Here is a 72,089-nt window from a genome sequence, read left to right as displayed (position 1 = left end):
CTTGGTTTGGAGACAGGTTTTGTTTTGTTTTCCCATTGCACAACTTTTGCTCATCCAGCACTATAACTTTAGAAAAATAGTAAGAAGACCTATATTGGGCATAAGTCAAATAATAAACAAAAAGTAACTAAATGGCAATAGCATGCAGAAGAGATGAGTTATCTTGAAGCACATCAAGATTTCAATATATCCCATCTGTCAATAATGTAACATTAAAGCATGCTGCATGGTACTAACGCCTGAGAAAGCAGTTTTAATTACTGATTTTCAAGTCTAAATGAGATAAATTCTGTCCTTTGAAAAGATTTATTAATTTTTTTGGCAGCGGGAAGCATACAAGTAATATTTGCCCAACATGTAAAGCAAACACCTCAACCTGAAGGAATAATTCTCCCTAATAGCCAGGTAGTGTCACCAACTTGTGACAAGTCCAATTGCAGTGAAATTCTACTACGCTTCTCAATATCATAACCAAAAGAAGGGACCAAAGTTTCAGAAGTTGCAGCTGGAATCACAAGAGTTTTAGAAAGGTGACAAGTTTCTACAGGGTTGGAAAAGAAAAAGTGCTTAAATGCTTCGGCTCCTTGTCCACACATCCTTGGGACAAGAGAGAAAATTGAGGTATGGCCCTGTCTCTGGATCTATCCTGTTCCCTGCATTCCATCCATCCCTGCATTCCAGCAGCAACTCAACACTTAACTTTTCTCTGATTTTGTAACCTGATTCTGTGACCGCTCTGGCCTTGTAACCAAACGAGAGGGTAATAGTCAGGAAGGCTAGGGATCCCCAAGGGAAGGAAATAGACTCCAAGTGTCAGGCTTTTTCTTTTTTCCCCTTCTCTATACAAAATTAAAAGGAGGCTTCTTTTAAAATTCTGTGTCACCACAATGACACCTGGTTCCACCTGAACTTAACTTTTCTCAAACCTTGAACTAACCAATGCGTTTTTCTTATGGAAATATTCTCTTAAGCTATGTTAATGAAACAATGTATTTGCTTGGCAACCTGACTTTCTTCAAGATTCATGTCAATTGTTTTATGGCCTGGGATGACTCACCTGTGCCAATGCTATCTCAAAATGCATGTTGTGGGTGAGAGGCCTGGTGCCACTCTCTCAGTTTTGAGATATTTCCTTTCTCTAATTAGCAGCTTGCTAATAGGTATATAACTCCTTGCTAAAACTAGCAATGGGGCACTCTTTCTGCCCCCTTCTGATGTCTATGTAAGAAGCTTTCTCTATACCTTTTATACTTTAATAAAACTTTATACACAAGAGCTCTGAGCCATCAGGCCTCGTCACTGGCCCCAAGATCGAATTCCTCTCCTCTGGAGGCCAAGAATCCCAGCATCATCATGGCTTATAGCCACCCTTCACAAACACACTTTTTGATCTCAGTTCTGCAAACTGGATACTTGTCTGTGCCACTCCCTTCCCCACCCTGCCCATCTTTCCTCCAGGAATTGTGTCAGATTATAACCCCTACACTTCCACTAACTGGCCATGTGATCTGGGGTGAATCATTTAGCCAGCTTGAACCTCAATTTTCTTATTTGCAAAATGAGGGGTTTGGATGAGATGGTTTCAGAGATGCTTTTGAATTCTAAAATACCACTGCCTTTCTGTCAGGCTCTTGAAGACTGTGGCCTGTCCCTGATCAGTCCTTTGTCTGTTAAAAGGGTGAGTAGCAATTAAAGGCACTGAAAAAACATGCTAGAACACAACATCCTTTGTAAAATACATGCTTTCCTGTCAGTTGGACCCTAAAAGCAACTGTAATTTTTTCTTAAATTAATCCTTCCTGGTCCAGAATTGGACCAGGTACAGAATAAAACCTTGTATTGTACTCTCACATAAAGTATATACAGCCAGTGTTACTGCAAATAATAAAACCAACACAGGCTAATCTATACAGAAAAGAAACTTACCTGAAAGATACCTGATACCTCAAAGAACTCAGGGAAACTGAGGAATCAGCCTTGAAAATAGGAACTCGGGGCTGTGTTGCACAATCAGACTCCACCAGAGGGTCAGTAAGTGTAGGGTGCTGGACCCCAGCATCTCTTTCCTGAACACTTGTCACCATCCACCTGTCAGGGGAGTGTAATCTCCTTGGTTCTGTCTCGTCACAACCAAGACTTGAAGCGATGGACGTTAGAGCCCTCAGCGAGTCACAACTCTCAGACAGTCTGTGTTTATAGTTCTTGGACAGATCAGTTTTATTTAGAAAGTAAAAGGAAAATACATCCTCACTCAAGGCATGAGGGCATGCTGACCCAAAAGATGCGAAGAGAAGAAAGAGAGAGAACAAGCGTGTGCGGGAGAGAGAGAGACTCCCTTTTTATATGTTTTTTCCTCTCCCTGGGCCTGCCCTATGTAAATAGAGCTAGCCAGGAATGCTGTTTGTTCTACCTGAGGTCTTCACTCCTGTCCTCGGACCTTCCTTTGTTCTCTTTTCGTGGGCTTTTCCCTTCCTTGTCTTTTAGCCACTGCCATTTTGGACTCCTGTTTCCTATTCTAATTACCTAACACACCCAAGACTCAAGTCGATCCAGCCACTATGAATGATCTATGGCTGTCTCTAGCCTTATTATCACTCCCTGAAGACCCAAAGTCTCACCAAAGAGATTCTGATTGGCTGGGCCTTGGCCAAATGTCCACACACAGGTCAAAGCGGTCCAAAGGGGAATTACCTGCTTTGCTTCAGGTTCCAGAGTGGGAAGCCAGATCCTGGCCTCCACTCATCTTGGATCTGCCTAAATAGAAAAGGTGTTTGGATGCTAAACAACGCAAAATGACACGTAGCTTTCTCACTTATGATTATAAACGTAACACATCTTGAAGGGATATGTAAAAGGTTAATCATGTTTTGGAGAGGTTTATATCTGATCAATTATACCAGCATTACTTCGTCTCTTCATTGATTTATGTGAATCAGTAGTTGGTCCTGTCAATGAAAGCATATTCATCAGTATGCTGACTAATTTATTGGGCTGGCTATTCATATTTACATGGGTCCTCTACATGACAAAATGAGTATTTGGAATAAAGAATGAGTCACCAGAAGAAAAAAATAAAAACACATCTTCATTCTGAATAGAGGCTGTCCATTGAGTTTTCAAGTAAAAATAATACTGTCTGGTATTTAGTTCTCCCCCAAAGTTCTTCACAGAGCTGATGTTAGTTTCCCTAAGATGTTGCACTGTCCAGGTTTTATAGATCAGTTGGAATGTCTGAGGTACCTGGAATCTGTAATAGATGACATGTATTGGAAGTGACACTAGAGCTAGTCTCTTTCCAGAACAAATCCACTCAGACTCCAAATCAGTTCTTCTACCCTGAGAACAAGAAGGCAGGAAGGCTCGTACTGGACTGCTATCATTAACTGGCACCCCTCCCAAGGCCAACATAATAGAGGAGAGATTTGTCCACAAGCTCAAGGACTGAGAATATGTGCTAAGCTCAGAGAACATGTCTGAGCACCTGCAGGGGATCCGCCTGTATGAGGCCTTTGGTTTTTGTTATGTTTTTAAGACATTCAGAGGCCAAGCAGAGAAAACCTCCTTAAAGAGAAACAAGCAGTCAGCAATCCAGAGTCCTTTATCTTGGAACACAAAGTACCTCCCTACACCAGTCCATCCTTTGTTCTTGTACAAAGAATGTAGTCATTATGAAATAGGTATGGATGCATGTAACAGACATCCTCAAATGACCAAGGCTGAAATAGACGAGAAGTACATTTCTCTCCGTGAAAAAGTCCCTCTGTTCTTCACTGATATGCTATCTACTTGTCCTTCAGGTATCAATGGAAATGTCGCCCGCTCTGAGAAACCTTCCCTGATGCCACCTATTATAGAATTCTGCTGTTTCCTGAGCACCTTCGAACTCTATTAAAACAATGTGTTATAAGGGAATTTCCTGGCGGTCCAGTGGTTGGGACTCCATGCTGTTACTGTCAAGGGCCTGGTTCAATCCCTGGTCAAGGAACTAAGATCCTACAGGCAGCATGGCCAAAACAAACAAAAAACCCCAAAAATGTGTTACAGATTTGTTTCAGTTTTTTCCCACATAAAAATTAGCAACACAAAGGTAGAGGCTGTGTTTATCTTCCTCATCATCTTATCTCCAAAGAGCCACCTCCTACCTGCATATCACAGACTTATTTGATGTACCAAATATAACTTTCTTGAAAGTTCTTGAGGTTAGCAGGAATTGAATACTTCTCGTTTATCATACATACGACTATTGCTCAGAAGATTTCAAAAATAGTAAATAGTATTTTTTAAAAAAAACAACAATAGGGAAATAGGAACCATTTATGTCCCTAGCACAACAGCAGATTTGGAAAGTGCAAAAATGTGTATTTCCAGTTGAAAAACCTCAGCTTATACAGTAGGGGCTAACAAACTTTATCGATAAAGTGATAGTAAATATTTTTGGCTTTGCTGGCCATATGATCACTGCTGCAACTACCCAGCTCTGCCCTGGGAGGAGGAAAGCAGCCACAACCCAAGTGTAAACTTGGCTGTGATTCCTGGGTTCCAACAGGACTTTGTTTATGAATACTGAAATGTGAATTTCATGTCATCTCATATGTCATGAAATAATCATCTTTTGATTGTCTCCAACTATCAAAAATGAGAAAGCAGAGGACTCGGCTTGCCAACTTGGCTTGTCTGGTTTGCCAACCTCAGAGAGTACACTCAGGGTTAGGGTTCGGCTTGCCAAACTCGGTTTGTCTGGTTTGCCAACCTCAGAGAGTACACTTCTGTTCATTTCTTTAGCTGCACTCTTACCTGTTCAGTGCAATTCACACTGATAAGCACCTACATGTGCCCAGCTCTGGGCCAGGGTCTCAAGAGAGGCAGAGGTGGTTAAGACCTGCTTTCTGCATCCAAGGGCATGCAACACAGACCCAATAACTATGACATAAGACTGGGGGTGTTGGTCCCCTGGAGAAGCAGCTGTGGCCTCCGATTGGAGGGAAGTATTTCATGACCAGGTAGCATCTGAGAGGTGAGTCATGGGCCAGGCACCCAGGAACCAGCAGCTCTGTCTGGCTGTGGCTTCAGATGAATCCCTCAGAGGATCTTGGGCAGTCAGCCTGGGAGGAGCTGTGTCAGGCTGGATGAGGAATCCTCAGGGTCCAGCATAAAGATTAGTCTAGTGGGCAACTGGGAACCAGTGGGGACGATTAAACTGGTAGTAATCAGATTATTCGTTTTTTGATGTTCTAACTCAAATAATGAAAAAGTGATCTCTGAAGCTATTTGATCCCCTTTTCTGTTACTAATTTACCAAATATTTCACCTGACAAACCCTCCTGGGAAAAACACATGGAGTTCAAGGATGCCTAGGAGGCAAAAATGCCATCAGTGTCCACCATGAAAGAGGGTTAGTGTTTTTCCAGGAGCCAGAGTTTATAAAAGGAATCACTGTACAATAAAATACAATATAAAATGAGGATAAAATATAATTTCAAATATCCATTAGATTTCGGGAAAACTCTGAGCCTGATTATACAGGCCCCTCCCTTGCTTCATACTAATGAAGAAACTCCCATTTTGTCCCCAAGAAGAAAATTACTCAATATTATACTGTCTTTTTCCTTTTGGATTTGAAATGGGAGTCTTGTTGGAAACCATGAATAGGAAAATAATAAATCATCTTTTCATACCAATATAAAATATGGAAAGCAGGAAAAATCAACCCAAGTTACAAAGATGGAAACTGAATTCTGCTTCAATTGTATAAAAAGTCACCTTCCTCATGCAGTCAAAAATTCAGAGCAAGTCTCCTGGAGTGCCCTCTATTAAAAGATACCATCTCAGGACATAGGATGCTCAGGAAATGAAAGTGACATTAATCTGCAGTCAGTGACCATCTCCTTCACGCTGACGCACAATCTGATAAGAGATGAGGAGTCCAATTACTGGCGCCCAGATGCACTGTCTTGGCCAGAGACTCAGGCAAAATGCCACAGCTCTGCCTTCCATTCAATAATTCACCCAGGGGACTTCCCTGGTGGCCCAGCGCCTAAGACTCCATGCTCCCAATGCAGGGGCCCAGGTTTGATCCTGGTCAGGAAACTAGATCCCACATTCCACAGCTAAAGATCCTGGATGCCACAACCAAGACTTGGCACAGCCAAGTAAATAAATAACATTTTTTAAAAAAGGCATTCACCTAGCTGCTCCTTTCTGCCAGTTTTAATTCATCACCTTTCTCCTTTCCCTGGGCATAGGGTTAGTGAATAAGGGAGTCATGTGCTGGCTGAGTGCCAATCAGTGAGGAATCGGCACAACGTACAGTGGTGCAATATCAGCATTTCTAATTAATGAATTAATTTTTAATTTTTTCTATAAGTATTACATTTATACGGGTCAAATTTCAACAACTGTAAATAGATAAGGAATCAGATTTGATTTAGGTCATACCTGAATGGTAGTGGTTTTCCCTACTTTCTTCAATTTAAGCCTGAATTTTACAATAAGGAGCTCATAATCTGAGTGCCAAAGAACTGATGTTTTCAAACTGGTGCTGGAGAAGACTCTTGAGAGTCCCTTGGACAGCAAGGAGATCAACAAACCAGTCCATCCTAAAGGAAATCACCCTGAATATTCATTGGAAGGACTGATGCTGAAGCTGAGGCTCCAATACTTTGGCCACCTGATGTGAAGAGCTGACTCACTGGAAAAGACCCTGATACTGGGAGGGATTGAGGGCAGGAGAAGGTGGTGATGAGGATGAGATGGTTGGATGGCATCACTGACTCAATCGATAGGAGTCTGAGCAAACTCCTACAGAGAGTGGAGGACAGGGAAGCCTGACATGCTGTGGTTGACGGAATCGCAAAGAGTTGGACTGAGTGACTGAGCAGCAACATGGAGTCAGAATGAAACTAAACAAGACAGAATTCCCTCCCACTACTAATACCCAACCTCTCAGTTCCCACCTCTACAGGTAGCCTAAATACCCTTCTAGAAATATCTTATGCATATCATTAGCAAATATATTTTCATGGATACTATTTTAAACTATGGAAATAATTTATTAGTTGAGGTAAAACGTTGGAATGAATATGCAATATCCAAAATGCAATAGTTCAAACAAAACAGGAATTTCTTTCTCTCTCATATAACAGTCCAGGGTCAGTGGGAGACTCTAAACCATGAAGTCATTCAGGGATCCAGGCTTCCTAGCAGCCCTGCTGTCTTCACGAAGTAGCTCCAGTCATTGCCCTTCCTGCCATCAGATGGGAGAAAGCACAAAGGCAAGAGGCCAGGGGTTTTCCCTCAAGCACACTTCACTTCTGCTCATTTTCTGCTGGCAAAAGTCACGTGGCCACATTAGCTGCAAGGGAAGCCAGGAAATGGAGCTATAGCTTAGCTTCAGCTCTGTCACAACTCTTGCAGTTATGTCTTATTACTTTAAGGAGTCTAGCCCCTACCCCACTCTCTACAAATCACCTTACAATGCTTTTCCAAGCTGTTGCCAAGCACCTATGGCCAGTGAGGACAGCAACCATTCCTTTAATCCTCCAAAGTACAGATAATATTAGGTTATAATGTTCAATAGACTTGTTATTACAAAAGAGAATCACCATGCAGGAGAGCCATGCTTAATGGTGGGCCCTACTAACTGTCCATCCAGTGAATACTTTTCCCTTTTAATATTTTTAAAAAATACTTCAGGGCTTTCCTGGTGATCCAGTGATTAAGGGTCCACCTTGCAATACAGGGGCACCAGTTTGATCCCTGGTCCAGGAAAATTCCCCGTGCCACGGGTCAACTAAGCCAATGCATCACAACTACTGAGCCTGTGCTCTAAAGCCCTTGAAGCCCAGGCACCCTAGAGTCCACGCTCCACAACACGAGAAACCACTAGTGAGAAGCCCAGGCACTGCAACTAGAGAGTAGCCCCACTCGCTGAACCTAGAGAAAGCCTGTGCACAACAATGGAGACCCAGTGTAGCCAAAAATAACTAAACACACAAAATTATCTTAAAAAGACATGTAAATGGTGCTATGTTCTGTGTGCTTTATAAAAAAATTAAATCATTTAATCTTCATAATAACCCTCTGAAATAGGCACAGTTATGGTCCAGTGCCCGGTTTACAGACAAGGAAACTAGAACACAAAGAGGTTAAGTAATTGTCTAGGTCACAGCTAGAAACCTATGCTAGTTTGCTGAACTTGGTTTGCTTTCCTTATAGTAGAGGTATAAACCAATTCAAGCTAATAAATGTAAGGTGAAATCATTGGGGCAGGCAGCAAGGAAAACTATTGCTGTATTGAGAAAATAAATAAACAAAAGGGAGAGGTACAAGTGGCATACATCTTTGGTTCTTTGACCCTTACCCTTCGTCTGGTCTAGAATTTGGACATGATGCTTGGAAGGTATGTAGCCATTTTGTGGTCATGAGATGAAAGCTGAAGCTGAAATAAGAAGAAAGAAGGAAAGAGGCTTAGACTTCTTTTTTATTGAAAAGAAAAATATATATACACACACAGACACATATATATATAGCCTGATTTGTATGAGATAAGAACTGGGCCCAAAACTATCTTTACTGGTATTTAAATCTAGAGCATTGTTTGATTGCGCCCAAAGTCCTTAGGTCAATTATCCCTTTTTCAAGGGTTTCCCAGTTAGTCTCTCCCTTATCATGCCTGCTCTGGATCCTCTTCTCAGAGTCCAACACTCATTCTCTCTGCGTCAGGCTCCAATACCAACTCTACCTCCAATGCAGTCAACCTTTCCCATCATAATGTACAGCCTCTCCTCATGGTCCTGAACTTGTGACTTGCATAATAGGGTTTTGGATCTACCCACTTAGGTTCTGGGGAAGTAGTCCTGAAACTGGGTGACCCCTTTGCACTGCTGCCCCTGCAGCTGTATTTGCTAAGTCATTTACAAAGTCCAAGAAAAGAATCACAGACATCTTCTAAAACTTGGAAAATTCCAGCCTTTTTATAATGTCATAGAAGCCAATGTGCAGAAGGACCTCTAAACTCCAAAGGGCTCAATCTTCAATCCAGAAGTGCCATATTAAACATTCATCTACTCTTTATGGGGCAGATACAGCAGCCCAGCTCCTACTCCCAGGGAAGAGACAGTCTGGCTTAAGGATCCAGGATTGGACAGAAAGCATATTTAACTGGTAGCTGGTGAAACAGAAGGGAAGGGGGCAGGGCACAACCTTTAAAAAGAATAACCTAGCCCCTGAGGATGCAACATAACTGATTAAAAGATTTGGATTCCAGTGAACCTTGAGCCTCATCATACACTCATTGTAATACACTGCTGCTGCTAAGTCGCTTCAGTGCTAAACGACACACCCATAGGCGCCATGACAGTTCCGGGAAAGAGGCCAAAAAGTGGGCGGTGGCCCCAATCCTGGAAATCCCCATCCGTTCTCCAAAATAGTTGGACTTCTCCTTCCACTCATTAGCCAATGAAATTACCAAGCCCGTAAAAACTAACCACCCCTTATGTCCGGGCCTCTCACCTTCCCAGAGGACCCATCCTCTGTGGAGTGTTTCTCTCTCAATAAATCTACTTCTTAACTATCATTTTTGCCTCTCACCAAATTCTCTCTGTGCTGAGACATAAAGAACCTGAGCTTTAGTAAGTCCTGAGACCAGGTGTGTGATTTCAGTTAACAGACAGTGGGTTCAAGTCCCATCCGAGTTCCGCTATTTCACTGGTAACCTTCAAAGACCACGGTGAAGCTCTCCTTTTGTGACCCTTTTCTTTCCTCCCATCACGTAGGGCACGGGGTGTGGCACCTGTCTGCGGACAGCCAGGGCTTTGGGAGACTAAAAACATCCAGGTCTAAGGCTCATGGATTTCAAGCATGAACTCTGAAATACAGCTGTTAGCCCTAACTTCTTATCTTTTTAGCACATCAGAAGCATTTTTTTTCCCCCCAGAACAGGAAAGCAATTTTCTCCTAAAATGAATCAGAACACTGCTGGCAGCTTGGAAACAGCAGCCTTTCTCCACTTTAAGCTCTTAAGGTTTAGAAAATGTTAGAGAATGCTCAGCCAGGGGCCTCCCTGTGTGCTAGGACAGTGTAGGCAAAGAGGGAAACTCGAAGACAGGAGTGGAAAGGAACCAGTGGGGAGAAAATGATAAACAGAGGAAGCAAAACACGCTCTGATTTGCTCAATCTGACAAGAAGTTTAGCTTAATGTCTTCCTATAGCCTTTCCTGTCCCAAAGAGAACCCTCCTCCAAAGATTATATTCACTGTGTTTGAATCTTAAGTGAAAACAGCCTTGAAAAATGTATTTGCATCTCAAGAGCTGAAACTAAATATTTTTCCTGTATTGCCGAGAAAGTCAGGGGCCACAGGCTGTCAAGGCCAGAGGAGGAGAGCTCCATGCTGCCTGAACTGGATTCAGAACGCCCCCACCACCGTCCTGGTGGGCCCAGCGGTCCCCTGGGCCTAGGAACCCGGGGATGGAGGGAGGGGGAGGAAGGAAGGCTTCTGGAGCCCCCTCCCCGACTCCTCCATCTCCACACCAATCACATAGTGTCACCTGTCATCCCTTGTCTCCCACAACTGCTCTGAGACACACCACTTAAGGCTTTCAAAAATTGTGAATTGTTGTCTTTAAGATGGCTAATTTTACGTTATGTGAATTTTATCTCCAACATTTTTTTCCTTTAAAAAGTTTTTAAGAAAAAAAACAACAAAAACATGTGAACTGATGGGCAGAAAACATAGTCAAGGAAGGTTACCTATTTAAATGCTAGCTCCCTCATCCATCCCCAATACAGGTTACCCCCTCTCCCGCCAATCGTGGTTTGGTCCCATGGTGCTAAAGCCTCATTCTACCACTCCTTCCCCTAACAGGGGAATATCCTATTAGGGGATATAGGGGATATAGGTATATCACTAATATACCTATTAGTGTTACCCTAATAGGTATCACTATTTCAAGTGCCTCCAGTGAGTACCTCTATCATTTCTTGTTCAATCAAACATAGACAGTATTTTCACCAGCCACACCCTGCTTTGTGAAGGGAGGCCCCCCACCCCACTTTCTTTTCACTCACTTTCTCCTAACTCCATGCTCTGTCATCTGTATTTTAATTTTTGTATCATTAAAGTTGACAAAAGTTATTCTCTTCTGAAATTATAATTATTTTTTTCCTTTTTTTTTTTTTTTTTTGCCATGCCATATGGTTTGTGGGATCTTCATTCCTCCACCAGGAATTGAAATGGTACCTGTGACAATGAAAGTGCAGAGTCCCAGTCACTAGACTGCCAGGGAATTCCCTGCCATTATATGAAGTCTTCTGTGCTTTGCCTTCACAGTTGAAAATCAAGTAAGTGTTCATACCACCCTAATTGCCCATATAATGTTTACTGCACAGTTCAATAACTGCTTTCTAAGAAAATTTCCCAGAACTGAACAACATGGGTTTTCCTGTGTGCTAAGTCGCTTCAGTCGTGTCCAACTCTGTGGGACCCTATGGACTGCAGACTGTCAGGCTCCTCTATCCATAGGATTCTCCAGGAAAGAATACTGGAGTGGGTTGCCATGCCCCTCCTCCAACGGAATCTTCCCAACTCAAGGATGGAACCCACTTCTCTTACATCTACCTGCAGAGCATGTGGGTTCTTTACCACTAGCACCACCTAGGAAGCCCAGGTAAAGGGCTCACTAAAAGCCTAAAGTATTACATTAAAATATTAATAGACACAGATTAAGGCAAACAATAGTGAAATTTAAACCACTGTAGGAAAAAAAAAAAAGCGTAAATGCTGCATGTTTGTAAAGACAGAGGGAAGAAAACATCCCAACTGAAAGACTGCAAATCAGAATGACTTCAAATTTTCTCTCAATAACTCTGGGAACTAGAAGACAGAGAATGCTTTCAGACTTTTGAAGAACAATCATTTTCAACTTGGAATTTTTATACCCAGAAAAATTATCAAACAAGTGTTCAGGCAGAATAAAGACATTTTCAGATATGCAAGGACTCAAAAATTTACCTTCCATATATACTTTCTGGGAAGTTACTGGAGATATGTACCAACAAATAGAGGAAGTAAGTTAAGAAAAGGAAAGATAGATATAGGACCATCCAGGAGAATCACAGAATCCTAGGGGGACAGCAAGCAGAAAGCGGTCAATTAAAATTTGAAAAGAGTGAAGTAAAAGGAGATATAAAAGACTTGACACTATCCTTGAGCTCTTGGAACAACTTAGGTAAGCAGCCAAGACAGAAAAGCTTAAGGAGAGAGGGGCGTGGTGGAAAGGAAGACAAGAAGTCCAGGGGAAAAACAGCTGTTCAAGAAAGGAAATAGTTATAAATAACGATGATGAGTACGATGATGATAACCATGGAATTTTTAACTCAAAATGGCAGAAAAACCACACATCTCCTCTCTGTCTTGAGATCTGAATTAAATAGATAGTAAGTGAATTATAAACCACTATTTTGAGGAGAACTGGAGGGGTTCCATCAGTAGACCAAAGTGTTCAGCTTATTTCTGGGAGGCAGAAAATAGTTGGAAGGATTTTGGATCAAGATGCTTATCAAACATAGGCATTTATTTTTACTTGTTCCTAAAACCCCATGAAAACATATTATTAAGGGTATAAAACCATGAAGACAACACGTTTCATACTCCAGATCATCCCCCTTTATCACCCACAAAATACAATGTGTTTAATTTGGATTATACACCTTGGGTCAGTTCTGCCTCTCAGCTCTTAACACCTGGAGATCTCAGTGAATCTCACACAGCAGGGATCTGGAGGAATGCCAAGGACAACAGGAAGAACTGCAAGACTCATACCATTCTTGGTTCCATTCCCGAGCCTCCTTGAGTAAATTAGAGGGCCTCTCAGAGCCCTGCTGGTCTCATCAGTAAAGTGGAGATTATACATCTGTCCTATTTCCTTCAAGTTGTACTTGCTGAACTAAAGTGAGACCAGGAGTAAATAGAAACTATATGTTCTCATCCTCAAGCCTTGACTGTTAAAGTCTTCACCTTTTAATATTCAAGTTACAATGAAGGCAGGGCATGCTTGCCTAGATGAACAGACTCTTCTTCACCCCATCTCATCCTCACCTCACTTCACCTACTATGGGAAGTCAGTCCCTTCAGTTCCACCATCAGCCCCAAAACAGGTCAGTGGAATACTATGCAGCAAAAGGAAGAAACAAGCTAGGGACTTCCCTGGCAGTCCAGTGATTAAGACTCTTCACTTGCACTGCTTGTCAAAAATGAATAAATAAATAAAAGTATGAACAAGCTAAATCTATAGATAGTATGCACCTCCTCAACACATTCTTAAGAGAGAGAAGCCAGAAACAATATATTCTGTATGATTCAATTGCTATAAAGTGTAAATACAAGCCAAAGCAATCTATGCTGGTTGAAGCCACCACCCTGCCCCCTAGAAGAGAGAAAAAAGAGACAGTCTTCTGGAGAACTAGTAATAGTCTGCCTCTGGATGTTAATGATGCGTTAGTTTAAGCAAAATCATTGAAGCTGTGAAAAGCATACATATTAAATATCTACTATCAGTTTAGTTCAGTTCAGGTCAGTCTCTCAGTGGTGTCGGACTCTCCCTGGCCCCATGGAAGCAGCATGCCAGGCTTCCCTTGTCCATCACCAGCCCCCGGAGCTTCCTCAAACTCATGTCCATGGAGTTGGTGATGCCATCCAACCATCTCATCCTCTGTCGTCCCCTTCTGCTCCTGCCTTCAATCTTTCCCAGCATCAGGGTCTTTTCCAAGTATCTACTATACACTAATAAAAACTTTTTTAATGGGGGAAAGGAGACCTGTGCCTTCACGCAAATTTGCCCAATCCCTTCCTGTGACTCTGATTTCCACAGACAAATGGATGCGGGCAACGGACAATCCAAACCTAGGACTCCAGCTCCATAGAGCTCAACCCTAGGTTAAAATAACCTATGAACTTAACATATACTTACTAAAGGGCCAATTTTAGCAGATTATTTTTCTAAATAATCTGCTCAGAGTTAAATCTACTTTCCCCCTTTAAGGAGTCTAAACTACAAATTATTTTTAACTGACGTCATCTGAACAACCATAAAAGACAGTCACTGTCCTTTCTCCACCAAATGATTCCTGATAAATGAATTCAAATCATTGCTTCTTTTAAAATTCGTCTCTTTTTAATTCTATAGAGGAGTTTCACATGTAAAACATACGTCAATTAATATGTATTAATGCTTTGATAATACTAGAATCAAGTTATAAACTCACAAAAACGAAAGAACAGCTGCTCCCACGACTGCCTCAACCTGAAGTGAGATTCTGGCTTTACCAAAACAGGGGACAGGGACGGGAAAGGGGACGGGCGACCCGTGGAGGACAGACGCGTGGACCAGCCGTGTGGATAAGAACTAGAAGGAGGGACGCAGACATAGACAGGGGGAACCAAGAGCAATTATGTAGAGGTGACCGACGCCCTGCAGTGGAAAAAACCCTGCCGTCCCTGCTCTAGGTCAAGTCACCGCAGCCAAAGCGCGGTGGCCGGGTTGGGGTGTGAGGATAGCGAGTGGAGGATACTCGAGGGGACAAAAGGCGGAGCTTCAGAGGCCACACTTCGGCCCCGGGGCCGGAACAGACTTTGGCCCCGCCGCCCCCACCTGCAGCACAGCCCCGAATCCGCGCGTCACTCCCAGCGGAAGCGAGGCGCAGCCCGGGCTTCTGGCGAGGTGCGCGCCTCCCGGCCCCCGCTCCGACGCTTCGCAGCTCCGGGTCCGCTGCCCGCATCTCTCCGCCGAGCGGGGGCGGGGACAGGGCTGCACCTACCGGGATCTGCGACTCGAGCGGCGGTGCAGCCAGCGGAGACAACATCCCAGCCCGGACGGTGCCCTGGGTCCACCGGCACGAAGGGTCGGAGCGGAACCGGGGAGGCGGGAGGCCCCCCGCCGACTCGACAGCGCGTCGCAGGTCAGTGTGCGGCGCCGGCTGTGCAGGCTGCAGTTAGGAAAACTTTGGTTTGCGTGTCGGCTGCCGGGAGGAGGGCGCGGAGCGCGCAGCCCGGGCCCAGGGCCTCCGTGCGCCCCGCCGGGTATACTTGGGCCCTGAGAGCCGGCATTCCCGCGCCCTGACACTGCGGAGCCCTGGCGCCCACCGAGGGCCGCCGGAGTGCAGGGTCCTTTCCAGAGACTCTGCCCTGCGGAGCCGGGCGCGCTCCGCGGAACCCACACTCGCGCCTCCCGCAGTCCCCGCCCGTTCTTGGCGGGGGCTCTGCGGCGGCGCGGGCTCGGACCCCGCGGGCGAGCGAGTTTCGCCTCCTCCTCGGCCTTGCAGCGCTGGGGAAGTGATGAGGGTAGCCGGCGGCCGCAGGATATCTGAGAGGATTCGGGCAGGGGCCTCGCGGGCGCGGGTCGGCGCCGCAGCGGGAACGGCGCGCGCTCGGCTGCCAGAGCGCGCGGGTCGGAGGGGCGGACTTGGGCGCGTCTCCGCAGGTGCCTGCGGCCGCCTGGCTGTGGGAGGTGCGGGCCGGGCGCGGGGCGCGGGCTAGCGGGGGCTGCGGAGCCGTTTGCAGTACGGTCTTCACAAATGCGAGCCACACAGGGGCCGGCAGCCGGGCCCCCGGAGCCTGTTGGGGCCATACAGCTTTGGCACCAGGACCCCAGGCCCCTTGTCAGAGAATCGGGGTCCAGAGGTGCGCCTGCCCCCAGCAGAGGGGCAATGGCTTCTCCTCTCGGGCGTGCCATCTCCCAAAAGGAGGGCCGTGTCCCCCGGGCGGGCGGTGCGGGGACCGCTCCGCAGCGACTCTGCTCAGACCCCTTCTCGTGGAGGGCCATCGCCTCAGCCTGCCAGCTGTACCCTGGCTCCGAGCAGAGGCGCCGAAACGCGCACGCCGCCCCCATCGCTGTCCCGACGCTGTCGCCCCAGTCACCTTCCTCTGCCCTTCTCCGACAGCTCCTCGGGCTCGCTCCCTCCCCGCTCTCGGGAAAAACTGAGGCAACAACTCCGTTCCGGAGGCCGCGAGGACTGTGAGGACGCCGCCGGAATCCTCGGCAGCCTGGAAATCCCATCACGTTGGTTCCCTGAGACTTGGCGGTATAGGTTTGCATGTCTCTATGTTTGTGTGCTGGGAAGGCAGGGTTAGGGGTGGGGGGGGTGCGGGTTCTGCAGAGGGATGTGAGGGTGCAGCTTCCCCGGGGCCCAGCACCAGAGACCTGGGGTCGGCTGCAGTAGGGAGAAGTAACCAGCCCTTTGGGGGTACGTGTGGGAAAGACAGCAAACCGTACCAGCTTGGGTCGTTTCTAAATATTTCCTACAAGCCCGGTGCCAGAGAACACTTTACCTGGCAAGTCATGACGTTCCCTGGGACAATCTCAGTGGCATCTCTTGTTCTGGCTTTGTCCCTTCCCTTGCATGGGGAAGGAGATGCGTATTTTGCTGGTGGTAGGCAGGCTTGCCTCATTCCAGGCGCAGCTGGCCTCCACGTCCTGGCCTGGGCTGCCCACTACAAAGCTTGACTTTCTCAGACCTGTCTGGGAAGGGTAGGGCAGCAGACCTCCAGTACCTCGGCTGCTGTAACTCAAGGCCGCACTCTTCTCTGGACCTGTGGGCTCTCTCTGCCCACTCTGAGGCAGGGCAGTTCTCTCTGCCCTTCGCTCCAGCAGCAGAGCTCAGCCTCAGATGCCCTGGAGGTGAAATGATGGAGACAGCCTGGTGGGGGAGCCTCAGGCAGGGACTGATAGCTAATAGGAAGTGGGACTGGGGGGACGAGTTTGTCGCAGATTTTTTTCCAAGTATGTACAAGAAGCACCCCCTATGGGGAGTGGAGTCTGGGATCAAATTAACAAGCTCTGCATGTGATTGTTAGGCCCATTGGAGGTGGAGGAACGGGAAGCACTTAGCCCCCATTCTCAGACTCCCTAGTCCAGAGCACTCGCATTGAGTGATGTATGTTTAGAAAGTGACATGATTGAATTCCTAAGTGGCAAATATATAAGGATCTTCTGAAATCCTCACAGTCATTGTCAGCAAATATTATCCCCACTTTAGGAATGGGGAAACAGAGGCTCAGAGGAACAGCTTCTCCAGGGCTCGTGACTTGGGAGGAGACAGAGCCCCAGGCTTTGACACACAGCCTGCGGCCCCCTCTGAGCATGCTCTGGTCCCCTGCAGGCAGCACAAAGACAGGGTAACCTGCGGCAGAGGTGAGGGCCTGAGTTTCCAGCTGGAAACCCATTTGTTAATTTCCACACACCCCCTCCCTCTCGCTGCCCTTTCTCACCATGACCAGATAAATATTAATAACTTTCTGGGAGGAAGCATAGATCCTGTTTGGAGGTGGACTAAGAGGCTCAAAGGAAAGTAAAATTTCTTCCCGAATGACAGGAAAACTAGGGGTGGCTTGGGGAGAAAAATGCCACAGGCAAGACCAAGCCGATTATATCCAAGATGACTTTTAAAGCACCTTGGCCCCTGTGGCAATTGTGCTTGCTCAGTCACTTCAGTCGTGTCCGACTCTTTACAACTCTATGGTCCACAACCCGCCAGGCTCCTCTGTCTGTGGGGATTCTCCAGGCAAGAACTTTGGAGTGAGTTGCCATGCCCTCCTCCAGGGGATTTTGCGGACCCAGGGATCGAACCCCCGCCCTGCGTCTCCTGCATTACAGGCGGATTCTGTACCCCTGAGCCACAGGGGAAGTCCTTAGATACCACACAAATCAGGTACTCAAAACAGAACTCTACCCTGTGGGAAGCTGGTGTCTAAGAAGCAAGGAGACATAAGAGAAGGAACATGGGAACATCTATTAACTCCTGGTGAGCAGGCGGGTAAGAGAAGTGACTCTGAGAGTTCTCCGACCTTTCCCTCCTCAGCCACATCAATGGGGCAGACCTCAGCACGGAATGGGGCAGACCAGATGAATGCCACAGCTCAACAGTCCTTGCAGGGCATTCTTCGTCCTGTGTGCGTGAGTGCGTGTCTGTGTGTGGAGACACACAGGATTGCCCTGCGTAGAATCCACTCCTAACACTTCACAGATTTATAAACAGTGAAACATGATTAACTGCATAAACACTGTGGGGATGTCTTCCTTAACAGGGAATTAAAAAACTAGACTCCTAATGGGAGAGATGTGTGGGACAAATTATTGGTATTTATGTAGCTCTGAATAGCTGTGATTTCCTTTAGTAGGAACTGACAGCTGGCTGACAGAAAACTCATCCAAGGAGAGAAAAGACATAAGTGCAGTATGAAATTTTGAATAACATTTTCAGGTAACTTTCTATTTCCATTTAAAGTGGGTGTCTGGAGGGGCGAATGTGGTTATGATTTGAATTGCTTCACTTATCTGTAGAGATTTTTTAATAGGGCTCATAATTCTGAGATCCAGTGCCTTTCACTTCTTTTTCCTACCTCCCAGTCCCCTGGTGACAGGGCAGCGAGCTGGGAATTGCACCATGCAGCCCGTAGACTCAGTTTCCCCCATTTTCAGCACGTGGCTTCTACGGCTGGAGCCTTCCTGATCAATCTGTTTAGAGAACAAATCTTCATTTTCTTGCCCAGGAGAGTTGTTGTCTACTTGGGGTGGGGTAAAGTTCTGGGGGTCCGGCTGTTCTATCCAACCACCTGTCATCTTCAGCCGTGTGCCTCATTGCCTGTTTCTGTGTCATTTGGAACCTCCATGTCCTAAGCTTCGTCCTGCTGGTAAACTGGCTCCCTTCTCGCTGGGGCCATCTCCCTGGGGGGATTTATGTTGTAGCTTCTACTATGTTAAGGCAGTTAACCATGCCACCCCCACCTCTGTCTCCTCAGCATGTTTGAAATTGATCATCTGATGCTACCCTCTTTCAGTTTTTTTTGTTCTTCAGAATAGATATCTTCTTAAAAAAATAAACTGTAATTTTAGAAGGGCCTTGGGAGGTGGAGACCATCCTGGTGACTCAGATGGTAGAGAATATCCCTGCAATGCAGGAGACCTGGGTTCAATCACTGGGTTGGGAAGATCCCCTGGAGAAGACTGAGAGAGGCAGTTAAAGAGTAAATATGCCATGATGAATCATGAGCCTTGTTAAAGACAATTTAATTTTAAAATAAAAGCAATTTATCCGGCTGTTTAATAATTAATATCTTATATTACTCATATCTTTAATGCTGAAATTACTGTGTTTGAAAATTATAAGGAAAATGCCCTTAAAGGGGTAGCTTATTCCATAGTTCACTTATTAGGTTCCATTTATGTTTACAAACATTATTTACAGATTCTAGAAAAAAAACATTTTAAATTTTTTATGTTATTTAAATAGCCTGTGAGTTAGAGACATGGTGGACTTCCCCGGTGGCTTAGCTGGTAAAGAATCTGCCTGCAATACAGGAGACCCGGGTTAGATTCTTGGGTTGGGAAGATCCCCTGGAGAAGGAAATGGCAACCCACTCCAGTATTCGTGCCTGGAGAATCCCTGTGGACAGAGGAGCCTGGCAGGCTACAGTCCATGGGATTGCAAAGAGTCGGACACAACTGAGCGATGAACGTCTTCACTTTTCACTGTAGAGACATGATAAAAATAAAAGATGGCTAAATTCTGAGATAAAAATTTTAAAAAGAACACAGTGAGTAGGAAGGCATACAGGAAAGTCTTTTTCCAGGTGTTGTCTGATTTCATCACCAGCCCCCAGGGGATGAATGTTTTATGATTGTCTTCTACTGATGGGGAACCCAAGACTCTGAGAGGCTGAGATATTTGACCAGGGCACACAGCTAGAAACTAGGAGAGTCAAGGTGGGAATCTGGGTCTACCTGACCTTCAGATTTTCTCCAGTTGAACAGTCTGTTTGGAAGGTGTCACTGACCTGGGGGATCATTTACAAGCTAGATTATAACAGAGCCTGACTGGGTGAGTACCGTACTAGCACAAGGCGCCCTCGGTGGGGATGTTTCCAAGGAAGAGACATAAGGCAGGAACACTTCTGAGCTAGGATCGCTGTAGCCTGGAGAAGTGGTCTTCATCCCAGGTGGGGCTCACCTCTGTGAAGAGTAAATTAGGCAAACTTCAGTATCAGCATTTTTGATGTGCAAATGGATGAGGTGAGAGAGAAGAATAGACTGAAAGAAGGTGAAGGCATGAAGACAAGGGGGTTATTCCAATAAAGTCCTGATTACAAGATGAGACACTAGGAAACAAAAAATATATATACATGGAGAATAAAGTACGTGGTAACCTTTTTTTTCTGAAAAATTTAATGCTTAAACAATTTCAGAATTTCTCTATTAAGTGTAAACAGTTTAAAAAGTGAGCAGTCCGACATTTAAAATGGATAACCTACTGAATAGCACATGGAACTGCTCAGTGTTATGTGGCAGCCTGGATGGGAGGCGTGTTTTGGGGAGAATGGATACATGTATATGTTTGGCTAAGTCCCTTCTCATTGTTCACCTGAAACTATCACAACATTGTTAACTAGCTGTACCCCAATACCAAATTAAAAATTTTTTAAAAAAGTGATCAGTCCAGTAGGCTTAGAAGTCTTTATAATGAGCGAGTTAAGCCTTTGTTGTTTTGACAGCCTGCAGTACTCGGGGGCGGGTCTGCCTACAGCCGCGTGGCTGCACCTTTGCTAGCTGCCACCAGCTAGAGGTGCCACTTCCCAGCTTCTCTGAAGCCCTGGAGCCCATGGCATCTTCTCTTTCCACAGGACCACGGCGGAACCGCTGCCTGGCCTAGACATCCCAGCCAGTTCCCCTTCTTCTCCCAGTGAGAGGGAAACTTTCCCTGTGGGAGGGAAAGTTATGGCAGGAAGTGGCCAGGTTTAGCACTGTGAAGAAAGGTCTCTACATGAGGATAGGTGAAAAAATTTGAATGTTGTTCCAAAAGATTCTTTTAAAACTTAAAAAAAAAAGGAAGAGGATTGCCTCCAATACTAGAAACTATATTTAATACTGAAATCTGGTATCTGGCAACTGGTTCTCATTTGAATCCCTCTCTCAAATGCTACTTTTGGTCAGAGGTGTTTTTACATGATTGATACTATTACCTCTTCTCGAATGGCAGTTACAGAGTAGTTTTTATATTTTATATTATGTTCCAGCTCATTTCTATAAGTCTCTTTGCTTTATTAAACCCATTTGTATATGAAAAATGCTTAAAGAAGGGTTTTTTTGTGATCACTGTCTCATGTGAACTCTTTTCAGATGTTTCACATTCTGAATAGACCTCTGAATTGGGCCCCAATCTGTCAGCCAGTCATAAATTCCTAGGTTGCAGGTGCATCTGGTTCTGGAATAGCTTTTTTAGAAGGTTGCACAGAGGACAAAAATAATGTATTTTATGTATTACTTTCTATACGATAGTAGTATCGTGTAGAGGAGTATGTGAAGTGTATACTATTTGAAAAATAAAAATAAAATGGACACCTATATACACACCATCCAGGTTGAGAGACAGAACATCACGTGAATCTTAAAAACCTCTCTGTGTCCCTCCCAAAGTGCATTATTCTCCTGATCCCCACCGAGAGGTCACTTGGTCTTAACTATTGTGTGGATCATTCCCTTTGCTTCTTTTTTCCCCAGTTTCCCACTTGTATATAATCCTTAAGTAGACTGTTTATTTTTTGGCAAACTGGGTAGCAAGCACAAATTAGTTGAATAAAGGAAGATCAATATTGCCAAAATATGGCAGAAGTTCTCAGGAGAAGATAAGTTGAACAATCTCTGGATCTCGGTTCAGCTCAGCATCCCTGAGTGTTTACAGGAGCCCTTCTGGGCAAGTCAAGAGTGAATCCTGGGAAACATGACAGGGCTTCTGGCAGGCTACAGTGTAGACCAGATACTGGATATTCAAAGGCATTTGGTCCTCAGTTAACAAGATGGTAAAATGGCAGTATAATCTCAAAGAGGATGCCTGTGCACATTCATCATCCTGGCATCTCACCATCTTCCTGGGGATTTTTGTTGCTTCTCCTCTGATGATCTCCAGATCTCCTTTCTTCTTTCTTGTTCCATCTTGATAGATCATATTCTTCAGTAGATTCTTGAAAGTGAATTGGGATTCAATTGAAAGTGATTCCCAATTATTGACTAATGGTTTGGCTAGCAGAGAATTCCAACCTGGGAATCATTTATCCTTCAGATTAAAAAAAAAAGATATCCCTCTGTTGTCTCTCATTATTCTTGTTGATAGATCTGAATCCTTTGTAATTTTTTATCCTCTACTAGGTGACTTATCTATTCCACTCCCCTTACCTGCCTCCAAACTTGTGGAATCTTCTCTGTTCTCAGTGTTCTGGAAATTTACAACCATGTGCCATGGTCAGGGTCTGTCTTCATCCATTGTGCTGTGTTCTAATTGGGCCCTTTCAATTCAAGAACTTGTGTCCCTCACGTCTAGAAAATTTTCTTGATCTTATTCATCATTTCCTCTCCTGCTCACCCATTCCTCCACCCCCACTATTCTCTCTAGCAGGAACTTCTGTTAGTTGAATCTTGGATTTCCTGATCTAGTCCTCTAATTTTCTCACTTTTTTTTCTTTCTGTTCTTTTTGCTTGATTGTGTTAGAAATTTTATCAACGTTATTATTCAACCCTTCTATTGAGTTTAGCAGTTTGTATCATGTTTTTATCTTTTGAGAGCTTTTTACAGTCTCTGAATATTCTTTTTAATAGACTTGTATCCTTGTTTCATGGTTACAATATCTTCTTATCCTTTTGAGGATAATGAGTTTTGGAAGCTTTCATTTTCCAGACTTCTCCAGGTTACATTTTCCTATTTGTTCTGGTCTCTACCTTTAATATAAGAGGCTTTTTTGTTTGCATGCTCATGATTAAAGGGCTTGGGTTAAAAAGCTAATGTCAAGCTTTGAGCACATGAGTGATGTTTTATACCACCCTATGGGATGATTTGGGTGGCATGTTGAAGAATCCCTGCGATCAGTACTTTAGGTATTTTCTCCTTGGTAGGTCACATTCTTGAGAGGAGCCTATTCCATTTTCTTCTGAAGAATAAAGATATGGGTGCCGTCCTTCTTGAAGCTGAGTAGGGGGGCAGTGCTGTGAGTCCTTTGAAATTGATGGTCAGTAAGCATACCGTCGTTGTTGTGGCGCAGTGGTAAAGAGTCTGCTTGCAGTGCAGGAGATGTGGATTTGCAAGGGTTCAGTACCGGAATTGGGAAGATCCCTTGGAGAAGGAAATGGCAACCTGTTCCAGTATTCTTGCCTGAGAAATCCCATGGACAGAGAAGCCTGGCAGTCCACAGTCCATGAGGTCATAGAAGAGTCGGACATGACTTAGCGACTAATCAAGAAGCATACAGTCACTTATTCTCCTGTTTTCTTGTCCTCAGATATACCCAGCGCTGTCAGTCCAGAGATTCTCTGTTTCACCGTTTCTGGAGAATAAACTGGACATCTTTTGAGGTGGGGAATGACAGTCCTCTGTCTCCGAGTGTCCTGGAGTGGTGAAGTGTTTTTCATATTTTAATGTGCACGCAAGTCACCTGGGGATCTAGTTGAACCATAGGCTCTGATTCAGTAGGTCTGGGACGGAGCCTGAGATTTTGCACATTAAACAAGTTTCGGGTAGGGCCACTGCTGGGGGTCCAAGGTAGGACCACCACACTTCTTGTAGCAAATCTCAGAGATCTAACTGCCTCTCTCGCGGCCCTTCTCCTAACCCTCTAGGAGGGCTGTACTCTCCACTTGCTCCACTAGCTAGTTCTAGAGCCTCCGACTGCTGCCTCTTTCGAGGATTCTGTAGTGTACACGGGTTCATTCTCAACTCTGCCACGATAACTCGAGGCACAGCCTTTTCAGGTTGGCTGAGTCAGTTACCACTGGCTCATTTGCTTTCTGGCTTCCAAAATGTTACTGTCATCTTCTCTCCTTTTCCTGCTATCTTTGTGAGTTTATCTTTCTAAAAAAAAAAAATCTTTACTTTTAGGGGGTTTCAGGCAGGGTTAAAAATTAGATGTGTTTGTTCTGCCCTATCACCCTAACCATAATCAGCTGCTAAAATATTTTCCTAAAGTTGATTATGGTATTGGTATAGAGCCTGATCTGTGATAAATAACTGTGCTAATTAAGGTTTTCAGGTCTTTGCACAAGGAGTGGTCTCTACTTCTCCATTCCCCCTTTTTCTTCCTGCCAAACTCTTTCACAGTCGTCAAGGCTTAGCTCAAATGGCTGGTCTCTGTGAAGCCCCCGTTCCGTCCTCACACTATTAAAGTCTGTGTGTTCTCATGACTTTAAGCCATAACCAGCTGCTTATTCCAAAGAGCTGTTTAAGTTCATCAGGGCTGGAGCCTGTACCTTTATAGCTCAGCACCCATCACAATATTAAGAGCTTATAGCTGTTTATCACTGAATTAATTTCTGTGTACATGTCTATCCCTTTTTCTTCACTTTCTTTCTGCTCTCTTCATCTCTTCTTTCCTTTAAGAAGTCATATTTATTATCTATTCTACTATCCAATAGAAATTCATGTCCAATATTCTTAGTCTTAAAAGTAAATGAGTAGAATAAATAATCCTTCTCAGTTTATCAAAGCTACCAAATTAAATGAAATAGACTTAAATATTACATAAACTTTTATTTGCTTTTTATCCCTAGCTCCAAGGACTGTTGTAACACTAACATGTCCTTGACTCTCAATAAAGATATAATTCTTACCACCTAATGAAATTATCTGTTGAGTGAGTTTGAATCTAAATTATTTAAATAAATTAAACATAAATCATCTTCCATTTTAATGATAACAAAATGTTTATGAAGTCTACATGTCTCCATTTGTTTGTAGCCTAGAAAACTCCTTTGGAGCAGCTGTCAAAATTTAACCCAATAGTATGTTGCTAACCCCATAACCTAGTCAGTATATGATTTAAATAATGGAGTCAAGAAAAATGCATAATCACATACTCACCATTCCTAGCTCAGTGTCAGACACATCAGTTATTTTAACATCTTGTAGTCCAGATATTTTTCATCCTTTAAAAGAAACATCAAAATGCTCCTCAAATTGGAAATCTAGATCTTAATTATATTATTGAATTGAAGAGCATATTTAGGTCATTTAATACTAAGAAGTATTTTATATTAAGCTGCCATAAACATGTTCTACTTCAGTTGATTCAATTGCAATTACTCATAAATTTGGCTTTTTGGCTTAAATTTGCATTTTAATATTATTTAAAAAAAACTTTTCCAAGTAGAAAATAGGATGATGATTATTTAGTTAATGTGGGGTTTAGAGAAATACCAGGCTAGTGTTATATCATAAATATTCAATGAAGATTTTAAAAGTAAATTTTAGTTTGAATGCCCCAAAGGTTGTTACTATTCTAAAATTATTTTTAATTTTGCAATTCACTATTTTGCTCTGTATTTATTAAAGAACAATCTTATTTATGTCTTCTTTCTCTAGACATATTTCAGAAATTGTGAATAACAACATGAATATAAATTGGGACATTGATTCCGACTAATCTTTTGTTCTTCATCTTCTTTGATAACCAGGTATTGATTCTGACTTTTGAAGATGGATGAATGTGTTGAAATTTCCAGTGATGGAAATTCTCTAATTAAAGCGGTCCATCAGAGCCGGCTTCGCCTAACAAGACTTTTGTTGGAAGGTGGCGCCTACATCAATGAGAGCAATGACCGTGGGGAAACACCTTTAATGATTGCTTGTAAGACCAAGCATGTTGATCACCAGAGTGTCAGTAAAGCCAAAATGGTTAAGTACCTGTTAGAAAACAATGCTGATCCCAACATACAGGACAAATCTGGGAAAACTGCCTTAATGCATGCTTGCTTAGAAAAAGCTGGTCCTGAAGTTGTTTCGTTGCTCCTAAAGAGCGGGGCTGACCTCAGCTTGCAAGATCATTCTAGTTCCTCGGCCCTGGTTTATGCTATCAATTCAGAAGATAGAGAGACCCTGAAAGTTCTCCTTAGTGCTTGCAAGGCAAAGGGGAAAGAGGTCATTATCATAACGACAGCAAAATCGCCCTCTGGCAGACACACCACCAAACAGTACTTAAATATGCCTCCTGGGGGTGTGGATGGGTGTCATACCCCAGCCACCTGTGCCTCTCCTTCAGAAATAGACTTAAAAACAGCCTCATCGCCACTTTCACATTCTTCTGAAACTGAAACGACACTCTTTGGCTTTAAAGATCTGGAGCCTGCAGGAAGCAGTGATGATACTGGGGATCGAGGCTCCCCTGTGAGGAAGCCTGGTCTGGCCCCTAATGGGCCCAAGCTCCCTCAGGCTCCTCACTGGATCAGGAGCCCTCCTTCGTTAATGCACAGAGTGGCCTCCTTACAAGAGGAGCTCCAGGATATTACTCCAGAGGAAGAATTATCCTACAAAGCCAACCGGCTGGCACTTTCCAAGCGATTCATTACTAGGCACCAAAGTATTGATGTAAAAGACACTGTGCATTTGCTAAGAGCCTTTGATCAGGCCAGCTCAAGAAAGATGTCATTTGACGAAGTAAATCATCAATCATTTTTTTCTGAAGGAAATCAGCAATGCATTGACATCCCAGTGGATCAGGACCCAGACTCTAACCAGACAATATTTGCTTCCACCCTAAGAAGTATAGTTCAAAAAAGAAACTCAGGGGCAAATCACTACAGTTCTGATTCCCAGCTCTCAGCTGGTCTTACCCCTGCAGCTTCAGACGACGGCAAAGCACTTATAGGAAAGAAAAAGATTCTCTCGCCATCTTCTTCCTTGCTATCAGGGTCCAAAGAATTGTTGGAGAATACCCCCCTAGGTCCCCTGAGCAGGAGAACTCATGCCCTTTTAGAAAGGCGTGGTTCAGGAGCTTTCCCTTTAGATCACAACAGTACGCAAACCAGACCAGGATTCCTGCCACCCTTAAATGTGAATCCTCACCCTCCCATATCAGATGTCAATGTCAGCAACAAGATTTCCAGCCTTCTTTCTTGTGGTCAAAAAGTGCTTATGCCAACAGTTCCTAGTTTCCCCAAAGAATTCAAAAGTAAAAAGATGTTGTTAAGGAGACAATCATTGCAAACAGAGCAAATTAAGCAGTTAGTTAATTTTTAAGACATGGCTAGAAAATACATTTTGTTCACGTTTAACCAGAAAAATACAGAACTAGGAGATTCAAATGTTCATCCTTTTAAATCTTTTTATTGGTTAGTTCATAATAGTTAGGGGTTATCAAAATGTACTGTGTCCCATCATACTATGCACTGTGGATATACAAATAATAGATAATTTTTGAAAAGAGATTCTCTTAAAGCTATTTGTTTTAAAAACCTTCCATATTTAACACACTTTATGTGGTCCAAGTTTTTAATTTAAACAAAAGTAAGCAAACAAAGGTTACATATGTTGGAGATAACTTTAAAGTTTTCAATTTTGCCAAAATTTTATTAGGAAACATTGTGTTCAAATCAGTAATTTTTTAAAAAAACATTTCAAGATTGTAATTTGCCATGATGCCAACATCATAAAATAAAACATTAACAGCTATAAATTGCTGTATGGTCAGTAAGCCTAAGCTACAAAGAAAGAATGAACTAATTCTTGAAAAATCTTGACTGCAGGTAGGTGACAATCTAATTAGTATTTTTAAAGGTCAACCATTATAGTAGACAAGGCAGCTAATATGTGTTGTCAGCTTAATCAGTGTCAAAATGGCAGATCTGAGTTTTATAAGCTAGTTATAATCTATGCCAAATGTTTGTGTGCTATTTTTTGCTTTGCCTTTTTTTTTAATAGAAACTTTTCTTCTTTTTATTCTATTTCCCAAGAGCAAACACAGTAAGACTAAAGCAAGAATAGAATACATTTAAAATACATAAAATATTAGAGGCAGTGAAAAGAAATTATAACAACAAAAATGTTAGTTTATTGCTTGACATTGTGACAAAGTTTACTGAAATTTCTTCCAGATACTAAGCTTCTGCAGTATTGAATTTACAGAATTATTCATCAAAGGAACGTTTCTGTTCACTTGCTGTTGACAGAACCTTTTTCTTTATTTTATATTATGGACATTTTCAGTCACACAAATGTAGAGAGAATAGTTCAATGAGGCTTCATATATACAGTGTAATAGAGTATTGATTTTTTAAAACACGAAGGCATTTTGGTGTAATATTAACTCTTCAGTCCATAAATTCAATGTGGATCCAAATTTTTTTTAATCCTCATATAGTGTCCTTCTTTATCTATCTTTATGACATTTGTTTTAAAGTCTATTTTGTCTGAAATGAGTATTGCTACCTCCAATTTCTTGTCATTTCCGTTTGCAAGAAATATCTTTTTCCATCCCCTTACTTTAAATTTATGTCTGTCCTATGGGGTTGTTTATAGGCAGCATATTGTAGGCTCTTGTTTTCTTATCCTGTCAACCACTCTGCATCTTTCAATTGGAGCATTTAATCCATTGACATTTAAGGTAATTACTGATAGGTGTGTATTTATTGCCTTTGTCAACCTTGTTTTCCAGGTAATTTTTGGCTTCTTTGTTGCTTTTTTTTTTTAATTGTTTTTCCTTTTGTGGTTTGATGAGTTTCATTTTTGTGTTCTCTTCTTTTTGGTTTTTGTGAATCTGTTGAATGTTTTTGACACATGGTTGCCCTGTGTTTCAAGTGTGTTAATCCACTACTATATCTTCTTGCAGTTCAGTTACCTGTTACTATATCTTAGTGCAGTTCAATTCAGTGTGTGCATGCTTAGTCACGTCCAACTCTGCAATCCCAGGGACTGTAGCCCACCAGACTCCTCTGTCCATGGAATTTTCCAGGCAAGACTACTGGAGTGGGTTTTTGCCTTTTTCATTTTTAATGTTATTTTATGGAATTCTTTCTCCATATCTTTTCATCCCTGTTATTGTTTTTTGAAACTTAGTCATAGATTGCCAATGACAAGATAATACAACTGTTAAAAGCATTTCTTGTTTTGTTGTATTAAACTATTCTTGTCTTTCTAAATACTACCAAAAAAAAAGTGTGGGATTTATCAGAAAAAGAAACTAAATGCTTGCTTTGTTGTAAAAAAGGAAAACTGATTATTAGATTATATTAGGTTAGCTAAAATTAAGAAAGCTGGTAGAAATTTAATTACAAAATGTATTAAGTATTTGGTCAATATTAAAGAATATCTTTTTATTGCTGAGATATAATTATTAGATTATTTATATAATTAGAATAATAAGGGTAATTTCCTTAGTGTGACATTCCAATTATCTAGTATTTAGGACCTGTGAATAATTTCTAACAAAATAAATGAATGTGATGCTACTATCATAAAATAAATATTATGGACATACTATCTATATGATTTCAAAATATGGTGTCTATACAGAGTCCTTATTTCAAGTTAGCAGTCTTACAACAAAGAGTAAATCAAAGTATACAGAGCCTGAGTATATTAATTTGAGGTCCTGGCAATTGACACGATGCTTTTCTTCATAATTTGATATAAGCAAGTTGTTGTTTAACATAGTAATTAATTTCTTGTGGCTTTTATTTGAAAAATAAATGGAAACTGGAAGTTTTCCATTTAATGTTTTGAAAAACATTAATATTAATTGCATTAAGAGTATTTTTTGGTTCAGAACTTAGAATTGTGCCTGATGTTTATAGGTAACTAAACCCTTTTTGCAAGTTTTAATACTGAGAAAAGTTCTTGGCTTCAAGTTGTAAGGATACTGTTTGGAAGAATATGTAGCTTGATTAGTTCATAAACAAAATGATATCAATAAAGATTTAAATGTCATTTTGAGTATCAGTGCTGTTTTTTACTTTTCATTATATAGTACACATACTAATGATAAAAATTAACATAATCTGAAGAGAAATTGTGCCATATACGTTTTCTTTGAGTAAATAGAAAGCTAAGAAAGAATAACTTTTGTTGTTACTCTTATCCCAACATGAAAATAATATTTAAAGTATTAAAACTTTGTTGGCCATGTTTGGAAGAGTTTTAGTCTTCGATCAATCCTAGGAACATTTTAGGGGCTGAGGTTGTTTGAGCCTGGTTGTAAAGTCATCCTGTGGGACTCAACTGAGATTTGACCTTAAATACTGAAAAGACTGATGACTGACTTAGTCCGAATCCTCCAGATTAAGAAAAACAACTAAAGCCACAAAATTGAAGTTACAAAAATGTTTCAATTATTTTACCTATTCTAGGAAGATAACAATCACTTTTGGAAACAGGCTGAGGATAGATGTTAATCAAATATTTAACAAAAGAGATTCCTTTGACTAACCATCAAAGTCTTATCAACTTCAAAGATTTTTTGAGACAGGCTTTACTTGACAATTCTAGATTCATTGGGACAAGTTGAAAACTAATGATTAAGATTACATTTTTGAATTTCAGTTATCCATTCACCTTCTTAGCTTTATTTTCATGTTTATTCAGTGTTAGCTTTAGTGGCATAAATATGAATTTTGACTGTCAGGCAGCACATTTCAAAAAGGCTCTTCTCAATTTCTAAAAAAAAAAAAAAAAAAAAAATGTCTATATTATCCCTACAGCTTTGGGTCCTATAAATATGAGGAATCTGACATCCAAGGGAAGAACTGTTCCACCGAGGAGTTCAATCACAGTCCACCAGAATGTAAACTGTGATAACCATCTGATCATTCCAGGTTCCTTCACAGGAGAAAAAGGTTTCATGACACCAGTTGGAATAAATACAGGTAGAATTTGAGGAATTCACTGGGGACCCCCTTGCATTATCATAGCCAGGGGTAAATGTAGGTTATCCCAGTTCCATACAAATGGAGCATCAAGGCATCAGAATTCTCAAGAATGAAGAGATGGGGGTACACCACCAGGTACATTCTTGGCTGTTTCTGCCTGCAGCTGTTAGAAGGGGCAGCCTAAGGTATCATACCATCCCATTGGTTCCCTTACTCCCCGACAGTAAACTGGATGAAGGATGGACAAGCGACCCAAAGGAACAAAGCCACAAACTGAGATGAACCAATGGGGGCTTTCGCTCAGTATCTGAATTTGTCTTGTGGCATACTGGAGTTTGTGACCTCCCACTGCTAAGGACCTTGTCTTAGTTGCTTAGGACAGTGGTCTTAGATTTTGCCCTTCCTGCAGCCTATGTGTTCAACATTACTCTGAATTTTCTGGATATTTCTCCTATGGTAAGTTCTTCCCTAGCCTCAGTTATTTGAGTTAATTTGAGTAGGATTCTATTATTACATCCAAAATGTTTCAGACCAAGACAGTACCTAAAGCAGTACCAGTTGGATAAAAATGGAAAATATGATCCAGAAAGAAGGTAATCATCAAAACAAGGACTTCATGGCTCACGCCAAGAGAGTTCCAACTTTATAAGACAGCTTTGACACCTAAGGCTTCAGCTTTGAAGAGCGTTATCAAGAGACAGTATCTTTATCAGTGATCATAGCATGTCACAGAGGCTCTTTGGTACAATGCCTGGCATATAGTACACACTTCAGATTTTTACTGCTTCTTATCATAAATATAAGGATAAGGGACTCTTAAAAACTAGAAAACATTTGATAAGTTAGTAAGACAATGGTTATAATTATTCTCTTTACAAAGTTCCAAATGGGTCATTATTTTATACAGCCTTTTAACTAAAAAACAACTTCAATATACTTCTGTACTGTTTGAGTCTTAAAACTGCTTGCATATATATTTTTCAATTTAAAGGCTAATAGGGAATTCCCTGATTGTCTGGTGATTAGGACTTTGAACTTTCACTGCCGATGGCCTGGTTCAATCCCTGGTTGGGAAGTTAAGATTCCGCAAACTGAGTGGTGCGGCCAAGAAATGAATAGATAAAGACTAATAAAGCTATTTTTCAAGGATTGAATATATTTAGACACAAAATACATTTAAATCAGAGATGCCAAGGGAACATTTCATGCAAAGATGGGCTCAATAAAGGACAGAAATTTTATGGACCTAACAGAAGCAGAAGATATTAAGAAGAAGTGGCAAGAATACACAGAAGAACTGTACAAAAAAGATCTTCACAACCCAGATAATCACGATGGTGTGATCACTCACTTAGAGCCAGACATCCTGGAATGTGAAGTCAAGTGGGCCTTAGGAAGCATCACTACGAACAAAGCTAGTGGAGGTGATGGAATTCCAGTTGAGCTATTTCAAATCCTTAAAGATGATGCTGTGAACGTGCTGCACTCAATATGCCAGCAAATTTGGAAAACTCAGCAGTGGCCACAGGACTGGAAAAGGTCAGTTTTCATTCCAATCACAAAGAAAGGCAATGCCATAGTATGCTCAAACTACCACACAATTGCACTCATCTCACACACTAGCAAAGTAACACTCAAAATTCTCCAAGCCAGCCTTCAACAATATATGAACCGTGAACTTCCAGATGTTCAAGCTGGTTTTTTCTTTTTTCTTTTTTTCTTTTTCAAGCTGGTTTTAGAAAAGGCAAAGCAACCAGAGATAAGTTGCTAACATCTGCTGGATCATCGAAAAATCAAGAGAGTTCCAGAAAAACATATATTTCTGCTTTATTGACCATGCCAAGGCCTTTGACTATGTGGATCACAATAAACTGTGGAAAATTCTGAAAGAGATGGGAATACCAGACTACGTGACCTGCCTCTTGAGAAACCTGTATGTAGGTCAGGAAGCAACGGTTAGAACTGAACATGGAACAACAGACTGGTTCCAAATCGGGAAAGGAGTATGTCAAGACTGTATATTGTCACCATGCTTATTTAACTTATATGCAGAGTTCATCATGAGAAACGCTGGGCTGGATGAAGAACAAGCTGGAATCAAATTGCTAGGAGAAATATCAATAACCTCAGATATGCAGATGACACCACCCTTATGGCAGAAAGTGAAGAAAAACTAAAGAGCCTCTTGATGAAAGTGAAAAAGGAGAGTGAAAAAGTTGGCTTAAAGCTCAGCATTCAGAAAACAAAGATTATGGCATCCAGTCCCATCACTTCACAGCAAATAGATGAAGAAACAGTGGAAATAGTGGCAGACTTTTTGGGGAGGGGGCTCCAAAATCACTGCAGATGGTACTTCAGCCATGAAATAAAAAGACGGTTACTCCTTGGAAGGAAAGTTATGACCAACCTAGACAGCATATTAAAAAGCAGAGACATTACTTTGCCAACAAATGTCCGTCTAGTCAAGGCTATGGTTTTTTCAGTGGTCATGTATGAATGTGAGAGTTGGACTATAAAGGAAGCTGAGCGCCGAAGAATTGACGCTTTTGAACTCTGGTGTTGGAGAAGACTCTTGAGAGTCCCTTGGGCTGTAAGGAGATCCAACCAGTCCATCCTAAAGGAGATCAGTCTTGAGTGTTCATTGGAAGGACTGATGTTGAAGCCGAAACTCCAATACTTTGGTCACCTGATGCGAAGAGCTGACTCATTTGCAAAGACCCTGATGCTGGGAAAGATTGAGGGCAGGAGGAGAAGGGGATGACAGAGGATGAGGTGGTTGGATGGCATCACCAACACAACGGATATGAGTTTGAGTAAACTCCGGGAGTTGGTGATGGACAGGGAGGCCTGGCGTGCTGCAGTCCATGGGGTCACAAAGAGTCAGACACGACTGAGCAGCTGAACTGATTGACTGACATACATTTTATAGCTTAAAGAAACAATGCTAGAATGATCACAGCAGAAATGGCATGAACCTTTTATCCACAAATGCTGAGCACCTGAAACACCTTGATACATTCACACATTTTGGTCTTAGAACTCTACAGTGTTAAAACTTAGGGCCACAAAGTTTTTTTGTTGTTATTTTGTTTTTTTATATCTGGGTTATATGTATCAATATTTACTACATTAAAATTTAAAACTGGGACATTTAAAAAATATTGTTTTAAAATGCCAAACCCATTACACAATAGCATAAATATTTTATGAAAAATAACTACATTTTCCAAAATATATTTAGTGAGAAGAGTGGCACTGTTTCATGTTTTTGCAGTGTCTTAAATTTTGACTTAATAGAAAACAGCTGGATTCTCATTTGTGTTTCTGCTTCAATCTGTTGTAAAATGTTTAGTGGAAACATGAAGAAAATGTGGTATCACACAGATATATATAAAAGGAAGAAATAATTTAATAGGCTTTTCAGATAATTATAGATCATCTTTCTTTTTTTTTTCCTTCATGAGGATTTTTTTTGTTTTATTTTTTTTTGTTGTTTGTTTGTTTTAATTTTAATTGGAGGCTAACTACTTTACGATATTGTGGTGGTTTTTGCCATACATTCACACGAATCAGCCATGGGTGTACATGTGTTCCCCATCCTGACCCTCCCTCCCACCTCCCTCCCCATCCCATCCCTCAGGGTCATCCCAGTGCACCAGCCCTGAGCACCCTGTCTCATGCGTCAGACCCGGACTGGCGATCCATTTCACATATGGTAATATACATGTTTCAACGCTCTCCTCAAATCCTCCCACAGAGTCCAACAGTCTGTTCTTTACATCTGTGTCTCTTTCACTGCCTCGCATATAGGGTCATCATTACCATCTTTCTAAATTCCATATGTGTGTGTTAATATACTGTATTGGTGCTTTTCTTTCTGACTGAGTTTGCTCTGTATAATAGGCTCTAGTTTTATCCACCTCATTAGAACTGTAGATCATTTTTCTTGATACTGTACTCAAACTTGTTAAATAGGTGGTAGTTTCTTAAACGGTTAGTTGTAGTATAGAATTTGAAGCCACACCAAGGAACTTTCATTTTCTGTTACATTAAATTTCATTGCTTTGTCTTACACTTTGAATGGATTCCTTATCCAAGCAAGACCTTATAATATCATGCATTAGTAATTTGTAAAACAATGATTCCTTGAGTTATGCAGAAATTCTAAGTGTTGACACATTGTACTATGTAGCATTAAAAAATAACACTTATTAATATCACCACTGATATCAAAGTCCTTAGGTATTGGGAATTGTCAAGCTCACAATGATGAGTTCAAATTTAGTTAAATTCTAATTTTTCATGTAAAAACTCAGGTTTTATCATTGACAGAAGATACTGTCAGTTGTTTTCCTTTAAGTGACAAGCTTGCTTTATTCATTTTTGAGAAAATATCTGCCAATTACCCAAGACTAAGTAACTGGGCTGTCAGTTTTTCTTTCAAGTAAATATTTTTTTCATGAAAAAAATGGCTGGTTCAGTTTGCATCAAGGGCTTTTCTTTAAAACAAGCCCTGAACTTCAGTACAACAGAGCTATACTCTGCCTCAATTCCTTCACATAGAATCTTAAAAAGATATGTACTCAGCGTCAAGATTGACTGAAATGACTAACTATTGCTGAGTCTTTGATGATATTCCTGTGTCCTTTTTGTTTGAACATGTGGGGCAGTGGAGATTATGACTGATAGTCGATGCCATGAATTTGATTCATACTCAGGGCTTCGCTGGTGGGTCACACACAGTGAAGAACCCACCTGCAATGTGGGAGACTTGGGTTCGATTCCTGGGTTGGGAAGATCCCCTGGAGGGTGGCCTGACAACCCACTCCAGTATTCTTGCCTGGAGAAGCCCCATGGACAAGAAGAGCCTGGCGAGCTACAGTCCATGGGGTCACAAAGAGTCGGACACGACTGTGTGGCTAAGCACAGCACACGGCACACGGGGTATCCTCAGCTGAACCTAACATTCTTTTTTCTGCCATCACTGCAATGTCAACACAGTGAGATAGGCAATTTCACAAATGGTTTTTATCTCATCCACCGTCTAAAAGCATCTCAGGGACACTGAGGGGTTTGTGGGCCACAGTTTAAGAGCAATTGATCTAAGAGAATTGCTGAGGTTTTGTGTCATTCATCCATCCATTCATCCATCATTTGTTAAGGGCCTGTTCTGACCAGGTATCATACAAAAATGATGAATAACCTCTCCCCCAACAGCACAGGTGAGGGCAAAACACAAACCCATATAATAATCATAGTCTAGCAGAGGATGTGCACCAGGAGAAAGCCCTGGGGAAGTCATGAAAGATCTTATAGAGACCTTGGCTTAGGGACGGAGCTCAACAGGCTGTGTGACGAGATCATACCCTTCAACTTTTATTCAGAATTTTTTGATTAGCTCTTGAATTCACAAAGTGGCAACAGACTCTCACAGTAAATATTTAAATTAAATTTTCTAAATTCTTACTACATTATGTGGTCCCCAAGAAAGGGATAAAGAAGAAAGGGGCAATGACCAGCCTTTATGAAGATTCTATAGCAGCAATCAAACCCAGAACAACTCAACTACCTGATTTAGTCAGAATGGTTCCTTTTGCAAGCAGAAGCATAGAAACCAAAAAGCCTCCCTTAGAGGATAGGAGGTTGGGTGAGCACCTTTCAAGATTTGCCTGTTTTCTCTCTACTTTGATCGTTAGGCTGTGAGGTAGCATTTGTTGGTTAAAATTATGGCATAATTAAAAATATGTAGTAAAGTAGCAGTTACTGGGGAGTGTGTGTAGTTGTATAAGAAACTGATAGAATTAAAGAGCTTAGTCAAGTCCAACTCTTTACAGCCCCATGGACTATAGCCCACCAGTTGCTCTGTCCATGGAATTTTCCAGGCAAGAATCCTGGAGTGGGTTGCCATTTCCTACTCCAGGGGATCTTCCTGACCTGAGGATTTAACCCTCCACTCTTGCATCTCGTGCACTGGCAGATGGATTCTTTACCACCAGGACTACCTGGGAAAACGGAATTAAAGAGCATTCTTTCTAAAGTCAGAAGGGGAGATGAGTTCAGACGAGATTGGGCGTGTTCCGTGTGGTATGACCATAGATGGGATGTGAGTTCAGAGGCAGGAAGATAGGGTTTTTATTTTTCTTTCCAAATTGGTATAAAGTAGCAATGTCACCAAATCACTGAGAAATATAGCAATATCTAGCCTCTGTCTTATCCTGTTTGGGTCAGTGGCTCCTCCTGACCCTCTGTTACACGAGCCCAAAATATGTATTATTAGATTCTTCCTCCTCCCCCATACTTCTCATTCAACTAGTTTACAAAGTCTTAAAAGTTCTTCCCTCTTAACCTTTCCTCTATATCTTGAGCCTTCCCATCCCCTTTGGCTACCACCTTAATTCAAGGCCGGAGAAGGCAATGACACCCCACTCCAGTACTCTTGCCTGGAAAATCCCATGGACAGAGGAGCCTGGTAGGTTGCCGTCCATGGGGTTGCGAAGAGTCGGACATGACTGAGCAACTTCACTTTCAGTTTTCACTTTTATGCATTGGAGAAGGAAATGGCCACCCACTCCAGTGTTCTTGCCTGGAGAATCCCAGGGATGGGATCGCATAGAGTCAGACACGACTGAAGTGACTTAGCAGCAGCAGTAATTCAAGGCGTCATCTCCTTTCAAGAATTCTAAGGCTCTTTCTCATGCCATTGGAATCATCTTTGTAACACTCAAAACTGATAACACATCCCTGCTTAAAATGGTATGATGCCTCCTACAGCTTGAGAGAAAAGGAACAAACTCCTTAGCTTGAAAAGTGAATCTGGCCCCTGCCTAAGTGTTCAGCTTTGAGATACAGTGTCTCCACAAAAACTTTTCTGAACAAGTTTTTCCTCCTTAAGAGTTCCTCTGCTCATGTGCTTCTGTCAGAAAGGCCATTCCCTCTGTTTACATGGTGAATCTTACTTAACACAACTCAAGTATTCTCTCCAAATTAGAACAGACTGCTGTCTCTTGCCAGAACCTGGAGGACAGTTCCATTACAGGAGTTACAGCAAATGTCCAACATACTATTTACCAGTCTCTCTCCCCCTACTGGGCCTCCTCTGTGGCTCGAGCTTGCCTGGTGGCTCAGATAGGAAAATCGTCTGCTTGCAATGCTGGAGACCCAGGTTCAGCCCTGGGTCGGCGAGATCCCCTGGAGAAGAAAACGGCAACCCAGTCCAGTACTCTTGCCTGAAAAATTCCATGGATGGAGGAACCTTATAGGCTATAGTCCATGGGGTCACAAAGAGTCAGACACGACTGAGCGACTTCGCTTTCACTTTTGCTCCCCCTACTAGACAATAAGAGTCGAGATAGAAATCATTTCTGAATTATTTGCCCTGTTTCAATAAATCAGACATCAATTAGGTGTCCCTTTTTCTCCCCCACCCCTGCCCCCCACAATCCCAGAGTTCCTACTGAACCCTGAAGTACTGTTACATGTCTCCCTCATGACAGACACAAGTGACTGGACAAATTAAGGTCTCTGGACCAAAGCCTGGCAGTCCAGACGTGCGAGGAACAGAGAGGTAATCACAGTGAAGACTAGAAGAGTGACGCTGAGGTGGGACTCTGGATCAAGGCCCTGAACTCCTGTTGCGGAGGCCGCCAAGCGCTCCTGGATCCTGTCCCACTTCTTTCAAGACCTGTTATCAGTTCTTTTCCGTTTCACTAACTCATTATACTCTCATTTTCTAGACTAAAAAGTACTTCAGCACAACTATTCTCATCTTTCTAACACACGATATTCCTTGCATTGATTCATGAACTTATAAGATAGTAAGCTCATACTAGGTAGACTCCCATCTTAAATTTCAAAGTGAGAAATATCACATTTTTCTATATATTCATTAGGTATTTAGGTTGTTGTTGTTGTTTTAAACCTAAAACCCTAGCTCCAACAAACAAGCAAATGAACAACCTGTTCTGAATAACTTGCATCAATCTCCCACTGGATAAATGAGTATGCATCTGGTTGCTCAGCAATCAAATCACTTTTACAGGGCCATAAGCCACTCTCCTTTTAAAAGCTCTGATTTTTTGAACAATTGGATCTTGTATGAAAGCATCTTCTAGGGCAAGGATTGCTCTGCAGGCTTGAGAAATGGCGGTTGGGTGCTATGGGATCTTAATATCAATACATTAAACCAGAGAATCTGGAGAGAAAAAAATAGGTGATATTAAATCATTTACTTGTGTCTGTGAACTTCTTCCCAAATATTTAATAATAATACCTTACAATTTTATGTGTCACTTTATCTCAATAAAGCTGAAATTTAAAAAAGGAAAGAAAGAATTGCCTAAAGTCATGAAAACATTCTCCTTTATTCTCTTCTAAATGTTTTATAGATTTAGCTTTCACTTTTAGGCCTACGATCCCACTCAAATTATTATCTGTGTAGGGTGTGAAGTAGGAATCGTTATCCTTTTTTCCATATGGACCATAATCCATTTAAATTTTACTTTTCAACAGAATAAATTTTATAATTCTCTTATATAATTTTATATGTGCTCAATTGTGTCCGACTCTTTGCAACCCCATGGAGTGTAGCCCACCAGGCTTCTCTGTCCATGGGATTTACTTGGTAAGAATGCTGAAGCAGGTTGCCATTTTCTCCTCCAGGTTATCTTTCCCATCCAAGTATCAAACCAGTATTTCTGGCATCTTCTGAATTGGCAGGTGGATTCTTTACCACTGAGTCACCTGGAAAGTCCTTTTATTCCCGAGAACACTTTAAAATATAGTTTTAAATCTTAATCTAAATAACACTCAGTTGATAAATTTCTCAATATAAAGGTATTTGGCTTTAAGATTAATACTTTAAAAAATATTATTGAAGACCAGATAAATAGTAAAAATAATCTGGGCAAATGAATTTTAAACTTAAATGTAGTTCACTTATAAATTCAACTCTTTTTGTGAAAGCAAAGCATGGTCATTTTTGAACATTTATAATGTAAACAATACTTTTTACCATAGGTTTTAAGAGTTATTCTTTGCTACAATTGTTATAATTTTATAATTATGAAATTTCACCTTTTGCTTTTGGCAAACAACCATAGAAAGTGAAGTTTTAGGTGTTATTTGACCAATAGCACCATATTCAGTTGTAGTTAAAATTTAAAGTAGAATATGATCATTTAAGTACTGGCATGTGTACAATGATTCACGTTATATCTCTTACCGCTATCTATCTACAATGGGTATGATCACATGGTAAGTCTAATAAGAAGGGACTATCTGTTGAACACTTGCTACCAGACGAGCACTGAGCTACATGCTTCCTTTGCAAGAATCTCCCTTAATCTTCACAATAACCCTACAAGGGAATCCTCATCCGCCCGGCCTCCTGCCCCCATTCTATACATGAAGGAATCAAGACTCAATGAGGTTAAATATTTCCCCAAATCCATAGCTGGCAAGGGACAGAGGTGGGGCTGTAAGGGAAGTCTATTTGAATTCAAAACCGAAGCTCTTTTCTCTGCACTGCACTATTTTATTCTCTGGGGGGAAATGGTTGATAAAAGACAAATTACATATCTTAGGACATTCATTGGTAAATTACTTTTCAATAAATCAAAGAAAGCAACATGTTTTTCTGAATATCTTGCTCAGGACTATGCCAGATACTGTAAAGACAATTAAGAATGTTCTCTCACCATGAAGGACTTCATAGTCTAGCTAAGGAGACATAATTACAATGTATGACACAATTAGTGAACAGTATCAGTTAAAAGTAATCGTTAAAGTAAAATCTGGAGACTACTGATGGTGTAAGCATTTTTGAAACAAAGCACTGTGCTGAGGACACTGAATTAACTTTTAGAGTGGGACTATATTAGGAAGGGTATTGAAAGAGTAAAATTCAATGAAGTTTGAATTTAAGAAGCCCCTAGAGATTTTTGATTTGGCATAAAGAAAGAGGTGTTTTTAAAGTTGTGTTTTGTTTTTTTTTTCCAGCAGAATTATCCAGGGCTTCTTTGAGTAATGTGAGCAATGAAGTCATGAGGAAATAATTTTAAAAATTCTAGTAGTAGAACAAGGGCCTGGAACAAAGTGGTGTGGGTGGAAAACTTGAAAAACAAATAACAGATTAAAATTCTGCTCTCCAATAGTATTTTGCTCACTCTAGATAAGTTACTATGATCAAAACAAAGAATATAAAACAACACATTAATATATGGCTGTCAGGATGCTCTGAACAATAAGGAAATTCTAGATACATCCTAATTTAATCCTCATTGCTTTCAGTAAATAGACTTGATCTTGTTATAAGAAAACTGCTCAACCCTGTGAAAGTTAAAAACGTTTTTAAAGCCCTCTTTCTCTTTTGCAGTCTCTGAAATAATTAGTTCTCCAGGGAAAAGAAAAGAGGATGGCATATTTTTATGGAATCTCTATAATGCTAGCACCAACATGTAATTTAGTATCTGTATGATACGTGGATTTTTTCAATTATTTTCAATATACCAAAATATTTTTATTAAGGGTTTTAAAGATTCATTTTCCTAAATCATTATTATATGAGGCCCAATGAAATCTCTTCTTTCCAAATCTTGTAGGTAGGTATGGTATTATAAGGACATAAGCCTAAAGAGTAAGCGTTCAATAAGTATTTTTTGACTGGATGAACTGGAACATAAATCAATCATCATAATTTATATGGTAATTAATTCAGATCAGACAAAGAAGGATTGTGCAAAGCAAAACATGAAATAATTTAGCAGAATTTTCATCTTAGAGATTAATTTTGATTCCAATGGCTTGTTTAAATTCATGGTTTTGTGGTTCCAAGATGTCATAGAAAACTCGTTTTTTGTCAAAATGATCTCTAATAAAAAGTAAATCTTCAATGGAATAGCTATCATTTTTTCCAGTCCAAATGGTCAGGCTGTACCTGCATCAAAATAAAACAGAATTATATAGTTAACAGAGAAAGATAAGAAACAGTGATGAAGAATTCCAACAAGCCTAAACACAGTCACTCTCATTTGTCTCTAACCCAAATTCACATAGAAGAAAAATTAATTAGCACTGGTGGAACTGTATTTTCCTGTTTCATTCCTTCATCAACATCAAAAGAACTAGAGAGAATAAAATTCACATCACTATTGCCTAAATTAGGTAACCCTCATATCTGAATTAATGACTTTAGAAACCTAGAATGGTTAGCACTGTAAACAGGCCGAATTTTGGACAAAAAAGCAGAGGAGATTGTGCTGTTGATCGAGGAATCTGTTCCCCACACAAAACCACAGCTCTAACCTGGTTTCTTCAGCAGCCAGGCCAGAGTCAAAAGCATGACTGGAAGGGACAGTGAAGAGATACAACTGTCACTGACATTCCCAACATTCATATCCACTTCTAAGTGGCCCTGCTATCCCTTCTGGGGGTTCCTGTATGAGATATAAGAACGTCAAACAGAATAAACCTAGATCTATTTCTGGAGTCAAAAAACAATAATAATATATGCAGATTGATTATGGATGCAAGAATATGCCCAGAAATTAAAATGCTACTTAAATCATGTATTTTCATTTCTTCCGGTGACATTACTATTACACTGTTCTTATTAGAATTTAGAGAAATGCAAATCTCTTAAGTATTTTCATATTTATTTTCCTCATAAACATGTCAGAATCCAGGGGGAAATCTCCAAAGCAGTTGTTCTACTAAAGATGGGAAAACAGTCTAACCAATATATATATTCTTATTATTATACTGATACATTACTGTCCTTAAGGAAGATAACACCATTCTGGAAATGTAACAAAGCAAAGTACTTCAGATTTTGCTCCATAATAGTATTATGTGACAAACCCAAAAGAATCTTAAACTACAGTGGGGAACACAGAAAAAAAATAAGAATTACTCTAAAAACATATTTTTGCAAAAATGGCATTTTTATTACTTTATTCAAGCACTATGGAGACAAACCTTATAAAAAAAACAGATATGAATTTAGGTTAAAAGAAGAGTTTTCCAGTGTTATTTTGCCTCTTTTAATCCTCCCACTATGGTATACAAACTAAAACAGGAAAAATAAAATTGCCTAAGGGTATTTTAAATTGCATTCATTCAAATCACCTCTCAGGTTTCATTTTTAAAGCTCTTTCCGCTGTGAAATAACATATAGGAAAAGATGCACAAAACATAAATGTAAATTTTGACAAATTATTATAAAATGAAATCCAGTGTAACACAACACAAACCAAGAAAAGAAATTTGCCAGCACCTTGGGAGACACCTGTATATCAGAGCCCCATCATAGCCTCGCCTCTCCCCTGGAGTTCTCACAACCTAGACTTTTCAGTTGCCATCTTCATGCTTTATTTACCACCTGTATATCCATCCTAAACAATACAGTTTAATTTTTGCTTGTTAATAAATTTTATATAAGTGGAATCATATGGGATGTAATATTTTCAGTACTGCTTCTTTTGCTGAATATTTTTTGTGAAATGTATTCAAGTTGAAACATGTAGCCACAGTTTATTCATTTTCTTTGGAAAATACTTTAGCAGTATTCACTAAAACTAAAAATATGAACACCCTATGACCTAGAAATTCTATTTCTAGAAATTCCTTCCTGATATAATCTTTAGGCACATTTGCACCAGGATGTATGTGTGTGCCCACATTTATATATATATATATATGAATGTTCACAACACCAATTTTTGTGAGAGACAAAACCATGAAATAATCCAAATATCATTCAATAATAGATGAACTCTGATGTGCACATAATAGAATACAGAATTCATTATAAATTCTGATTAGAGACCTTTTGATATACAAAAATCTTCCCCAACTCTGCCTAACCAATTCATATTCTTCATGGTGTTTTTTGATGGAAAGAATTTCCAAATTTTAATGTATTCAAATTACTCAAACATATCCTATATGGCTAGTGATTTTTGTGTCTTGCTTAAGAATTCTTTCCCGTCCTTAACAGTCCTGGAAACACTGACACTCTAGGAGCAATGATTATACTAAAATCCCAGATTTTGCTTTCTAAATACCACCTGCCACTATACTCAAGAAGGGATCCTTGAAGAAGTAACTGATTTGGAAATTGGGACGAGTATGTGATTAGCTTGCCAAGAATGCAAGACCTGAGATCTAGTATAAGGAAATATTGAACTGATTGAGACTGAGGATACTTTTCATAATAAAGGGCCTGAAGTCTTTAGGACTGTTGCGTGTATGAGAGTAAAGGAAAAATTGAGGAAGAAGGGAATGGCAACCCTCTGCAGTATTCCTGCCTGGAGAATTCCATGGACAGAGGAGCCTGGTGGGCTACTGTCCATGGGGTCACAAAGAGTCAGATACGACTGAGCCTCTGACACTAAGCACTAGGTTGGTTTCAACGCTGAACTTATTCAAACTCATGTACAGGCTATTTGAATGTTATTTTTAACATCCTAGGAAATGTAAAAAGAAAGAAAGGTCCTTAGTTTTTTTTAATGAAATGTCCATGATATAGATACTCAAAACAGAGAAAGAAAAAACTACAGACCAATCTCACTTTAAAATGCTGAAATTCTAACTAAAATATTAGCAATAAAATTCAGCAGACTTTAAAAGAATGATAAATCTCAATCAAGAGGGATTTATTCTGTAAATGTGTGGATGATTCAATATATAAAATGCTAATATAATTTTATTAATATATAATGTGAGAAAATATGGTTATTTTCATAAAAACTGAAAAAGCATTTAGTAAAAACTCAATACCCACAGGAATATGGATATTTCTTTAATATTTGAGTATATGCTTCCCTTACTCTCTAAAGTACAGTGAATTATCAAACTGGGTCTTTCTCTGGATGATTTGTGATAATTATTTGTTTGTTAGAATTGTTTACAACTATGTAACATTGTGTTGAGGGCAGTTTTACCAGAATCTTTTCATTTCTATGTATTCAAATATATCAAACTTTCCTTTTATTGCTTCTGGGTTTTGTGCCTTACCAAGAAGTGTCTTCTCCATTCTGAAACCATACATACAAAAAAAAAAAAATCATCAAATGTGTTTTCTTTATGTATTTACTATTTGGCATTCAAATCTTTAATTCATCTGGAATTTATTTTGGAGGAAGATTAAGGAAGGTCATTTACTTTGTTTTTCCTACAGTGTTGCCTGTCCCAATAGAAGTTATTGAACTTTTGCACCAATGATCTGAAGTACCAGCCTTTTCCTATCCTAAGTTTCATGATAGGGCTGAGTTTATTTCTAGGCTTTCCCTGCTGTCCTATTGACTAACCTATTAAAAATCATAGTATCAAAACTCTTTTACTCTCTGTAGCTTTATAATATTTAATACATGGTCCAACAAATTTTTATGACATGCTAAAATAATAAAATAGGGGGAATTCCTTGGCAGTCCAGTGATTAGGACTTGGTACTTTCACTGCCAAGGGTACACATTCAATCTCTGGTTAGGGAACTAAGATCTCACAAGCTGCACAGCCAAAACAATTAATTTTTAAAATAACAAAATTTTTATATGGAAAAGACTTGGGATTATGACAGAATTCAAAGGGAAATTATTGTATCCATTTATAATTTTTTGTTAATGTTTAGCATATTGAAAAAAATGACAGACATTTACTGGGTACCTATTATGTGCAAAAGGTTTTGTGTAGAATAGAGGTGAAAGACCTCATATTAAGATTCATCAAGGAACTTCACTCCAGTGAGGAAGTCTGAGCACTGACAGAACCAGGGTCCATTTTCTGTCTCTTTCTCTCACACACACTGCCTGTATTAGCAGTTTTCATCTTTCTATCTTTCACACACACTCACATGTACACACTACACTGTTAAGCTTACACATACCTGTTTGATTGCTTCAACAGCCAAAGTAACTGAGAACAAGACTGCCTGACTAATGCTGCTCTGACAGGAAATGTTACAGGCTGATTTAGCTCATTACATATATATTCCATTTCTTTCACCATTGTCCAACTGTAACCTGAAATGAAAAGAAAGAAATTTAACTTTTCTCACCAGAATCCTGAAAAGTCAATTAAGTAAAAATTAAATTATATATGAATATGTAAATTCATAGGTAATTCATTAAAATTTCCATTTGGATTCAGAGAAAGTCCATGGACTGTAACCTATCAGGCTCCTCTGACCATTGGATTTTCCAGGCAAGAATACTGAAGTGGGTTGCCATTTCCTTCTCCAAGGGATCTTCCCGACCCAAGGATCAAACCTAGGTCTCCTGCATTGCAGGCAGACGCTTTACCATCTGAGCCACCAGCGAAGGGTAAAAATTAAATTATATATGAATATGTAAATTCATAGGTAATTCAGTAAAATTTCCATTTGGATTCTGAGAAAGTAGAATACCATTTAATGCAGGAAAATATTTTGAGTGGGATGCAGATAAAAAAATTACATCTAAAGTAATGTCACAAATGAACAAGAGCAAATCAAACAAAAAAACTGAAACCTTAGAAAAGAATTGATTAATCTATCAAGTACAAAAAGGAAATGTTGGCACTATATATATATATAATTTAAAATTCTAAGGCTCTGCATCATTAATATACTCTATAAACTTGGATTTTTCCACTTGTGTTAAGCTTTCTTTTCCAGGAAAAAGATGGTTGCTAGGTACTTACAAGCTATTTAAGTAATAATTAACTTCAATTTTTTTTTAAATGTGGAGGCTAGTCCAAATTACTTACACATTTTATCTAAAATAGAAATAGTGTTTAAATTGGCTTTTACATATATGTTTTGTGTTTTAAATCAAGTTTAGACATTGTAGAAAATATATCTGCCTATTTATAAACAGCTTCAGAAAAAAAAATGTATATTTTAAAAATAGCCCCTAAATTCTATCAAAAGTAGGTTGAAAAAGTATTGGTTTGTAAAGGAACAATTTACAAAAAGCCTATAGCAGCTAAATTCCTCATGAAAGAAGGGATAGGTCTGCTTTCCTTTAAAATCTAGAAAATTGTATCTTTTTAATTAGAAAAAGGGGTTGCTAACATAAGCTACTACTTACATTACTACAAACATATAAACTCTCTTTCCTAAAATTTGTAGCATAAGAAGGGAGGATAAAACACATGGTGGTAATGACCACAGCCCAGCAGGAGAAAAGCAGCCTGGAAACATTCAACACCAACATGACTTAAAGACCCAGACATGGTTTAATTCAGTTCAAGCCTGAGATTAAAGTCAGAGCCAGACTACACTGACTAAAAAGAGATCCGAAGCAGTATGGAAGCTATTAAATCGTTGCTAGTTTACCTTCTCTAAACACTTTGAATTATAGGCCAAATCCTTAACTGACACTAATAAAATGATTAGAAAATTAAAATTAGAACAAATTTAAAGTATACCATTTTTCTCTCGATTATATCTATTGTTGGTCCAGGGGTTATAACCTAAATGTCACTACGCACCAGAGAGCAGTTACACTAATCTCATGTTTAGATTTTAAAACTTTACATCTAAAGACAGTAATAGCAAATAAGTAAATTTTAAAATGCCCTAAACACAAGATAAAGGCTAACATTTCCATAAACTCTAAATATCTTCTTGGTTAATTATTTTCACCATGTGTTCAGGTGTCCCAGAGCATCTGATTTTACTGGATCCCTGATTTAGGATCCCTAATTAGTGATTTTACTGGACAATCACTAAATAGGGATGTATGAAGAAAAAGATGAATCCATATAGTGTAAAAAGTTTCATCCAGGAAAAAGAAGCTGAATATCAGGTCCATCGAAAAGAGTACATGAAGAGAAAGAAGAAACTTCTCCTAGAGGAAAGTCTCGTGGCCTCCCACGCCCTCTGTCTAGCCAGAGGGCATGAGGGCACCAAGCTTCCTTTTTAGTCTACATTTCAGGACCAGTCTACATTTCGAGGACCTTCTAATATCAAGGGAACAGAATCCGTGCTCTTCAACCACACATCCCCTACTTCTGGCCTTACATCACTTAAAAAGATTTTATTCCCACTTCTTTATCTTTCATCCAACATACAGAGTTTGCTTCAAAGTAAAAGAAAAAAAAGAGTACAGAATGCTCCAGAAGTACAAAGAGACCAACTCAGAATTTGCTTAAAGTACGTAAAGAGGCAGCTTTGGTTATTCTAGACCTTGCAAATAAATATTTTCTATGGGAGCCTGGTGACAAAATATCACCAGTGAACGAGATCTATTTGAAATAACGGAAGGAAGAGTCATACACACATCTTTAGGGCCAGATCTTTCTCTCCATTAGGCTCTTGGATTTACAGAACATGGTTTTGGTTTTGTATTAAAGGTTATTATTTTTATATCTGAATATATGTTACTTTGACCAAAAAGGAACACATATTTTAAATTATCACCTTCATTGACTTTCTCAGGATGCCATCCTGTTGTCCAACCCAGGGAAAATGTCACATCTGGAAAGAAGGATGTCACAGTGTCTATAAAAGGTTTTGCATCCACTGCTCTGCTATTTCCATTTGGACCAGGAAGAACATCAGCATTAATCCACACTGGACGCTTCAGATGCTTCTTGACATTTTCCAAGAGCATCATGGATGGTTCTACAGCTGCCAAACTAAAGACAATTTGTTTTCAATGAGATACATTCCTAAAGTAAAAGTAAAAAGTTCTTTTAGACTAGTGGCTTTAACATTCTCAAATTAATAATAAAAGTATAATATCATAATGCTTGAATTAAATAAAATCAAAGATTAGATATCACTAGAGGAGAAAGTTAACATGTGCCATATCTTAAAATACTGATTTATATTTATTATTCATGAAGGTACTTAGAAGTTTCTATAAATGTATGAATAATGCCACTACCTGTAGATAGAGAGATGTTTCAAAACCCTGTATTATGATCACTCAGTATAAAAACAATTTAAGAAAAGACACAAACATTCACTCATCGAAGAATGTATAATTAGGATTGAAAATTAAACATACTCACGACCTGCAAATTCCAGTTTATGAAAATACCCAAAGTGCACTCAGACACCATGTCTCTAACATTGGCTAATGACCTTGGGGAAAAGAGCCTCTTTCCCTTTATGTTTCTTGTGTGAGTCTGGACACACAAACACATTTCTAAAAATGACTGCAAAATGTAAAATTAAAACATTTCCTTAAAGCTTTTGTAAACTTCATTTTTCTCCTCTACTGTGAACATCTTTTCTGAAAACTCGAGACAACTATATTTTAGTTACTTTTAAACTAAAAAGCAACTTCACTCCTTTTACTTCCCTACATCTTTTTGGACAAATGCATTTTGAAATAATAAGACTCTGAACAGCCAATATAATTTTTACTTTTTAAAAATATAAACACAAACTTTATTGGAAAACTACACTAAATACAATCTTGAATCGCTTCTGAATCTTTGAGGCCTATGCATATTTCTCAGAAAATTAGCTTTTAATGAACACAATGATTGGAGGGACTAAGAATCTGGGAGATGGATATTGGGAGGGAGAACATGCAGCACCCCTTTTCAGTCTTCAACTTTTCTTCTTAATGGACTGAAGTCCTTCTGCCTATGCTTCCACCACTCTTCCCTCACTCCTTTTGGGCTTCCTACTTTATGAGCAGAAACTGATAACGTCATCATTGTTGTTCGTGTTGTTCAGTTGACAGTCACATCTGACTCTTTGCAACCCCGATGGATTGCAGCACAGTAGGCTTCCCTATCCCTCACCATCTCCAGGAGTTTGCCCAGGTTCATGTTGATTGCATCAGTGATACCATCCAAACATCTCATCCTCTGTTGCCTTCTTTTCCTGCCTTTTCAGTCTTTCCCAGAGTCAGGGTCTTTTCCAATGAGCCAGCTGTTCACATTAGATGACCAGAGTATTGGAGCTTCAGCTTCAGCATCAGTTCTTCCAGAGTATTCAGGGTTGATTCCTTTAAAATTGACTGGTTTGAGCTCCTTGCTTTCCAAGGGATTCTTAAGAGTTTTCTCCAGCACCACAGTTAGAAAGCATCAATTCTTTGCCACTGTGCCTTCTTTATAGTTCAGCTCTCAAATCCATACATGACTACTAGAAAGATCATAGCTTTGACTATATGGATCTTTGTCAGCAAAATGATATTTTTGCTCTTTTTTTTTTGTCTTTGCTTTTTAACACACTGTTTTAGGTTTGTCATAGCTTTCCTGCCAAAAAGCAATCATCTTCTAATTTCATGGCTGCAGTTATCAACCACAGTGATTTTAGAGCCCAAGATGAAAAAATCTGTTACTTCTTCCACCTTTTCCCTTCCATTTGCCATGAAGTGAAAGGACCCGACGCCAGGATCCTTGTTTTTTAATATTTAGTTTTAAGTTGGCTTTTTCACTCTCCTTCTTCATCAGGAGACTCTAAGAATTCCTCTTCACTTTCTGCCATGAGAGTGGTATCATCAGCATATCTGAGGTTGTTGATATTTCTCCCAGCAATCTTGATTCCAGCTTGTAATTCATCCAGCCTGGCATTGTGCATGATGTGCTCTGTGTATAAGTTAAACAAACAGGGAGACAACAAACAGCCTTTTCGTATTCTTTTCTCAATCCCGAACCACTCAGTTGTTCCATACAGGGTTCTAACTGTTGCTTCTTGACCCACATACAGGTTTCCCAAGAGACAAGTAAGATGATCTGCTATTCCCATCTCTCTAAGAGTTTTTCACAGTTTGCTATGATATACACAGTCAAAGACTTTAGCATAGTCAATGAAATAGAGATAGATATTTTTCTGGAATTCCCTTGCTTTCCCTGTGATCCAGCAAATGTTGACAACTTGATCTCTGGCTCCTCTGTCTTTTCTAAACCCAGTTTGGACATCTGGAAGCTCTCAGTTCGTGTAATGCTGAAGCCTAGCTTGGAGGATTTTGAGCATAACCTTACTAGCATGGGAGATGAGTGCAACTGTCTGGTGGTTCGACCATTCTTTAGTACTACCCTTCTTTGGAATTGGGATGAGGACTGACCTTTTCCAGTCCTGTGGCCACTGCTGGGTTTTCCAAATTTGCTGACATATTGAATGCAGCACTTTCATAGCATCATCTTTTAGAATTTTAAATAGCTCTGCTGGGATTCCATCATCTCCACTGACTTTATTGGCAGCACACTTCCTAAGGCCCACTTGATTCTATGTTCCACAATGTTCAGCTCTGAGTGAGAGACTACACCATCATCATTAGCTGGGTCATTAAGATCTTTTTTTGTACAGTTCTTCTTCTTGACCTCTTCCGCCTCATAGGGTCATATTTATTAGTGAGCAAGGATACTGTTCACTAAAACCAGAGGAAATCAGCCTCTCTTTAACTCTGTTCCCATGTAATAAGCTGCTTTTTTCCCTCATTCTTATGCCCCTGAAGTGCAGGCCCTAGATTATAGTGGATTAATAAACTCTAATGCAGGACTTTAACAGATTCTAATATAGATGTTGTCATTTCTCTGTCTCAAATGCTTTCTGCCTTGAATGGTATCAACGCTGTGTTAAAAACCACAAGTCTGAGATCTGGCCAACTGTACTTCCTACAAAATTCCCTCATTTTTAGTACCTTGTACCTATTACAAGGTACTTAAGCATCTTGTACTATTACTCCGAAGCTTGCTTACCTATTACCTGTACCTATTACAAGGTACTTAAGCAACTTGTACCTATTACTCCAAAGCTTGCTTGTCTGCAAGTCCCAGAGCAGCAGCTAAGTGCTGGTGGGGTTCTGCTCTTCAAAAGTGGAGTAGGAGGAAACCTTAAACTAATCCACACATGTCTTACAGCTGACCTCCTCTCCTTTTCTAGAAATGATTCTGCTTTCTTAAGAAATCCGGTGTCTGTGGAGTTGGGTTAATCACTCACTTCCCGTTTATATTCAACAGGAAGCTTCTTAGCCTTTCTCAATTTAGTAAACTGACATCAGGCTGTTTAACGATGGCTCGCCATCTGATAATATCTAGTCTCAGCACATTCTCCACCAAACTGACATTGCAACAGCATATATTAGGTGTCTACCATGCAAAGCACTGCACAGTTAGACATAAAGAGCTATGACACAGAACATAATGAAGTAAGATTTTAATATACATATTCTCTTATACATGCAAATGTTTTAATTATCACTAATGCAACAGACTATAGTACCGCCACTTTCCCCTTCCAGAAACTTCGATTAAAAAAAAAAAACCTATATTAAGAAAAACACAAAATCTTACTTAGGAAAGAATTAGTTTTAATTTCTGGAACTTTACAAAATAATTACAAAATTCTTTTGGAAGAGTAAATGTGGAGGAAATGCCATATTTGGGGAGAAAAAAGAAAAGACTGAGGATAAACTTTTGCCCAACAGCAAAATACAATATTTACTACAAAGAATAATATACTATATTCCTAGCCTGGAAGACTCAATGCGTAAATATTGCAAAATAACAGGTCTCTCCCAATTAATCTATAAATTCCTTTGTTCCTTCATCTGGAAGATGAGAATAGGAAGAACCTACTTCTTAGGATTGTTATAAAGATTAAATGAATTAACATTCAGTGCTCTTAGACCATGGAGGAGGAAACGTCAACCATTCCAGTGTTCTCGCCTGGAAAAATCCCATGGACAGAGGAGTCTGGCAGACTATAGTCCCTAGGGCCACAAAGAATAGGACAGAACTTAGCGACTGAGCATGCTCTTACTCTTAGAACTGTGTCTGACACACAGTACGTGTTTATATAATTGTTATTAAATTCATTATGTATGATCAAATATGTATGATCAAAAAACATGCAAAATCTTTTTCTAACAGCACAGCCTTTTACTGGTGACTGCTAGCATTTAGGAATGAATGAGCTGATCTGACTGGTGAGGAGTCAGAGAATATATCACATAGAGAACAAGTCTACGGGCAATGGTAAACATTGAAAAGCAGAAAACTGAGCATGTGAAAAGGCAAGGAGATCTAAAGCTTTGCTCGCCGCCAAGCACTAAGGATTAAATACTTTATTTCATGGTCCCTGGTAGCTTAGTTGGCAAAGAATCCACTTGTAATGCAGGAGACCACCTGCAATGCAGGAGATGCCGGTTCAATCCCTGGGAAGATCCCCTAGAAAAGAAAATGGCAACCCACTCCAGTATTCTTGCCTGGGAAATTCCATGGACAGAGGAGCCTGGTGGGCTATAGTTCACGGGGTTGCAAAGAGCCAGCCACAACTAAGTGACTAAACCACCATTACAGAGAACACTGGACTGGCTCTAGGAAACCTGGAATCTGATCCTAGCTCAGCTCTCAAGTTTAGCTGTTGTCACGTAACCTCTTTAGGACTAAGTTCCTTTGTCAATAAAATGGAGTTGGACTATTATCATTCTAAAAGTTCTAAGATCTTACAATAGTTTTCATTCACAGTATAAAGAGGTTTACTAGTATATTTAGCCCCACAACAAATGAAAAGGCAAGGAGATCTAAAGTTTTGCTCACCAAGCATTAATGATTACATGCTTATTATGTTTTTAAAAACCCTATGAATAGGATTTCCAATTCTTATTCATTTCTTGAGATGATTCAATTTTAAAATATTGTTCAAAGATAATGTAAGTTTACCACACATCCTAGATTCTCATAGCAATTGCCTTCATGGGTTTCATGAAGAGCTTTTATGGTGTCACAATAAATCCCTGGCTCTACCTATAATTTTTACACTGCCAAAATACCACAAAAGTAAAACTTTCTGTGATGGCCATGGAGAAGAAAATGATACTTAATCTTGCTCTCTTCAGTATCAGGGTTTCTAAAACATTATTTTTAGTAATTAAAGAATTCTAAATAATTCCCCAAACATAATAACACAAATCAAGTAGGAAAGGCATTAACTAACCCAACTTCTGCCAACTCTCTCTCAGACTAATTCTTAAGAAAAGTAGCATTTTAAATGTATTGTTCTATGGACTTGTGGACTTGTATTGTTCTATGACTTCCCTGGTGGCTCAGACGGTAAAGCGTCTGCCTATAATGCAGGAGACCGGGGTTCAACCCTTGGATCTGGAAGATTCTCTGGAGAAGGAAATGGCAACCCACTCCAGTACTCTTGCCTGGAAAATCCCATGGATGGAGGAGCCTGGCGAGCTAAGGTCCATGGGGTCGAAAAGAGTCAGACACAACTGAGTGACTTTACTTTCTTTCTTTCAAATGGACTTGTGGAGATAGTGGGGGAAGGAGAGGGTGAGACAAATTAAGAGAGTAACACTGAAATATATACACTACTATGTCTAAGACAGGTAGCTAATGGGAAGCTTCTGTATAACACAGGGAGCTCAGCTCCGCGCCCTGTGATGACGTAGAAGAGTGGGATGGTGGGGGTGCAGGAAAGTTCAAGAGAGAGGGGATATTATATATATGTATACATACAACTTATTCACTTCATTGTACAGCAGAAACTAACACAACATTTTAAAACAATTGTCCTCCAATTAAAATTTTAAAAAGGTACTGGGAGTTATTCACATAGAAAAAAATTTTTCCATTCTATTATTACAATGGTCAGTTATGATAAATTCCTTTATAAAAATTAAGTTTAGCCTCAAAACATTCTCAAGAAACAATTTTAGCAGACAACGCTATGGGTCTTTGGTCCATTCCTGAAACATATTAATTTGCAATTCCATTTTCAGTTTAGATAAAGTATAAAGTTACTTAGGTACAGAAATAAGAAGTTACTGATTTTTTTCCCCTTATTGTTATTCTATAACAACCAGAAGACTGTTTGTACAAATACCTCTTAAAATCCAGCTTGATGCCTTTATTGCTTTTAATAACTTCAGCCAGCCATTCTTGTAAAGTATTATCACTGTTTATTTCTGGAGGATGGGCCATGATTGGTTGGCCATGTTCTGATCCATCGCTTGGAAGAATGACATCGGCCTCTATCATATGAGCAGCACCTGTCCACATAAAACAATCTATGTTAGTGTTAATAGAGACTACAGCAGATGGTATATCCAGTATCCTTTTGAGGAAGATAAAAAGGAGGAAAGAAAATAATATTTACTGAGAAACAACTAAGTGCCAGGTACTATGTCAGGCCTTGCATGTTGCCCTTATTTGTTAGTCATGAGCAAACAGGTAGTGAGGAGTTAAATATCTTTGCCTAGGTCATGCTCAAACTGTTGTCCTAGTATTTAATTTCTTCCCAGTATACAGCAAAGTGAGTATACAAAAGGAAGCTTAATAAGTATTTGTTGAAGCTTCTGAGAACACAAATAGTACTTTTATCTTCTCACTCCTGAAATTATAAACTATAGATGTTTACTGTTTATGTTTGAAACGCTATGCTATAGATTCAGTTCTTTGACCCAAAGCTTAGCTACTATGTAAAAGTACACATCCCTGGAATGGGTAAGAAGCTTCACTAGTCACTTAGTGTGACTTAGCAGGCTTCGGTGGACTAATTTCAAAGATGTCTGACAACAACTCCTCCTATCCTCTCATCTCTTTCTCTTCCCCTTGAGTCTGGGTTGGTTTTGTGACTTGCTTTGACCAACAAAAGGAAAACTGTCAGTTCTAGGCTTAGCTCTTAAAAGGTTTGGCAGCTTCTGCTTCCATCCTCTGGAAAGCCAGTTACCATGTAAAGAAGTTCAGGTAAGAATTCTGAAGACTCAGAAACCACAGAGAGAGAGAGAAGCCACATAGCTTCATGTCTGACAGACAGCATTAGGTCTCAACACGTGAGTGAGGCCATTTCAAAATTTCCAGGCCCAGGTGAGCAACCAGCCAAGTGCAGCAACATGAGTGTCCCCACCCTATTCCACATGGAAGAGAAGAACCACAAAATCAGGAAAAATAATAAATCATTGTTATTTGAAGCCACGAAGTTTTGGAAGTAATTTATCACACAGCAACAGAAAACAAGCAGAAATAGTTATCTGGAAGTGGGGCACTGGCATAAGAAAAACCTGAAATGTGTGACACTGGCTTTGGAATCCAGTAGATTCTAGAAAGGCACTGTTAACAGAGGCTGGAAGAGCACTGAGAAAATTCTTTTTACATAGCAGTGAAACTTCTGGCAACACTGGCACTTGTAGCAACTGGTGGAAGATAGATAGGATGCCTAATGAATTTGTGCATTTGGCTAAGGAGGTTTCCAGACAGAATGTTGAAAGCGTTAATTGGCTTCTTTTAGTTCCTATGATAAAGGATGGAAAGAAAGAGCTGAGTTAAATAATTAGCTGTTTAGACTCTAAGCAGCATAAAGAGGAAATATTTCCAGCTCAGAACTCGTGTGAGTTAGAAAACAAAACCACTCTTTCCATCTGGTGAAAGATTCTCAAAGGAAGAGAAAGCCTCAGTCCAAAAGTCAAGTCCAGGATGCTGCTAGTAAACTATAGCCTCAGGATCAAGGCCAAATCAAGGATACAACTACAGGACACTTTATTAAGACCTGAGAAATATGGAGCCTTGGATACCGATACAACTAGATAAAAGAACTTATAGAATCTTAAGGGTGTTAACCCATAGCACCCTAACTAGCAAACCAAAGGAGAGAGACCTGCCTCAAAAAGATTTGGCAGTAAAGCTTTTGACTAAAGGGATGGTTTATAACTTGATATATAAAAATCCCAGTACATTTTTAATAGAATTGTTACAGACTTTGACCTGAAAAAAGAGAGAGAGGTAAAATGAAAAGAGGTCTGCTGTTGCTGCTGTTCAGTTGCTAAGCCATGTCCGACTCTGCAAGACTGTAGCATGCCAGGCTCCTCTGTCCTCCACTATCGCCTGGAGTTTGCTCAAATTCATGTCCACTGAGTCAGTGATGCTATCTAACCATCTCATCCTCTGCCACTCCCTTCTTTTGCCTTCACTCTTTCCCAGCATCAGAGTCTTTTCTAATGAGTCAGCTCTTCGCATCAGGTGGCCGAAGTATTGGAGCTTCAGCTTCAGCATCAGTCCTTCCAATAAATATTCAGGACTGATTTCCTTTAAGATTTACTGGTTTGATCTCCTTGCAGTCCAAGGGACTCTCAAGAGTCTTCTCCAACACCACAATTTGAAAGAATCAATTCTTTATCACTCGGTCTTCTTTATGGTACAACTCTCACATCCATACATGACTACTGGAAAAACCATAGCTTTAACTAGATGGAATTTTGTCAGCAAAGTGATGTCTCTGCTTTTTAATATGCTGTCTAGGTTTGGCACAGCTTTCCTATCAAGAACTAAGCATCTTTTAATTTCATTGCTGCGATCACCACCTGTAGTGATTTTGGAGCCCAAGAAAACAAAATCTGTCACTGCTTCCACTTTTTCCTCTTCTATTTACCATGAAGTGATGGGACTAGTTGCCATGATTTTAGTTTTTCAAATGTTGATTTTTAAACCAACAATCAACCAGTGTTGACTTTTTCACTCTCCTCTTTTACCCTCATCAAGAGGTTGTCTTATTCCTCTTTCTTTTCTGCAATTAGAGTGGTATGAGCTGTTTTTCTGAGGTTGTTGATATTTCTGCTGGCAATCTTGATTCTAGCTTGTGATTTATCCAGCCTGGCATTTCACATAATGTACTCTGCATAGAAGTTAAAAAAGCAGGGTGACAATATACAGCCTTTCCCAATGTGTAACCAGTCCATTGTTCCATGACAAGTTCTAACTGTTGCTTCTTGACCCTTATACAGGTTTCTCAGGAGGCAGGTAAGGTGGTCTGGTATTCCCATCTCTTTAAGAATTTTCCACAGTTTGTTGTGATCCACACCGTCAAAGGCTTTAACATAGTCAATGAAGCAGAAGTAGATGTTTTTTTCTGGAAATCCCCTGCTTTCTCTATGATCCAAGGAATGTTGGTGATTTGATCTCTAATTCCTCTGCCTTTTCTAAACCCAGCTGGTACATCTGGAAGTTCTCAGTTCACAAACTGCTTAAGCCCAGCTTGAAGGATTTTGAAAAGAAGTCTATGAACTCTCCAGTTTCTACAGGCAGGAAATAGGCTGAAAAAGCTACTCAGCTGTTCATACAGGTCATTTTCCAATAGCTGCATGAAGAGATGCTCAACATCATTAATCTTCTGGGAAATGCAAATCTAAACTACAATGAGATACCAACTCACAAATGCTAGGATGACTATAATGAAAAAGACAGACAATAACTAATGTTGACAAGGACATGGGGAAATTGGAAACATCATTCACTTTGCTGGCGAGAATATAAGAACCCACTCAGCTGCTTCAGAAAAGCTTGGCAGTTTCTCAAAAAAAGTTAAACAGAGCTATATTTAAGATGAAATAGGTCAAGTTTCTGTCTAATTTTATAAGTCACACAAACATGATTTCTCAGTAAAGTGGTATTTAGTATAACATATGTAGGCATTCCATCTTGTCTATCAGTGCAGTTGTAAAGGAACACGTAGGCTTTGGAATTCCTTAAGAGTAATAGTCAGTTTCTCCATTTATTAACGCCATTCATTGCCCATGAGTAGAAAAAAAAAATCACTAAATGGCAGTGTCAAGAATCTCAGGCTCCATGTAAACTACGTTCCTGATGGTTCTTTTAAGAATAAGAATGGAAGCTATGTAGTAAGGACAAAAGATCATGGTGGCTTGGACTAGGGTGAAGACAACAGAGATGGAGAGATGTGGACTAATACAAAATGTATTTTGGAATAGAATTATAATGTCCAATAGAGTAGATACAAAAAAACCCCAAAAAACAAAGAATAGATGACTCCCAGATTTCTGGCTTAAGAATATATGCAGATTATGGTGCCATTTACTGAGAGAGGAAGGATCACAGGAAATACATGTTAGCAAACACAATTAAGAATGTGATGCCCATTCATTTCAGTTCAGTCACTCAGTTGGGTCTCACTCTTTGTGATCCCATGGATTGCAGCACGCCAGGCTTCCCTGTCCATTACCAACTCCCTGAGATTACTCAAACTCATGTCCATCGAGTCGGTGATGCCATCCAACCATCTCATCCTCTGTCGTCACCTTCTCCTCCTTTCTTCAATCTTTCCCAGCATCAGTATCTTTTCTAGTGAGTCAGCTCTTCGCATCAGGTGGCCAAAGTATTGGAGCTTCAGCTTCAGCATCAGTCCTTCCAATGAATATTCAGGACTGATTTCTTTTAGGATTGACTGGTTTGATCTCCTTGCTGTCCGAGGGACTCTCAAGAGTCTTCTCCAACACCACAGTCCAAAAGCATCAATTTCTTGGTGCTCAGTTTTCTTTACATTCCAACTCTCACATCCATACATGACTACTGGAAAAAGCTTTGACTAGATGGACCTTTGTCGGCAAAGTAATGTCTCTGCTTTTTAATATGCTGTCTAGATTGGTCATAATTTTTCTTTCAAGGAGCAAGCATCTTTTAATTTCATGGCTGCAGTCACCATCTGCAGTGATTTTGGAGCCCCAAAACATCAAGTTTCTCACTGTTTCCATTGTTTCCCCATCTATTTGCCATGAAGTGATGGGGCCAGATGCCATGATCTTAGTTTTCTGAATGCTGAGTTTCAAGTCAACTCTTTCACTCTCCTCTTCCAGTTTCATCAAGAGGCTCTTTAGTTCTTCTTCACTTTCTTGCATAAGGGTAGCGTCATCTGTATATCTGAGGTTATTGATATTTCTCCCTGCAATCTTGATTCCATTTTGTGCTTCATCCAGCCTGGTATTTCACATGATGTACTCTGCATATAAGTTAAATAAGTAGGGTGACAATATACAGCCTTGACATACTCCTTTCCTGATTTGGAACCAGTCTGTTGTTCCATGTCCAGTTCTAACTGTTGCTTCTTGACCTGCAAACAGATTTTTCAGGAGCCAGGTCAGGTGGTCTGGTATTCCCATCTCTTTAAGAATTTTCCACAGTTTGTTGTAATCCACACAGTCAAAGGCTTTGGCATAGTCAATAAAGCAGAAGTAGATGTTTTTCTGGAACTCTCTTGCTTTTTCAATGATCCAGTGGATGTCGGCTATCTGATCTCTGGTTCCTCTGCCTATTCTAAATCCATCTTGAACATCTGGAAGTTCACAGTTCATGTACTGTTGAAGCCTGGCTTGGAGAATTTTAAGCATTACTTTGCTAGCGTGTGAGATGAGTGCAATTGTGCAATAGTTTGAGCATTCTTTGGCATTGTCTTTTTCTTTGGGATTGGAATGAAAACTGACCTTTTCCAGTCCTGTGGCCACTGCTGAGTTTTCCAAATTTGCTGGCATATTGAGTGCAGCACTTTCACAGCATCATCTTTTAGGATTTGAAGTAGCTCAACTGGAATTCCATCACCTCCACTAGCTTTGTTCGTAGTGATGCTTCCTAAGGCCCACTTGACTTCGCATTCCAGGATGTCTGGCTCTAGGTGAGTGATCACACCATTGTGATTATCTGGGTGGTGAAGATCTTCTTTCTATAATTCTTCTGTGTATTCTTGCCACCTCTTCTTAATATCTTCTGCTTCTGTTAGGTCCATATCATTTCTGTCCTTTATTGTGCCCATCTTTGCATGAAATGTTCCTTTGATATCTCTAATTTTCTAGTCTCTAGTATTTCCCATTCTATTGTTTTCCTCTATTTCTTTGCATTGATCACTGAGGAAGGCTTTCTTATCTCTCCTTGCTATACTTGGAACTCTGCATTCAGATGGGTATAACTTTCCTTTTCTCCTTTGCCTTTCGCTGCTCTTCTTTTCACAGCTATTGTAAGGCCTCCTCAGACAGCCATTTTGCCTTTTTGCACTTCTTTTTCTTGGGAATGGTCTTGATCACTGCCTCCTGTACGATGTCATGAACCTCCGTCCATAGTTCTTCAGGCACTCTATCTATCAGATCTAATCCATTGAATCTATTTGTCACTTCCACTGTATAATCATAAGGGATTTGATTTAGGTCATACCTGAATGTTTTTCAGGTTTTCCCTACTTTCTTCAATTTAAGTCTGAATTTGGCAATAAGGAGTTCATGATCTGAGCCACAGTCAGCTCCCAGTCTTGTTTTTACTGACTGTATAGAGTTTCTCCATCTTTGGCTGCAAAGAATATAATTAATCTGATTTCGGTATTGATCACCTGGTGATGTCCATGTGTGAAGTGTCCTCTTGTGTTGTTGGAAGAGGGTGTTTGCTATGACCAGTGCATTCGCTTGGCAAAACTCTGTTAGTCTTTGCCCTGCTTCATTCTGTACTTCAAGGCCAAATTTGCCTGTTAATTCTCCAGTTATCTCTTGAATTCCTACTTTTGCATTCCAGTCCCCTATAATGAAAAGGACATCTTATTTGGGGGTTAGTTCTAAAAGGTAGTGTAGGTCTTCATAGAACCATTAAACTTCAGCTTTTTCAGCATTACTGGTTGGGGCTTAGACTTGGATTACTCTGATATTGAATGACTTGCCTTGGAAACAAACAGAGATCACTCTGCAGTTTTTGAGATTGCATCCAAGTACTGCATTTCAGACTCTTCTGTCAACTGTGAGGGCTACTCCATGTCTTCTAAGGGATTCTTGCCCACAGTAGTAGATATAATGTCATCTGAGTTAAATTTACCCATTCTGGTCTATTTTAGCTCACTGATTCCTAAAATGTTGATGTTCACTCTTGCCATCTCCTGTTTGACCACTTCCAATTTGCCTTGATTCTTGGACCTAACATTCCAGGTTCCTACGCAGTATTGTTCTTTACAACATCGAACTTTACTTCCATCACCAGTTACATCCACAACTGGGTGTTGTTTTTAAACACTTTGACTCCATCTCTTCATTTTCTCTAGAGCTATTTCTCCACTGTTCTCCAGTAGTATATTGGGCACCTACCGACCTGGAGAGTTCATCTTTCACTGTCCTATTTTTTTGCCTTTTCATACTGTTCTTGGGGTCCTCAAGGCAAGAATACTGAAGTGGTTTGCCATTCCCTTCTCCAGTGGACCACGCTTTATCAGAACTCTCCACTATGACCCATCTGTCTTGAGTGGCCTTACAGGGCATGGCTCATAGTTTCATTGAGTTAGACAAGGCTGTTGTCCATGTGATCAGTTTGATTAGTTTTCTGTGATTGTGGTTTTCATTCTGTCTGCCCTCTGATGGATGAAAATAAGAGGCTTATTGATGTGAGAGAGTGACTGAGGGGGAAACTGGGTCTTGTTCTGATGGGCAGGGCCATGCTCAGTAAATCTTTAATCAAATTTTCTGTTGATGCACAAGAACTCTCTGAGTGAAAACAGCAAATAAGAAGTTGGATAGACTAGTGCTCAGAAGAGAGGGAAATCTGACTGAAGACATGTATGTGAGTTGCCCAGCCTCTCTCCCTATTCTCCCACCCCTGGCTGTTGGGTAGAAGGTTTTTGAAGGTCAGGGTATGCCTCAGCTTTGGGAGACTGCCTGGTCACCATGTTTCCCATCTCAGGGAGAGTCAGAGGAAGAAGTCTGCACACCAAGATTAACACTCCAGCGACAGGAGCCCCAACTTTTGACAAGAGCCAGACAATAGAAAACAGCTTTAGTTTTTTTGTGATTTTCTACACAAGAAAATCCCAAATAGATGCTACTTACATTAAAACAAAACTCAAAGAAATATGTTTATGACTTCCCTGGTGGCTCAGACGGTAAATCGTCTGCCTACAGTGCGGGAGACCCGGGTTCGATCCCTGGGTCGGGAAGATCTCCTGGAGAAGGGAATGGCAACCCACTCCAGTATTCTTGCCCCCCCACCCAAAAAAGGGGGCTCAAAGAAATATTTGGGTTTCCCTGATGGCTCAGACAGTAAAGCGTCTGCCTGCAATGCGGGAGACCCGGGTTCAATCTCCAGGTTGGGAAGATCCCTGGAGAAGGATATGGCAACCCACTCTAGTACTCTTGCCTGGAAAATTCCATGGACTGAGAAGCCTGGTAGGCTACAGTCCCATGGGGTCCCTAAGAATTGGACACAACTATGTTTCCCATCTCAGGGAGAGTCAGAGGAGAAGTCTGCACATCAAGATTAACACTTCAGTCATAGGAGCCCCAACTTTTGACAAGAGCCAGACAACAGAAAACAGCTAAATCCCAAATAGATGCTACTTACATTAAAACAAAGTCAAAGAAATATGTTTATAGAAATGAAGTTAGAAATATCTATCTTGCTTATACTATTTACATGTCCTAATGCAGCAATTTACTATATTTTTATTAATACATTTAGTTGATGACTATAGTCACACTTTTCCTAAATATGTTACAAAGGTTTTTTTAAAAATATGACATTTTCTATTCTCAAAGAGATTTAATAATTTCTATTTTTAACCAGCATTTCTTTTAATATACATTTAAAAAATCTACATGCAAAAAATAAATATATACATAAAAACAAAAATATACATGCAGAACTGTCATAACAAAAAATAACATTACATGTAATAACTTTTGTAAACAATTTTGACTATTCTGAGATCAGATGTGTTGACAATGCAACTCTTATGTCGACAAATGGCACTCCTATATTGTTCCTCCTGTACTTTGCTTTTTTAAATCACAGACATTGTTGAAAATCCAATATCACATATTAATGAAAACAGAAACAGCTTCATTAATAACAGCTGTACTAAATTTAGATACTCTGAAACAAATGAGATAAAGCAGTGTAATACATATCTCCAGGAACCTGTTTTCTTTCTTTTGTATTTGAAAGAAATTGCAAGATTAGCCAGGACTGAAAAAAGGGACTTGATAAAAAGTACACCCAAAACTATAAAACTTGGGGTTCTGGTTGACTAAGAGAAAGTAAAGAGAATATTATGTGAAAACTAAGTAACCTATGAAAAATTCCCAGGTCAACAGCAGACTGCCAGCAATAGAAAATGACTTCCATTGATTATTTATAAAACAAGGCTAGAAGTATTCATATTTAATTAAATTATTTCTAGGTCTGAGACTTCTACATTTACTATTACAAACCATAAAATTTAAAGATTGCTTCCAAATTTTTAGCTGTTACAGAGAAATCCAATTTATTTTCTGCTTTGATTTTTATATTGTCAAAAAGGTTGAAATTGTCTAAATCAACCTATGAGTTACAATCATTTAGCTGTAGAATCTTTTTTATTTTCTAAATATAAAACTATATTGTCTGCAAATAATAGATATATTTCTTCCTATTTTCTTCTATTTTAAAAAATTGATATATAATTCACAAGCTATGAAATTACTCTTTTAAAGCACACCATTTAGTGGTTTTCAGAATATTCAGAAGGTTGTGCAACCATCATGCGTGCGTGCTCAGTCACTTCAGTCGTGTCTGACTCTTTGCGACATTATGGACTGTAGTACACCAGGATCCTCTGTCTGTGGGATCCTCCAGGCAAGAATACTAGAGTGGGTTGCCATGTCCTCCTCCAGGGATCTTCCCAATTCAGGGATTGAGTCCGTTTCTCTAACATCTCCTGCACTGGCAGTGCAGTTCTTTACCACTAGAGCCACCTGGAAAGCCCTGTGCAACCATCATCACCATCTAATTCCAGAAAAATTTTATCATTCCAAAAAGAAACCTGTACCCATTAGCATTTACTCCCCAGCCCCTATTCATTTCACCTCCAGGAAGCCATTAATCAACGTTTTCCTTAAGCATTGTTTCTGCTAAAATTTATATATTAAAAAACCACTGTTAGGTTATTATGTGCTAGGCACTGTTTTAATTATGAGGCATTAAATATTAGAAGACAAACTTCTTCCCTTTGAAAAGCAACTGAAAATAATATCTTTTCAATAAAAGAAATATATTCAAATACATTATCCAGATACACAATTGAGTTGGATGTGTAAATTGTGTCAACTGAGTAAATGTGAAAATTTTTACAATAAAATATGAGATTACAAGGAAATCTTTCTGTTGGAACAGGGCACTTTAAGCTGTGCCCCATCCCTCTGATGATACACCTTTATTCTCGTGCACCGTTGTGGCCAAAAGGGGTACTTCACAGGAAAAGGCTAACTAAACTGCTATAGTGTTCATCTATGTAAGATTACAGATGGAGTTAGCAAACCCAAAGGCTTGGTTTCTAGCCCAGGCATAAATACTGCCCAAAGCATTATAAATTAGCATTCAATGGCTTCATTCATCCATTAGACAAATATTTTTGAACCTCTCCTGAGTACGCTGTGAAAGACACAAAAATACGTAGGACACACAATCGTGATCTTAAACATTTTACTTAAATCACTACTATATATAAGCAAATGTAATAATACATGAGAACTTTAAATAAGGCATAGTAAAGGTAAATAATTTCTGGAAAATGAGAAAATTCTTCCATTAGGAAAATTTGTTCATTTTGTAAATAAAATGAGATCTTTTAGAAGAATGTTTATATTAGCCAAGAATTTACACTTGAATCATTTAAGGCTCTGGTACCTGCAAATATGACCAGATTAAAAAAAAAATTGAATTCATCTAAGCACAGGAATACTGACTTACTTCTCAGTGCCTCATTCATTTGCACCTTGTGGTTAGCTGCATGATACCAGATGATTTGGGCGCCATCTTCTGTTGTGATCTGGTTATTTCTCAGAAAATATTCCAGTATATTTTCACTCCAAGATCCTAAAATGATGGCATTCATATTAAAAATAATTTTATAGGGTATTTTTTTTAAATCAAAAGGGCACAGCATATGTTGATGGAGAAAAACAAAGCAATAAAACTGAGAAAAGATTTTTTAAAAATTAAGAACCAGTATCAAGATGGGCTTCCCAGGTGGCGCTAGTGGTAAAGAATCTGCTTGCCAATGAAGGAGATGTAAGAGATGAGGGTTCGATCCCTGGGTCAGGAAGATCCCCTGGAGGAGGGCATGGCAATCCACTCCAGTATTCTTGCCTGGAGAATCCCATGGACAGAGAAGCGTGGGGGGCTATAATCCATCGGGTCACAAAGAGCCAGACATGACTGAAGTGACTCAGCATACATTAAGATGTGACAAATGTAAAGAAATATATATATATATATATATATATATATATATTTACATATAAATATGCTGTAAATGTGGAATAGGAAATGGCAACCCACTCCAGTATTCTTGCCTGGAGGATCCATGGACAGAGAAGCGTGGGGGGCTACAGTCCATGGGGTCACAAAGAGTCGGACCCGACTGAGTACACACACATGCATGCTACATATGATGTAAGCAATGATTAGTAAACATATAGGATAATCTGAGCCTCAGAAGTGTAAAGAGAAATGCAGGAAGAAAAAAAAAACTGTTAAGAAGCAGATATTTTAAAGCAGGAATTTTCACATGGTATCTTCTCCAATTCTAGCCCCATAATTAAGTAAAACATATGTAAAGGCAAAGCTATATTAAAAACATCAAAATTTTGTAGAACTTAAACTCTCCACCTGAGGCTCCATTCTATATTTATATTAACCATTAGAATTTTAAATTATACATTTAAGCATGCATGTGTGCTAAATCGCTTCAGTTGTGTCTGACCCTTTTCGACCCTATGGGCTACAGTCCATTAGGCTCCTCTGTCCATGAGATCCTCCAGGCAAGAATACTGGAGTGGGTTGCCATGCTCTCCTCCAGGGGATCTTTCCCACCCAGGAATCAAACCCACTGTCTCTTCTGTCTCCTGCATTGACAGGTAGGTTCTTTACCACTAGCGCCACCTGGGAAGCCCGACATTTAAGCATATTCACCTTCAAATTATGAGTGTCAGCAACACATATGAGTGACTAAGTAAATTCTGAGTTAGTATTTTTAGATTTCTCTAGCATGTACAAATATACATAATTCCTGTATCTTTTGACTACTTTTTGGCAGACCAGATTTTTTTTCTTAATTAGGCATTAAAATGTGTGAGTTAATTTAGTTAAGACTAAAATACTTGAATCAGTTCTACTTCATACAATGCCATATCCCACTGAAAGTGAAAGTGTTAGTCACTCAGTCGTGTCCGACTCTTTGCAACCCCTTGGACTGTAGCCCGCTAGGCTCTTCTGTCTGTGGGATTCTTCAGGCAAGAATACTGGAGTGGGTTGCCATTTCCTTCTCCAGGGGATCTTCCCAACCCAGGGATCGAACCCTGGTCTCCTGCATTGCAGGTAGATTCTTTACTGTCTGAGCCATGGGGGAAGCCCCCATTAAACAAGGAGAAAAGGCTGAAAAACAGTAAGAGTTATCTATAACCTTACCTCCCCAATTTTTGTTCATTGTTTTGAACACTTAAGTACCTACCAAATGGCTACAAATTCCCTATGCATGAGTGTGCATTGCTTATTATTTCTATATAACAACAGTTTTAAAACTTAATGATGGCCATTATAAACTGCTGACAAGACATAGAAAGAAAATAAAATTTGGTAAGAGAATGGAGGGGCATATAAAAATAACTTCTAAGTAATATTCATGGAACTTAGTGACCACTCTGCGTACTGGGTTAGAGAATAAAGAAAGGGGAGAGTTAATTGCAGTATCTACTATCCCCCAAGTAGTCTCCTATAGGAAAACACATGTCCCTTTTTAGTATATGCAATAGTCACAGACCTTTCAGACTCAGATGAAAATATATGGTCATCAATTTTTAAATGTTTAACTTATGCATCTTAAAAAGGCACTGGAATTATTGGCTAAAACAGAAATGTCCAACAATGGTAAGTAATTAAATCACAGTTTATCCTCATGGTAAAATATGTAATTGATGTGGCTGTTAAAAATGAAGTTTATGAGATATGTGACTTCCCTGGCAGTCCAGTGGTTAAGACTCTGCACTTCCAATGCAGGGGGCATGGGTTTTTTATCTTTGGTTGGGAAACTAAAGATCCCACTAAAGATGCTGTGTGGTGTAGAAAACAAACAAAGAAACAAAAATTAAAAAATTCACCCCTATGTTCATAGCAGCACTAGTCACAATAGCCAGGTTATGGAAATAACCCAAATGTCCATGGACAGATGAATGGACAAAGAAAATGTAGTACATATATACAATGGAATACTACTCAGCCATAAAAAGAACAAAATAATGCCACCTGCAGCAACATGGATGCAACCAGAATGTTACTTAGAAGAGTTATTTTTATATGCCTGCATGTCACAATGAAGACCTAGTGCAACACCCCCCTCCCCAAAAGTCAACTGTTTTCCTATTTACACTGCAATGAGTAAGTGGAAGTTGAAAACACAATACCATTTACCTTAAACCCACAAAACCAAAACACTTTGGGATAAAGCTAACAAAATATGTAAAGATCTACATGAGAGTAACTACTCTGATGAATAAAATCAAAGAAGAATTAAATAAATGGATAGATATTCCATGTTTATGAATAGGAAGACTCAATACTGTCAAGATGTCAGTTCTTCCCAACTTAATCTATAGATTCAAGCAATTCTAATCAAAATCCCACCAAGTTATTTTGTGCTATCAACTAACTGGTCCTAAAGTGTATATGGAGGGCAAAAACTCAGAATAGTCAATATAATATGGAAGGAGAACAAAGTGATGACTCTATCCAACATCAAGACTTACTATAAAGCTACAGCAATTAAGACAGTGTTGTTTTGGTGAAAGAATAAACAAATAGATCAATGGACCAAAACAGAGAGGCCCTCAAACAGACCCTCATAAATAGAGATAACTGATCTTCGATGAGGGCACAAAGGCAAAACAATGGGGAAAAGACAGCCTTTTCAACAAACTTTTTTTTTTTTTTCGCAAAAAAGAAAATCTAGACACAGAACTCATACCTTCACAAAAATTAACTCAATACAGATCATAGACCTAAGTGTAAAATTCAAAACTATAAAACTCCTACAAGATAACATAGAAGAAAACATAGATGACTTTCAGTACAGCAATGACTTTTTAGATACAGCACTAAAGGCACCATCCATGAAAGAAATAATGGATATGCTGGACTTCATTAAAATGACAAACTTGTGCTCTGCAAAAGATAACATCAAGAGAATGAAAAAATAAGCTACAGACTGGGAGAAAACATTTGCAAAAGACACATATGATAAAAGACTATTAACCTAAATATATAAAGAACTCTTAATACTCAACAATAAGAAAACAATCCCATTAAAAAAAAATGGGCCAAAGACCTTAACAGACACCTTAACAAAGAAGACAGATGGCAACCATATAAAAAGGTGCTCCACATCACTTTTCATCAAACACAAATTAAAACAACAGGGTATAACTACACACTTACTAAAATGGCCATAATCCAGAACACTAGTTATCAAATGCTGGTGAGGATATGGAGTAACAGGAATCTTCACTCATTGTGTGGGAATGCACAATGGTATAGCCACTTTAAAATAAAGCTTGCCGGTTTCTTACAAAGCTAAGTATATTCCCATCATACATTCCAGAAATCACCCCTTGATATTTACCCAAAGGAGTTGAAAACTTATGTCAATACAATAACCTGCACACTTATGTTTTTAGCAGTTTTATTTACAGCACACTTAGGTTTATAGCAGTTTTATTTACAACTGAAGAAACTTGGAAGCAACCAAGATCTCTCTCAGAATATGAATGGATAAACTGTGGTTGACTCACGCAACAGGATTATTACGGTTCGCTAAAATGGAATGCACTCTCAAGCTATGAAAAGACATGGGGAAAGCTTAAACACACATTACAAGGGAAAAAAAACCAATGTGGAAAGCCGATGTACTCTATGATTCCAACTACATGACGTTCTGGAAAAGACAAAAAAAATCTATGGATACAATAGAAAGATCACTGATTTTCAAGGGTTGGGGGGAAGAAGATAAGTAGGTAAAGCACAAAGGATTTTTAGGACAGTGAAACTATTTTGTATGATACTCTACCATGGACCATGTCATTCATTATACATTTGTCTAAACTCACAGATCCTGCACCACCAAGAGTGAACAATGTAAATTATGGACTTTGAGTGATTGTGATACATCAAGGCAGGCTCACAGCTGTAACAGAAGTACCACTCTGAAGAGGAAGATTGATAATGGGAAGCTATGTATTTGTCCCTAGAGTAGGAGATGGCAAACCACTCCGGTATTTCTGCCTGCAAAATCCCAGGTCATGGGTTCGCAGAGGCCAACACGACTGAGCACGCATGCGTGTGTCAGGTAGGGCTGAAAGGAGAACCTCCAGGTCTAACACTTAGTATTCCTAAGAACCTAAAACTGCTCTCTTGAAAAGAAATCCTTTACAAAAAGACACAATATTCTTGCCATTCTTGAACTCCCCAAAAGCTTTTCGCTAACGCCCACACTGGGAACCAAGGTTCTAGGACAGCTGATTATGGGCACACGTGGAGAACGCGAACCACGAAGATCCAAAATAGGAAGGAGTGCCAGCCACCAGAGGAGACTCTCAAAAGGGCCCCCAGCTACGGCACCGGGCCGGAGAAAATGTCCTCTCACTGCAAGCCAACAGTGTGGAGCACGGTCTCAGACTCGGAGCCGGGGGAGCCCCGCTTACCAGGGCCCCCGGCGGGCGCTGTCATGGTGACAGTGAGCCTCAGTCTGCGCAGGCGCCGAAGGTGGGCACCTCTGACGACCCGTCAGCGGTGGCGAGAAAACCCGACTCCACAGACTAAGAGGAGTGGCCTGCGAGACGGAGGCGGAAGAGGCTGAGGAGCAATGCGCACGCGCAGAGGCTGCAGCTCGAGTTTCGCGGGTGCGCGGTCCTGGCGGCTGTTGTTCGCGTCCAAGTGTCGCGCGACTTGCTCTTCTGAAAAGTAGTCACAGTAGTTTTGTAGAACGTCTCGTCAGGGAAGACGGAGGCTGGGTTGAGACGCCTAGTTGCTGCAGTGGGGCACGAATTTCCAAAGTTCGATATATATTTTTTTCTTTTTAATTTGATAACATCCTAAAAAATGACATGAAATCATAGCTTCATAAAGATGAGTATTCCTGCATGAGGAGGCTGAAGTGCTAAGTCAAATTTTTTCTGTCCCCTCTCCTTGCTGACGGTTTTCATTAGAAACACTCCTGTCAGAGCCTCCCACCCAGCGCCTTCTTTGCCCTCCCCAACTCCTTTCCACAACCAAGCTGGGATTGGAAAAAGCGCCAGTGGAGTCAGACTGATGAGAATTAGCAACTCAGTCTGTCAGTTGTAAAATTAGGATAACAAATAGCACACGTTACATAAAGGACAAATGGCAGTCCTTCTCGTCCAACTCTGCAGATTTTGACATAGGTTAAGTCCAGACGAGATGCAATTATCTCACTGTGTCTTCAATTAGGCTGGGTTTCCTCAAGATCAAAAGATTTCTTGAGTTTCAGAAAACACTAAATTTCAATGACTTATCTTAAAGAAAAATCTTTCTGGAGACATACAGTTCATCGGCTTGTATTTGATGTGCATTTCCTAATGATACAAAATGTTACACATTTAAATGGTACAATTTACAATTGAGTGTAGTCATAGCATTGTGCAGCCAGCACCACAATTTTAGAACGCCTCCATCATCCAAAGCAGTCACTCCCCATTTTCTTCCTAAATTTAGGGAGCCACTAATCCACTTTCTGGCTCTATGGATTTGCCCATTCTGGACATTTCATTTAAATGAGATCATACTGTTATTTTGTGACTGGCTTCTTTCACTTAGCAGGTTTTCAAGGTTCATCCCTATGGTAGCATGTATCAGTACTTTCTTGTTTTTTGTGGCCAAATAAATGTTCATTGTTTGCATACACCACATTTATTTGTCCATTCATCAATTAATGGATGAACCATTGCATTGTTTCCATTTCTTGACTACTAGTGAATTTTGACTGCTATAAACACTCTTGTACAAAATTCTGTGTGGAAATATAATATGTGGCTGTATTTCTCTTGGGTATATACATAGGCGTGGAATTGCTGGTTCATATGGTAACTCATGTTTGTCTTTTTGAGGAATTGCCAGTTTTGCAAAGCAGCTACATAAGACATTTTACATTCCCACCAGCAATGTACGAGGGTTCCAGTTTCTCCACATCCTCGCCAATACTTAAAAAAAGTTTAATTATAGTCATTGAAATGAATATGAAGTAACATCTCATTGTGGTCTTTGTGTATTGCTAGTGACTAATAATGCTTAACTATTTACAAGTGCCTATTGGCTTTTTATATATTTTCTATGGAGAAGTGTCTATTCAAATTATCTGCACATTTTAAAATTAGGTTATTTGTGGAGATTTTGTTGAATTGTAAAAATTTTTTGTAAAGTCCGACTACAAATTCCTTAACAAATGTTTGATTTACAAATATTCTCTTCCATTTTACAGGCTGTCTTTTTTTTTTAAGTAATTTATTTTTGGCTGTGCTGAGTCTTTGCTGCATGCAGGTTTTCTCTAGTTGCGAAGAGTGGGGGCTTTTGTAGTTGTGGTGTGTAGGCTTCTCACTGCAGTGGCCTGTCTTATTGTGGGGCATAGGCTCTAGGTGCGCTGGCTTCAGTTGTAGCTCAAGGGCTCTAGAGCTCGAGCTCAGCAG

At 39.9% G+C, this 72,089-nt stretch overlaps 2 protein-coding genes across 4 annotated transcripts; one reads left to right on the top strand and one right to left on the bottom strand.

Moving 5' to 3' along the window:
• The first annotated feature begins 25,504 nt into the window (after positions 1 to 25,504).
• Positions 25,505 to 27,043, top strand: ANKRD34B (ankyrin repeat domain 34B). Its single transcript, XM_065936603.1, has one exon. It carries the CDS (start codon positions 25,505 to 25,507, stop codon positions 27,041 to 27,043), a length of 1,539 nt encoding a protein of 512 aa, XP_065792675.1.
• Positions 27,044 to 39,620: 12,577 nt separating this feature from the next.
• FAM151B (family with sequence similarity 151 member B) lies at positions 39,621 to 70,578 on the bottom strand. 3 transcript variants are annotated; one of them, XM_065936576.1, is made up of 6 exons: positions 70,092 to 70,578; positions 65,089 to 65,214; positions 54,443 to 54,626; positions 48,065 to 48,282; positions 45,548 to 45,683; positions 39,621 to 41,599 (listed from the first exon to the last, which is right to left on the bottom strand). In XM_065936576.1, exons 1-6 carry the CDS (start codon positions 70,114 to 70,116, stop codon positions 41,440 to 41,442), a joined length of 849 nt encoding a protein of 282 aa, XP_065792648.1. In that variant the 5' UTR covers positions 70,117 to 70,578; the 3' UTR covers positions 39,621 to 41,439. The 3 variants fall into 3 exon arrangements, with proteins under 3 accessions (XP_065792648.1, XP_065792665.1, XP_065792656.1); XM_065936584.1 differs by having other exon boundaries at positions 39,622 to 41,599; positions 54,443 to 54,608; positions 70,092 to 70,272; XM_065936593.1 differs by lacking the exon at positions 65,089 to 65,214 and having other exon boundaries at positions 54,443 to 54,608; positions 70,092 to 70,269.
• Between the last annotated feature and the right edge of the window lie 1,511 nt (positions 70,579 to 72,089).

This window comes from Muntiacus reevesi, chromosome 1 (assembly GCF_963930625.1).
Source record: "Muntiacus reevesi chromosome 1, mMunRee1.1, whole genome shotgun sequence".
In the NCBI taxonomy this organism is placed as follows: Eukaryota; Metazoa; Chordata; class Mammalia; order Artiodactyla; family Cervidae; genus Muntiacus; species Muntiacus reevesi.
This window is presented reverse-complemented; position numbering and strand designations above follow the sequence as displayed.

Coding starts and splice junctions, on each gene's coding strand:
- ANKRD34B (XM_065936603.1), top strand. CDS start 25,505: ATGGATGAATGTGTTGAAATTTCCAGTGATGGAAATTCTCTAATTAAA.
- FAM151B (XM_065936576.1), bottom strand. CDS start 70,116: ATGACAGCGCCCGCCGGGGGCCCTG. Junction 65,215..70,091: donor AGCGCCCGCCGGGGGCCCTG/GTAAGCGGGGCT, acceptor CCATCATTTTAG/GATCTTGGAGTGAAAATATA. Junction 41,600..45,547: donor CTGTTGAAGCAATCAAACAG/GTATGTGTAAGC, acceptor ATTTTGATGCAG/GTACAGCCTGACCATTTGGA.